This window comes from Periplaneta americana, chromosome 5 (genome assembly GCF_040183065.1).
Source record: "Periplaneta americana isolate PAMFEO1 chromosome 5, P.americana_PAMFEO1_priV1, whole genome shotgun sequence".
NCBI lineage: Eukaryota > Metazoa > Arthropoda > Insecta > Blattodea > Blattidae > Periplaneta > Periplaneta americana.
The window spans coordinates 156,890,535-156,962,623 of record NC_091121.1 but is presented as its reverse complement, the minus strand read 5'-3'; positions in this window follow the sequence as shown (position 1 = coordinate 156,962,623).

Genomic DNA, 72,089 nt, shown 5'->3' with positions numbered 1-72,089 from the left:
CTTTTCAATTTCAATACTTTGTAAGGTAGCCCTTGCATTTTACAATAGCCTCTAACCTTCTGGGGATAGAATTAACTAAATTTGAAGTAATACTTGCTGGAATGTTCCACACTTCTATGATTGCAGTCTTTAGAGACTCTTTGCTGGTAATATGCCTGGTTCTAAATCATATTTCTAAATAATCCCAAAGGTCTCGATTGGGTTGATGTCTGGTGACTGGGGAGGTGCCTGAAGGTATGGAGGGATGCTATAGAGAATGCAGAGTCAACTATTGTGGGTCGTATGTTTGGGATCGTTGTCTTGCATGAATATGAAATTGTTCCTGATGCCCAATTTTTGGGCACTAGGCACTATATGATCCTTCAGAATATAAGTGTAACGTTAGTGATCCATATTGCCCTCTGCAAAAGCCAACGACTCCACTCATGCTGAACTCATGCACCCCCATACTAGTACTCAAACTCCACCTTGTTTCACTGTGGGATGAAGATTTTTCTTTTCCAGTTCAGCATTTTTTTTCTCCACACGAAACTTCTCCCATCAGACTGAAATATATTGAACTTACTTTCATCAGTGAAAAGCATTCTGTTCCAAAATTCTTGGGGCCGGTTAAGATTTGTTTCAGCAAAGTCTGATCTTTTACTCTTATTAACTTAACTTTACTGATGTAGTATTTCCTATGAGCGATTCTACCATGGCATTCGCTGCTCCTTACTTAATTTCGGATTGTACTGTTACACACACTTATACCGAGATCACATTGAAGCTCTGCCGCACTAATATGCGGATTCTTTTTAATTGTTCATATGATTGCTCTGCCACTGTATTCGTTTATTTTTCTCTGCCGGCCACTTCTCCTTAAATTTTCGTTAGATTTTCTTTCCCCGTATCTGTCTATGATTCGCTTGATGGTTGACTTACCTCTATTCACAATCATTGATATTTCACCCAGTGTTTTACATTGATTATGCAGACGAATGATAGTAGCCCTTTCTTTCTTAGAAGTTTCTTTCCCTCTTAGTCCCATTTGACGTGATAGCTATATACTACTTATGATTCTGGAATCAAACTGTCTTGGAACATGCATTAGGAGCGTTTTCTTAGTACCATGCGCCTACTGCGTTCCGCATGAGTGCTTTTATTCGTCAAGAGTTGAGTGTGCGAATATTTTTTATGCTGTAGTTTTGTTAGGCATTCAATTTATTGAACTATGACCGAACCTACACTCAAAATTATGAAAATTTATTGTGTGTATTTGCTATGTGATGCATTATTATTATTATTATTATTATTATTATTATTATTATTATTATTATTATTATTATTATTATTATTATACGTGAACAGTTTATTTCATACCAAGAATTAATAGTACTTCATTTAAGTCTCAATTTGTAGTAAAAACGTCGTCGTGCGAATACTTTTTACATTCACTGTACGTAGGCGTTTTTGAAAGTAAGGGGCGGTGACCATTAAATAAAACTAAAAGTAAAACCAATGGTTTATTGTTTTTAAGTCTTACGACAAATCCTTATGCTTTATGTAATCCTCTTGACAATTGAGATATTTATCTTAGGTTGCACGTGATTTTGATTACCTTCATCGAAAAAAATCTGACGCTAGTAGGTTGCACGTGATTTTGATTACCTTCATCGAAAAAATCTGACGCTAGTAGAGATAAACAATTCTTTGCCGTTTTCAGGTCTTCATTGTTCACAAAATGCTATTCGTGTTCATAGGCAGAGAGAATAGTTTCCTTTGGGGGGGGGGGGCAAAGCAAAACCATAGAGCAGCGATGTCAGACAGAGACTAAACAGAGCGGAGCGCTCCACTAGATTGGTTGCGTGCTCCTGTGTTTCCACAGACATAAGCAAGTTCAAGCTCCGATATAGCTCCACAACCGGTATTGGAGCTTACAACTCTGACACTACTGCCTTAGAGTCTCCATATAACGGGGTTATGGAAGACATCATTTATCTCCTCCCCCTGTTATAGCTTGACCTTAATACAATATATCTGAATATGATCACTTAATGAAGGTATTGTAATAAAGTAAAATTGTAACAAAATATACAGACAATTTTACTTTTTTTCCTCTTGTACGGAGGAGGGACCCAAAGGTTTGCACTGCAGCCTGAGGCTTATTGTGCATACCAGTCCTATTTTGTGACTGATTGGGTAGCCGAACGGCCGCGCTCTTGTACAAGTATAGCACGCCGATTTTACTTTCATGAAAATCGCTCAAATATTCAGTTGACGAAGTATTTTTTTTTCTATGACATAATCACAATGATCTGATTACGTTAAAGAGATAGTTTCCCGGTGCATTGAACATTTAGTATTTATTTATTTATTTATTTATTTATTTATTTATTTATTTATTTATTTATTTATTTAACCTGGTAGATATAAGGCCGTGAGGCCTTCTCTGCCCCCCCTACCAGGGGATTACAACTATAATATGAACAATAAAATTACAATTAATATTAAATTTACAATTACAATTACAATAAAAATCAAAGTACGACAAAATTACCTGATTAATGAAAGCTAGACATTTTATCATAGAAGTTAAGAGCAAAGAATATTTTTGTATTTACTGAATTACAAATTAAACCTACAATAACAACATTCTATAGTGATGAAATTACCGGATATTGAAATATTTTGTGATAGATTAAGAGAACTATTTACAAGAAACCATGTCTGAACGAGTCTCAATTACTGACCAAGTGCATAGTAAGTTTGCGTTTGAATTCAATTTTATTTCGACAGTCCCTGATGCTAGCAGGTAACGAATTCCAGAGTCTTGGCAGGGCTATTGTGAAAGAGATGAGTATGAGGAGGTGCGATGGGATGGTATTGTTAGTATTGTTTCATGGCGAGAGCGTGTGTTCAGATTATGGTGGGAAGAAAGGTAAGTGAAGCGAGACGACAGGTACGAAGGAATAGAAGAGTTCAAGATTTCGAAGAGAAGGAGAAGTGAATGTAAATTTATTTTCTTATCTAGTTTAAGTCAACCTATTGTTTCCAGGGATGGAGTAATATGATCATATTTACGAACATTGCTTACAAAACGTACACACAAATTATGAGCACGTTGAAGTTTCGTTTTGTTGTCGCTGGAAAGGTCAGTCAGTATACTGTTAGCATAGTCAAAATAGGGAAAAACAAGCGTCTGCACAAGGGACTTTTTAAGCAAGACTACATTAGTAGTCATTCACGCGAAACTACAATTTCACGTAGAGAAGAATAGGTATTAAAAATACAAGGGCAGGAAAATTAAAATAAAATTAATTTTACAAAAGTAATAACACAGGGTAAAGTTTGTCGTTCTGTGGAAATTCCTGCTACTGAAAGTCAGTGATGGACGATTAGAAGTACACCTGTAGAAAATTGTCAAGTGAAGGTCGCAAACATATGTTTGAAATATTTTACGTTGGAACGTTACGAAATGGCGACAAACAAGTTCTAGGCAAGATTGCTCAAACGAAGATTATTTCTTCAAATAAACTTGCTGTCTCATTTATTCTCTTGCCCATGTCACATGGGATAATTGCCTATTATTTGAATATGTATATTCTCGAAAAATTTTAATTAAACTAACTGCTAATTTTGGAAGCAAGAATCCAAAATTCATTATTACATAAAATAACATAACTTAAGTTACTGTATGTTTGAAAACTTTTATATTTTATCATAGATAATTCCATAACAAATTTAAATACTAAATTCACATCTGAATTACAAAAAGCCATAACCCTTCAACTTCCTTATTTCTTTGAAGTTGTTTTAACAGGATGTTTTAAATGAGCTATCAATTAAAAACAAGGGGTGCTATTCTAAGACATTTCGCAGCACGAGCTAGGAGCGTATTAAGCTAGCCTCGGCTATCCACTGGTTACTAGTACAGAATTCAAATCATATCCTATCGATAAAACTGGTTTATGAATACGAAAAACGCTGTTCATCCACCGGAAACCCGCGCTAAAAATGTCTATGAATACGGCCCTAGAAGTTTAACTTCCGTTGTTAACTGAGCGGTCAAGTAAGAAACATTTCAGTAAATGCCGAAGTAGAGTATGGATTTATAGATACGAGGGCCGTCCAGAAAGTAAGTTTCCCTGGGGCCGTTTACAGAAAGAAAAACATAATTTCATGGAAAAAATTTATTGAAACAGATACAGCATTTGTTGAGCTATTTTTCTGTTTATATGTTAATATTTCTATGAGAAACAAGGTGAATATGAACTATTCGTCTGTGTAAAATTGTGACATAAGCCAGTGTTAAGTGTCCTTTTTTTACATAAACCGCCTAAATTTAGTACAAGCAATAATTACTCGTCGATTAAATTATAAGCATGCGTGTTCCTGTAGCTTTCCTAACGTTTTTAAAGGGCACTGATATGAGTACTCACCTGGTTTTTGAATCGATGTCAATTTAAAATGTATTTCACACAATAATATAATGAAATTATATATTTTTTTCATACAGTGTTCATAATTCCATTATAAAATATTATTAAATTATACAATAGTTAAAACAGTTGTTGGCCACCGGCGTAGCTCAGTCGTCTAAGGCGCTTGCCTGCCGATCAGGAGTTGCGCTCGGGCGCAGATTCGATTCTAGCTTGGGTTAATTACCTGGTTGGGTTTTTTCCGAGGTTTTCCCCAACCGTAAGGTAAATGTCAAGTAATCATGGCGAATCCTCGACGATAAATAACCTCGTAGTTGATACAGCGTCGTTTAATAACCAAGTAAAAAAAAACAGTTGTTTGAAAACCTGACATACGGTGACAAATTTTCATTATAGCTACATGTTTCGGGGCTAATGGTGCCCCATTTTGAGTGATGTTTATTAGGCTGTAATAAAATTATTTTAAATTACTAAAATTGAAGTAATGTATTTCGTCATTGTTCCTGCAATAACTCCTATGTGAAATATTTAACGATTTTAAGAATTTTACTCTATTAAATAACTTAAATAGTGGTACAGCAATTAATAAAATCTCATATATGTAATTATATTTCTTTGTTTCGAAAATCTAAGAATTCATAGTCTCCTATGTACGGCTGCCATAGGATGAAAGATTTTATATTTTGCACATAGGAGTTATTGCAGGAATAACGACGATTTGATAAACAATATGACATGCATATCAGGACTAATACAGTTGTAATTTAATGTGATTCACAAAATTATCTCCAGTTAAAATTGTTAGTGTTAATATGAAGGAGTTATATCAATAATGATACAACTCCACTTTTTGTCAAGTTAACTACAATTTCACTATCACAAATGTTCACACCTGTGGAGTAACGGTTAGCGCGTCTGGCCGCGAAACCAGGTGGTCCGGGTTCGATCCCCGTTGGGGCAGTTTACCTGGTTGAGGTTTTTTCCGGGGTCTTCTCTCAACCAAATATGAGCAAATGCTGGGTAACTTTCAGTGCTGATCCCGGACTCATTTAACCGGCATTATCACGTTCATCCCATTCAGACGCAAAATAACATAAGATAAAGCGTCGTAAAATAACCTACTAAAATAAAAAAATAAAGTATCACAAATGTCCATTATTTTTATTATAAAAGTGGTACAAATCCAATTTCCTTCTACTGCCAACAGAGTGCACCATAATGCAGGCATCTTACATAATCCTACAAGAAAATAATTGAATAGTGGTATAACTCAACTAAGCCAAAATGAGTGATTCTAATGACATTTTGATTGTTTATTGTTAGTAAAATAACATGTAGAAAAGTACAGTCGTAAATTTTCCCTGAAGGAGTAAAAACTCGTGCTCAGGGAGTTATCTAAATACATACTTAACACAAACAAAGATAATTATTTGACACAAAGTGGGTCAAGAAAAAATATTGTAGGCATAAATTAACTTTAAAAATACAATTTCAGTTTTAAAAATTTAAATCATACAAATACATATACATATTAAATCAATACATATTCTTTAAAAATTAAATTCCTAACGTTACTTTTTAAATTTCTGATACTAATATTTTCCAAATTTGGGTATTTTTCAATTATTTTATTATATAACCTTGGAGCAAAGTAGGTACCATGGCTCAGAGCTGTGCTTATGAAACACTTTGGTTCCTCTAGTCGTATAAAATAAGATCTTTTAGTTCCATATTTATGCTGATACAGTTTGAATTTTTTACGATTTTTATGTATGAAGTTTAATAAGGCAATATAATAAATCTGTTTAATTTTCAAAACATTAAAATCAATGAACAAAAGCTCGAATGAGTACTCAATTTGTTTATTAAGACATATTTTAATTATTCTTTTCTGAATAAGTATTAGTGGATTGAGATTAGAATTACATTTCCCCATCCTAAAAATTCCGTACTGGAGAATGGATTGAAATAAAGCTAAATAAATGAGACGTAAAATATTAACTGGTAAATATGTCCGAAGTATAACGAAGATATAAATTGTTTTACATAATCTATTGCATAAATATGTAATATGTTTATTCCATCGCAAGTGTTTGTCGATTGTAGTGCCTAAATACTTAACTTCTGAGGATTCGATTAATATGGGACATTCACAATTTTGAGAAGGGCAATCAGAATGATGAATTTTGAGCCTAAAAGAAGATTGAGGAGATTGAAGACCACTGGACCTTAGTGAAAACGGAACAACAGTTGTTTTGGATGTGTTTAAGGAAAGAGCGTTTCAATCAAACCACTCTTTAATTACCTGTAATCCATTATTCGCATTAATAGAAGTGCCTTTCAAAGATTTTTCACCAAGCGGTATCATCCGCATATGAATATATAACCCCATTATATTTGCATAAATCAGTTGATAATAAAGCATTTATATAAATCAAAAATAAAATTGGACCAAGAACAGTGCCCTGAGGGACCCCTATTTTTATGTTTTGAGTAAAACTAAATTCATTATCAATTTTAGTTACATTATATCTGTTATTCAAATATGACTTAAATAAACTTAGAACATGACCATTAATGCCTAACAAGTTTAATTTCTCTAATGAAATATCATGGTTTACGGTATCAAGTGCTTTTCGAATATCCAAAAATATACCCAACCATTTATTCCCTCGGTCTAACTCACATATGATTTTGTTTGTAACACATGAAATAGCATCATCTGTGCCAAGTTTATTTCGAAAACCGAATTTATTTGAAGAAAGTACGTTGTATTTGTCCAAATGATTTAATAGACGACTTTTTATGCATTTTTCTAAGAGTTTAGATGTACATGAGAGTAAAGATATTGGTCGGTAATTGTTCATGCATTTTTTATCTCCTGATTTGAAAATAGGGACAATTAAAGCACTTTTTAATTTATCTGATGATATTGATGATCAAGATATTGATCCAAATTATCAAATATCTTAAAGTAAATTGTATGCAATCGAAGCATTATTTTGATACACCTCCAAGAGTTGCCTTCAATTTATCGATCACACATTGAAATTTTTTATTTGAATAGGAGTATACCTCCATTGTCCCCCCTTTATTAGGCAATATTCATAAACCCCAAGAATAGAAAGACAGCTTAAACTCTGACAAGAAGGCATGAACTATTCAAATATTTCACATCCTGACTTTTCTGTACACATTTAACTTTAAGATTCCAGATCTCAAAATCCATGGAAATGGAGGTGTATCATTATTAAAATAACGCCTTCATATAATGATACTGTTAAAATTTTCTATCTTTAAAAGTACAGTATTGCACAATGTGAATTAATTATAAACACAGTAATATTGAGGAAGTGGAGTGTTGGTCTAAGGAACAATAATGCATTTCTTCGTGCTCAGAACAAAATCTGACGGAGGTGATCAAAAGACTGTAAATGCTTGTTGCAGAAGTTGGTGCTTTGAGTAATGTACAGGTATATGCATTTTGTAATATCCATTAATAAGATAACTGTAAGCAAAGGTCGCCACAGGCTGCTCCATGCAGGTGACGTTTATGGCGGCAGTCATACCTAGTCACAGTGCACAGTATATTACGTTGCAGTCAAGTGAAGGGTGGGAGTATTACTACATCAAGGCTGTGACGTAACGACGTGTCACGCCGAAACCACGTGAAGTGGCGTATACACCTACGTTGCAAGATATACAGTATGTACAAAGTGAAAAACTTGTAATCATGTAGGTATTAACAAATAATAATAGTTACTCCTGTATATAGGCCGGATGAGCGAGAAGAATGACATTTTTTATATAGTTACAGGCAAGTCGGTAGCTAGAGGGGGCAGAGGGGGGATTTTCCCTCCCAAAGCACTTTGTGCGCCCTCCTAGATTTGTTGAAGACTATAATTAGATTTATTTTTGTTGTTCAGTTGTTATTAATCTATCAAAAATTTGCAGGATTATAGTTTTTCTCTCAATGCAAATTGTTCATTTCACACATTTAGTATCCAGTGGGCAGTGAAATTTTCACGGCTTCCTAAGCTAGAGAAATTGGAAACAACATGCAGAACAAATAATAGAGATTGTTGAGTGAAAATAGAGACGTAAAAATGCCAAACACATAGGAGGTCGTATGAATTCGGCTCTGAAAAAGATACAAAAATATGAAGGTAAAGAAGAATAGTGGGACTGGGTGCTTGAAGAGTGCTCAATACAATTTTACTCTAAACTAATTTAGTAAACTTTACTCTAAAAATACAATCACCGACCTTACTATTGAGATAGATATGCTATGTACAGTATTTAGCCAGCTAGTTGTGTCATTCTTGGACTCTCACTTTGAGAGAGGAACAGAGATTAAGGGTGTTTGAGAATAAGGTTCTTAGGAAAATATTTGGGGCTAAGAGGGATGAAGTTGCAGGAGAATGGAGAAAGTTACACAACGCAGAACTGCATTCATTGTATTCTTCACCTGACATAATTAGGAACATTAAATCCAGACGTTTGAGATGGCCAGGGCAGTAGCACGTATGGGCGAATCCAGAAATGCATATAGAGTGTTAGTTGGGAGGCCGGAGGGAAAAAGACCTTTGGGGAGGCCGAGACGTAGATGGGAAAATAATATTAAAATGGATTTGAGGGAGGTGGGATATGATGATAGAGAGTAGATAATCTTGCACAGGATAGGGACCGATGGCGGGCTTATGTGAGGGCGGCAATGAACCTGGGGATTCCTTAAAAGCCATTTGTAAGTAAGTTGTGTTATTCGCATCATATCCTTTTCCTGGACTTTCTCTTAGACATGATTTTAGACAATATTTCTGACTATACTACCGTATAGTCTTTTAACCTAAGTTATTACCCAAATTGAGAACGATACATTGTTTAAATGTTCTATACAATTGTTTAAACACAAGTTAAGTTAAACAGACTATTTTAGGAAATGGAAAAATAAATTTTAATGAAAATTATAACTTATAAAATGCTTTGTAAATGGTCCTTCGTGTGAGTTTTGGTAAAATTTATGTTTTACTTTTTATTGGATAAAATTTAATAAGGATATGAAACGTACGAGTTCATTGTCCAGCTTATTTTGTCAATAAAATTACTGCTTCATTTTCCTCTAACGTGATATTATGTGTATGTATGTATGTATGTATGTATGTATGTATGTATGTATGTATGTATGTATGTATGTATGTATGTATGTATGTATGTATGTATGTATGTATGTATGTATGTATGTATGTATGTATGTATATATACATATATGTAAGGCTATTCAAAAGTTAGTTCCCATTTTGAAATGGTAATAAGTTTGTCAGATTTTTAGATTCCATAAAAATAAAAACACTAATTTCTTCGTAAAGAAATAAGATTTTATTACAACACGAAAAAATTAAATGTGACCACAGAGTTTTTCAATAAGAAATATTCTTTCTTATGTGCTATAAACGACATTAGTAAGCATATTCAAAGGGATATTTTCAGTGACATCCATATTGGCTGTTTCAGTTCCTCACGTGTAAGAAATACCTTTTCGTTTATATAACCTTATAACCAGTAGTCGGCTGGATTTATGTCTGGTGACCTAGGAGGCCAACTGTTTGGAAAATGCCTACTAATTACACGATCACCAAATGTGTTGCGCAGTAGTGTTTTATTATTGTTTATGTGAGGTGGAGCGCCGTCTTGCATGAAAACAATGTTTCAGATGTCATGATTCTGTAACGCTGGTATTGCGAAGTCTTGCAACATTCGAAAATATCGCTGCCCGGTTAGCGCACTGTTTTTGTTTGTACATTTTCAATTTCTTCACAGAAATACGGTGCTATTATGAAATGTGACGTAAAACCACACCAGACAGTAACCTTGTTATCATGTAATCCTTGCTGTATAATTGCGTTCGGATTATCTTTTACCTATATCCTGCAATTATGAGTGCTAACACCTCCGTTCATTTCGAAATGTGTCTCATCTGTCCATTTCTCAATCCATGTAAAGTTCGATATATTCTCAATGCATATACATATTGTCTATAGCGTTCGTAATAGCACTGAAGGAGTCGAAGTCGAACTCGTAAAGGTAAAACCATTGTAAAAATTATTAAAATAACTCTTCTATAACTGCCTTCAGTATTTTGAACAACAATTATTGTTTATACAAGCATGACACAGTTACCATAACAACGAACCACGAAACGGTAACAAAAAAAAAAAGCGAAACCTTCTAAACATTAATGGTATCTATATGAAACCAAACTGCTGATATGTACAGAAGATACAGCTATTTAAAAATGGGAACTTACTTTTGAATAACCTTATACATACTAGGTTCAAAAGGTTCCCGGAATTTGCTATTATCATAGAAACAACGTACCTTAAACAGTATTCCACAGTATTCCCTTCAAAATAGTTGCCTTCCGCAACAACACACTTTTGCCAACGCGTGTAGAGTTCCTGGAAGCAGGCTGGAAGCCATTTTGTGAAACCCGTCTTAGTGCTCTCGTCGCGTTTGCGATAACCTCTTCAGCATTGAATCTCCGTCCTTTCAGATGACTTTTCAGACGGGGAAACAGGAAGTAATCAGGTGGTGAGAGATCAGGAGAGTATGGTGGGTGATCCAAAGCAGTTATGTTGTGCCTGGCAAGAAAATTGTTTACAATAATTGCGCGATGAGCAGGTGCATTGTCATGCATAAGGAACCAGTTGTTTTCTACCCACTTTTCTGGACGTTTCCTTCTCACTGCGTCCAGGAGGCGACGGAAGATTTCTACGTACAATTCTTTCGTTACAGTACGACCTTCTGGAATGAACTCATGGTGGATGAGACCCTGAGAGTCGAAGAAAACTTCCAACATAACTTTGCTTTTGGAAGTGTCCCTAGGAAATTTTTGCTTCCGAGGAGATGTTTTCGATTTCCACTCAGATGACTGTCGTTTAGGGACTGGGTCGTACAAGTAGTACCAAGTTTCATCACCAGCAATAATTTTGTTTAAGAAATCACCATCTTCATCAGCCATACTGATCATGTCCCCAGCAAGAGTCATTCTTGTTTCTTTCTGTCCTGCCGACAACATTTTCGGCACTAACTTCTGAGACACGTAATGCATGTTGAGATGCTTGTGAAGAACATTGTGTACACTTCCGACTGATATTCCGACCTTTGCTGCTATCTCTTTTATGGTTTTACGTCGGTCGTCCCTCACAACATTACGCACACGCTGAGCGATTGCTTCATTTGTTGCAGTTGTTGGTCGGCCGCTGCGTACGTCATCTTTGATGCTATCGCGGCCACCAGAAAAGCGTTTATGCCAGGCATACACTTGAGCTGCTTCGCCATATGCTTCTTCCAACAATCTTAATGTCTCTGCAGGAGTTTTGTGTATCAAAACACAGAACTTGATGTTTGCACGTTGCTCTGTGGACATAATTACAAAATGCGACGAACAAACAAAACACTATGATAAACAATTGCCTACAACTCAAAACCAACTATCGCCATTATCAACACACTTAAAGAAAATGACATCATGAATGTTACCAACAAAACAAATGTATAATATCCCTTGTTATATATTAATACGAAAAATGGTAGTAAAATTCCGGGAACTTTTTGAACCTAGTAGTATTAACATAGTATATTGGTGTATTTCATTACTTTGTATTGATGTATTGATGTTTGTCTGTGTGTGAAACAGAAAACTTTATGTTTTTAATTCTGTTGCAGGTGAGTAGAGATGACAGTTTCCTTCCATCTTCCCAAAAGGCTGTAAGTCACTTAAAATGCAACAGTAATATATAAAACCTGCATGAAATTCGATGTGGCAAAAATAGCTGTAGAACTCCTAGTTACATATTACCCACCATTTGCATTACTGCTCTTTTGCACCGCTGTGTACATTTTTCACAACTGTTTGCGCACACAAATCTTTAAACTTGATGTTAGTCATGGTTGTAACTCCGTAATAGTCTATTCGTTACATTTATACAGGGTGTTAAAACAAGTATCGAATATTTCAGGGGGTGCTAGTATGCATCATAACAAGAAAATAATGTCTAATAAACATGGGTCTTACAACACATGCTTTCTGAGATCTGAACACTTGTTCATAGGAGGTCCTCAATGTTACGTCCATTCGCGGCAATGCATTCCTCTGCCCCTCGACGTAAGGAATCACGCACTATTTGAAATTTGTTTTAATACATTAATAAGAAAGTCCTGATAACAATCCCCAGTTAATCTCTGTGGTAGCACGTATGACCCTATTAATCTATCACCAAGAACGCCTGCCCCTAAGTTGATTGAAAATCGGTGCTGATGCCTTGTTTCTTCAACTGCATGGGGATTTTCATCAGCCTACACATGCTGATTACGAAAATTCATAACACAATCTCTGGTGAACCCCGCTCATATCCGCAACCAGACTTTTGTTTTTCAGTATTCCTTGCTACGTATCATTATTCCATTCCAGGGGTGTCAGCTACGGTATGAATATCTGGTAGTCTGCTGTATTGTAAGGCAGAGAAATGCATTGCCATGAATGCACGTCACATTGAGCACTTCCTATGAACAAGTGTTCAGATCTCAGAAAGTATGTGTTGTAGGACCCATGTTTATTAGATATTATTTTCTTGTTTTGATGCATACTGTCACCTCCTAAAATATTGGATACTTTTTTTAACACCCTGTATAATATAATATTCTAAACAGGCCTATGTTGCAAAATAATGGTTGGTGATTCTCATTAAAGTTTGAAGATTCTGTTCCCGATTTATTTAACTCATTAATATCACATTTCTACTATCACGGTGCAATATAAAGGATAGTAATTCGCATTAAACTTTAAAAGTCCTTTTCTCAATAGGTTTTAATTCATTTATATGATAACATTTTTAAAAGTGATCTTGCAATATAATGGATTAATAATTCTTATTAAAGTAAGAAGACTCTATTTTCAACTGATTTTGATTCACTAATATTGTAACATTTATAAAAATGATCTTACAATGCAATAGATAGACGGTCTCTGCAGCTTCTTTCACGGTCTCTGCAGCTCATCTCTGGAACTCTCTACCACAACATGTCAGAGACTGTCGGACATTGTATAGTTTCAAAAATAAATTAAAATTGCACTTTTTCAATTAGATTCCTTTCAGTTATAAGCCCTTTTCTCTGCCATAGTTTTGTAAAAATATAGGCTATATATTTCTTTTTCCTTCTTTTCCCCTTTTTGTTCTCTTTATCAGCCGATGAATTTATTATCATAGCCATTTTATCGTAAATTTTATTTAATTTTCGTATTTATTTTCTTTTTATTATTATTTTTTACATTCCATTTTGATATATTCTTCCTTACGTTTTTCCATATTAACCATTTGTACTAAATGAGTTGCTTTCACTATATTCCAATGTATTTTACTTTCTTTTTTTATTATGGTATTATTTTCATGTTGTTTAGTGTCGATTTTATTATGCTATTATTATTATTATTATTATTATTATTATTATTATTATTATTATTATTATTATTATTATTTTTTTTTTGTAATATGTTAGTACTCTGTTCTTTAACTTTTTGTTAAATTTTAACTGCTTGTATACTTTGTGACCTGGTAGAGTGTAAGAGAAGACCCTATGGCCTTAACTCTGCCAGTATAAATAAAGAATTATTATTATTATTATTATTATTATTATTATTATGATTATTATTATTATTATTATTATAGTATTGTGGTCAAAGAATAGGAGGTTCTATTTCCATCAGGATTTATTTAATTAGTGTCGTAATTTTGCACTGTAATGAATGGTCATGCAGATTAAAGTTCAGAAGGTTCTGTTACCAATAGGATTTATTTAATTTTAGTGTCGTAACATTTCTAAAAAATTATGTTGAAATATAGTAATAGTAATGTTCATTAAAGTTTGAATGTTCTGTTTCCAACAGGATTTACTTTACTAGTATTGTAGCATTTACAAAACTACAGTTACTCACTTTAATATTCGGCCAGATCCTTTTTTCAGGTTTTGTCTTTATTATGTAGTATAAAATAAAAATTGAGAACGATGTGCTGATACTTAATAGTAGTTACCTATCAAATACACAAATTTTCAGACCATTACGTAAGTGAATTAAAATATATTTCTATTAACGGGTACAAGAGCGCGTCACTTTAATATTCGGCCACTTCATTTGTTTACCTGAGTATGGGGTTGCTGCCTCAGTAGGCACAGTGTTTCTGTGCTTGCTGTTCTGCCTGCATGTGTTCTGAAGAATCTGCCGCTACAGTATGGGGCGTAAAGGTAGATTGCCAATTTTTTTGTTATGAATTTATTTTTATGCTTTATAATGAAGAATAGAGTGATTAATTTTTTTAGTAGTATCTTGAAAGAGGAATTGAGAGGTTTGGGGGAAAAACCAGGCACTTCCAATTCAGTACTTTGCGAGATAATGAAGAAAAACTTACCGCCAAACAATAAGCATGTACAGAAGAGGCAGGTACAAAATGCATTGTAACTGTGAATGTAATTCTTGGAACTACTTGGTTCTTCGAGCAAACGATAGAGCGTATTTTTTTGTTCTCTGTGCATAAATAACTCAAAAATGGAAAAAAAAATGGGAGCTGCCTGATTTTTCCCCCAAACCCCTCAATTGTTGACTTTATATTTTTTGTTGTTTATATTTGTCATTAAGATAATCAGAATAAACATTGCTTTGGTTACAAACCTTAGTGGCCGAATATTAAAGAGAGTAACTTTATGTTACAGTGTAATGGTTAGTTAATATCGTCATTAAAGTTTAAAGGTCCTCGTCCCAACAGAATTTAATCCGTTAGTGTCATAATATTTCTAAAATAATGTTTGAATATAACGGATAGTGATCCTCATTAAGGTTTGAAGGTTGTTTCCAACAGAATATAATTTATTAGTATTATAACATTGGTAAAAATATTGCAATATAATGGATAGTAATGTTTATTGAAATTGAGAAGGTTCTGTTCCCATTAGGATTTAATTTATTCGTATCATAACATTTGTGAAAATGATGTTCTATATAAAGTATAGTAATCCTTATTGAAAATGGAAGCTTCTGTTTCTAACAGGGCTTAATTGATTGTGAAAATGATGTTCTATATAAAGTATAGTAATCCTTATTGAAAATAAAAGCTTCTGTTTCTAACAGGGCTTAATTGATTGTGAAAATGATGTTCTATATAAAGTATAGTAATCCTTATTGAAAATAAAAGCTTCTGTTTCTAACAGGGCTTAATTGATTGTGAAAATGATGTTCTATATAAAGTATAGTAATCCTTATTGAAAATAAAAGCTTCTGTTTCTAACAGGGCTTAATTGATTAGTATTGTAACATCTCAAAAAAAGTTACAATAAACGTAGGCTATAATGTACAGTAATGCTGGTTGAAGTTTAGAAGAGTCTGTTCTTAATAGGATTTATTTAATTAATATATTTCTAAAAAATGATATGCAATGTAGGCGTAATGCAGCGGTGACCAAAGCGGGTGTCGTGATTACATCGTGTAATCACAGACATTCAAACGGGTACGAGGAGTTTCCTGTACATTGCTGTGTGATTCATTCACGTACTGAAGGCAAGCAGTGGCGGTATCATGTCGCTCTACAAACTTTGTCTCTAAAAGTAGTAAGAGGTGGTTTCGTAAAGAATGACAACTTTTCTGTTATTCTGTTGGACAACATGTAATATTTTTACTTTGCTTGACGGTTCAATTAGGAGTATATAGAAACATTAATTGCCACGCTGAATAATGTATTATTATTACCATCACCACCACCACCACCACTACTACTACTACTGACCACTAAGTATGTGTTTCTATAATTCTTCTGTACGTGCATGAATATTGATATTTTTAGATCTTCTCCCTAGAAGAATAAAATTATTAGGTTTTATCTCAGTTTTAATCTTCTTAATCTTTAGATGAGAGTGACTATTTATTAGTGTTATTCATTTAATAATAATATTGTAGAAAAACTGATTCAATATTATGTGCAAACGAACTGTTAAACGCCAGGAATTGACATGTCTTAAATCATAGCCAGGAAGAGAAAGAGATAAATAAATGTAAGGAAGTCGGCTACCTAATGGGGTTTGAAATATCCCGTGCTCTAAAGACTTTTAATATAACAGAATTTCTCAAAAGAGTAATGATTAAAATAGCTTAAATAACTTTTCCATAAGAAAATGAAAAACTAGGAATTCCTCGACCAAGTATCGAGAGAAGAATTTAGAAAATTCTTGTTTATGTCCAAAAGGAAGGTTAAAAAAAGCAGCAAGAAAAATTGTATATTATTCACTGGCTCTTGATGACAGCAGTGACATTACTGATACAGCAAAACTTGATATTTTTATCCGCGGGATTGATCAAGATGTTAGTACAGGAACCCCCACTGGTTGTAGTTTTCATGCTAAGTACCTTTCCTCCGCCTCCTTACTTCGTATGCTGTCTGTCTCGTGAAATCACTGCAGCTCGAGTTAGTTTTGCTCACCGCTGGCGTAATGGATAGTGATACTGATTAAAGTTTAGAAGGTTCTATACCCAACACGAATTAGTTTATTAGTATCATAACATTTCTAAAAATGTTGCAGCAATATAAAGGATAGTGAGATATTTGCTATGTTATGGCCCTTAGGCAGCCAAGAATATTATTGCCCGCTTTATAATGTTGATAATTACCCAAAATACGAAGATTGTGCCCAACTGAATGCACTTCTTTCTCTTTTTAACCGGTGAGTGCCCAGCTTCTATTCTTTCAATGTTCCTTTGTATTTCAATCATTGCACCCCCAAACTATACTTCTTTTTATGTGTGTATTTAGTAAAGATAAAACCTTTATATATTAAGAAAGAAATAATCTCACTTTGTGTACTGATCTTTGAACAAGGTGAAACGAAATAAGAAATTATAGGATCTGTTTCAATTATACTTTTTGAACAGTGGAGAAGAAAGTTGCAATTAAAATTTCAATCCTTACGTAATTTCGAAAATTACTGTTCTAATTTGGCAGAAAAAAACTCTGGAGAGTGCAACTCTCCATGAACATACCGACTAAAATTAACATTGAATTATGTTGGGAGCACAATTTGATTATACTGGCTATGGACAATCGGCAGTACGTAGTCTTGAAAACGCGTCTGTTTCAGTCGACGTAATGCTTCATAAGCGTTTTATCAGTAAAGTCTTGCTGAAGTGGACACAATGATGTAACAGAATGATGTAACAGGAGCAGAAATTAAATAATCCCACGATATAGCGTTTTACCTTATACCTGTAATAACCACCTTAGTTGCGTACATTACGAACACACACAATTTCTTACTTCGAATTCATGACGAAAATATTGTTTTTCAGGAGATAAGCGTAATAGAACTGACTTACACAGAAGACTTTTGTTATCGGAGACTGCGAAGAAACGTCATCTTTCTTTCAAAGTTACAATGTAACATAGAAAGTCAAAATACAGACTAGATTTGCTTCTACAGCAAGTCTTATAAAATCTATGTACAGTGGAACTCCGTAAGTAGACACAGCAATGGTCCTTGTGCGAGACGAGGTACGAACTCTGTCTTTCTACGGAGTACTGTGGACATTGGTAAAGATAAGGGCTGTACAATGTTTTTATGACGTGCGGACCGAAACATAAATAATTAACGTACATATTTTTTTTATAATATATTGTATATGCAAAATATATAACAATACAACTTCGTGATTAAGTATAATAAATACGTGATACATTTGAAACTTCTGGAGGAAAAACTCTCTAAATGTATCTACATACAGGGCTTTCATTTTTAAAACTTCCCACTCTAAATAACTGGTTATTTAAATTGAATTCAATTTAAACCAAAAAAAAAAAAAACGCGTAAATTTAGATATTGAGGGGGAACTCTTAAACCAGACTTAATTGCATTTTAAATTTCATCTCCCACCCCCCAGTCACCAACTTTGAAATTTCAAATGGCACCCCTATATTTTTATACTTAAATATGAAAGAGCATTCAATTGTTTGTTAAAGCTATGTTTTATTTAACGACGCTCGCAACTGCAGAGGTTATATCAACGTCGCCGGATGTGCCGGAATTTTGTCCCGCAGGAGTTCTTTTACATGCCAGTAAATCTACTGACATGAGCCTGTCGCATTTAAGCACTTAAGCCATCGACCTGGCCCGGGATCGAACCCGCAACTTTGGGCATAGAAGGCCAGCGCTATGCCAACTTGCCAACCAGGTCGACTTCAATTGTTTGTACACCTCATTCGTTTTCGCATCTTATCTTTTCTTTTCTATCGTCGCCTGGCAACCTGAATTGTTGTTATTGTTGGTTAGAGCTGAAGAGAATAAAGCTACAAAAGCTTATTGAGCATTTCATGTAATAGTTGTGTTTGTGTATTAAGTTATTTTAAAATGGTGTATAACCTTCAAGAGAGAACAGAAATCATCCTTATTGATAAAATTTAGGAAATTACGCAAAATAAGCTGTGTTTTCATCCTACAACTGATAATAATATAGATTCTTATAATCACTACAGAATGCCTCGTATTTAGATTAATTTTGTTTTATCCCATGCACTGTTCTGATCGAAATGGCTCTGATTCATCCTTTTCAAAACCGTTCCAATATTTGTAACTTCCGCTTCAACATAAGTACACAATTTTTGTTCCCTGCCATGCTGCCAACGTGTACGAGTATCTGCACACTACTGCACTGGTTCAACTGGTTAGCCCTGTGCAGCACGGGACAGGGTGCGTTGACTTACCTTGTATCGTGAAGTATACGAGAGTGAGCATCTATTTGTGGATTTCTACTGTATATCTTTCCAGTGGGAATCAGTTTACCAATTCCGCGTCACCATAAATTTTTATATGAATCAAATGGGCACACTTCTACTACTACCACATAAATATCCTATTTTTAAGTCGCCTTGGTAGCTCAGCTGGCAGAGCGCTGGTTTACTTACGACTATCGCGTACAATAAATACCTTACGTTAAAACGAGTTAAGATCACGGCCATGGTGAAGTTGTGTTTTTAGCGGACAAAGCTAAGGTTTTCTGGGTGTTTTTTGGGATTCTCCTGTTTTCCTCTCGTCATTCTACCAACACTGTTCACAATTTCTCTTTCATTATCATCTCTGTTTCGGAAAATATACCGTCTCCTGTGTTTGTGTGACGTCAGAGCCACCTCCACCGCAATAGATATTCCTTGCGGTTTGTCCACAGATTGTTAGATGGCAGTGGTGATGAGGGCTAGACGACTCACAGTTCTGTATAAGAGGCATCGACATCACAACAGATTCCTGCTTGTCTGAAGGGAATATGACGACACATTATAAATTATTATACAGTTTGTTCGAGTGAGCGAGTAACAAACTTTGAGGTTTGATAGGTGGTGTCAAAAGGAACTGCTTTTACTTTTAAACTCATATCCTGCGACGCTTCAGTACAAAGCTACATAATCTTGAAAGCAATTTCACCCATGACTATTATTCAATTAATGATTACAAGGGAAAAACTATTCCGGGGCCGGGTATCAATCCCGGGATCCTTCGCTTAGCACACAAATGCTCTACCGACTGAGCTGCCCAGGAACTACACCCGACATAACCCAATTTTTTCCAAGAGCATTCGTGCCCTAAGCGAAGAGTCCCGGGATCGATACCCGGCCTCGGAACAGTTTTTTCCCTTGTAATTGAGGACCGTTTTTGCAAAACGGTGAGATTTTGGTGGATTCGTTAACATAAGGCAGGCCTCTGCACTATGTTAAAGGCATCTTAGTAAAATTGAATTATTTCTCTTCATTGTAGTGTGTCAAAGTGTGATCGTTGCAACTATAACCTACTTGTCTCCATTCAGTTTTTTGTGTCTCCTGTAAAATTTAGTTTTCTCAGTTAGCAAGTTTTCCAAAAACGGTCCTCAATTATTCAAGTCTGCTTCACAGGGAGCTTTACCTGAAAGCCAGATTTGCATATTATTCAATTAGTTTTTCTCGTTTGCAGTGTGAGATGCGTGAAACTAGGAAATAACTAATGTATTGTTGAGGTGACGCTTTTAATTTCTACTTCATTTACAACTCAAGTGCGTACATGTTTTCACATAACAAATGTACTACACAAATTACAAATGATTACATGTCAGTACGTCTTTACAAAATTAATGTACGTACGTACAATGGCGGTTTAAAGGCGGTTTTCAACATGGCGCTCACGCAGCTCGTTCCATATATTGCATGTCTGCAAGTTCTGCATTTGTGAAACGCTTCATTGCAACTTCTTAAAGAGAGAGAGACCCTTAAGGCAGGATGCCTTAGACCACAATGTCATGGCGGGGACTTCTATTGTGCACAAGACTGTTTAATTGATGAGAAGCTCCTTTCAACACCACAGGATCAGCAATGCATTTAGTTACAGAGTACTTTGTTGATTGCCACGGAAGTCTCTCCGCAGTGCTTGTGTAGCCGAGAATCCATTAGGCAGAGAATTCAAGTGTATTTGTTAGAGGATTCAAGTGGCAGTACTGGCCGCTAAGCATATGATGGACTGGGGGTGTGAGGTTGTCAAACCGGAATGAGTAGGGCAGTGCAAACTTTCTACAGGTTTGTATTCTAGGGTTACTAGCACTAATAGAGCTGCGGAGGGACTTTTCGATCGCACTGTATATATACAGGGACATCATTTTATTTTTACTTCAATTTTCATTGTACCTGAGTTTTTGAATGTACTTCACTCCCACCCCTTCTACTAATGAAGTTCCAACTGTCCTCCACACTCAATCAAGGCCGCATATAGTAAACAGCACTGAATTAGTGAGTATAGTACGTTCCAGAAATATGTTTGCGTTTTCCAGTGACGAAAGAGCTTTCAATATTGAATCATATTTTCGCACAGGTACTGTCCGTTTGCCTACGTCGCATCCCGATTTCCCCCACCTGCCTCTGCTCGCCCCTCTGTAAACGCTAGGCTGTCTTAGCTCTTTTCTGAAAACATTAATTTCTGTTAGGAATTGGACGTCTATGTAATATTATAAAACTGTTTAAAATAACTTAGTAATTAATTGTCACGTGATTTCCTCCCTTTCTACGACCCTACGACATAACCACTTGGACGGACAGTAGATAGCATGTCTGAGTAATTTTATATTTTCGGATCGGGCAGAAGTGAAGATTGAATTTACAGTACGTAAGGTACTCTTTTATAGAGTAGATACAGACTTATTTCAACATGAGTTACTAGTACGAAGAACGAAACTGGTTTTTTTTATTTTAGTTGGTTATTTAACGACGCTGTATCAACTACTAGGTTATTTAGCGTCGATGAGATTGGTGATAGCGAGATGATATTTGGCGAGATGAGGCCGAGGATTCGCCATAGATTACCTTGCATTCACATTAAGGTTGGGGAAAACCTCGGAAAAAACGAAACTGGTACCGGTAATTGGGATTAGGTACAATAGTCTATAGTGCGATAATATGCACATTAGAACTGAAGCCTGTATCGAAATGAACGGCCACCATTTTCAAAAATATGTTTAAATATTCATATTATGATTATTTTTCAATTTAACTTCTTTCTCTATATTGTACGCTAATGTGCTGTAGACAATATAATATACACTGCCTAATGAATACGTTCGCATGGATAACTCAGTTCGTGAGTAAAAACACTTATTCCTAATATAGTACTGTATTTTGATTAAACAAAAATCTAATGAAAATTATCGAACTCAAAATCGCGATATTTCCTAGTTTAGGTAAATGGATAAACTACTTTTCTTCCCTCCTGTACCTAGTAGAGTGATTTGTTTGTATTTTACGCCAGTATCATCGAACTACAGTCGTGGAAGGGGGTAGCAAACTGTGTTTCCTGTTCTCTAAAGGTATAGCCAGGTTAATATTAAAAATGTTAGTAAAAATAAAATGATGTCCCTGTACAAACTATGAAATTTTGACCTTAACTTGAAACGCATTTATACAATGGTAGCATATAATTTCCAACTGAGGAATATAACGTGCAAATATGATAAAATCCGCTCCCTAATGAGTACATGTAAACATTTTCATGGAAACTCCTGTATAGAACATACGAGGTTTTTAAGAGTTCAGTCGATGACGGGTAGTGGAATATCTACAAATGTTGCATATTTATTGCTCTTTGATTAAGTGGACGAAGATTCATTTGCAAACCATTGACGTCTAATTAGTCACACTATGAAAGGCCCTCTCCATCCACAGATCTTGATGTTCGAGCTTAAATGGCCTTGCACTTTGATCGTCCTGAAATATGTATGTATAACAAGTCTTAAAACACATTTTACATGTAAATGAAGACTTCGTAATAATGTTTGATTACATCCGCGCATTTTTCTCGAGTTTGCGTCCTCGGGAATGAACGTGATGGAATTTCGTCCAGCACGTGGAGGATGTAACGTAAATCTGATCAATTGGACCTCAACTCAACTTCACGTGGAGTGCGTGGAGGGTCAACGGCATCGTAAAGTAACAGCGAGTGATGCAATGATAGCAGAGAGGAGTGAGAGAATGGACAATAGATACTCGCCATTCAGTACGGATCACTCTCATTCTATCAACCGACCTCCATTTTATTATCGTGCCGTTTATCCCAACAAGATGACATGACCAAGCCGGTTGCAGAAGACACATACCTCCTGTAGTTAGTGTCGCAAAGAACGTTTTATTGTACAATTTTCAACATGCCATAACGTTTTGAACCATTAAATACAGTAGGCTCTACAAAGTTATATTTTCATTAGTGGATAATGTGTTTGCCTGAAAACCTACAATACACAGATTCAATTCAGGCCGAAAACTATGAATTTTGTGCAGACAAAATCCTAAGAACAGCGCTTTTCGGTTGAGGAAATTAAGTTGGTTGTTCCATGTAGTACATTTACTGAATATGAAGGACCTGCTTGTCCATAGATGAATGATTCACCCTAACAGCATTATAACCAACATTTTTGTTGAATATGGAGATGGAGCTACAGTGGAACTCCACAAATAGACACAGCAATGGTCCGTGTGCGAGACGAGGTACGAACGCTGTCTTTCTACGGAGTACTGCGGACATTGGTAACATAAGGGCTGTACAATGTTTTTTATGGCGTGCGGACAGAAACATAAATAATTAACGTATATAATTTTAAATAATGTATTGTAGTATATGCAAAATATATAACAAAACAAATCCGTGATTAAGTATAATACATACGTGATACATCTGAAACATAAAACAAACTTTCAGAGGAAAAACTCTCTAAATATATCTACATACGGGGCTTTCATTTCAAAACTTCCCACTCTAAATAACTAGTTATTTAAATGGAATTCAATTTAAGGGGACACTATGGTGAAATAATGGTGAAAAATTAAGAAAATCGATTTAAAAATTTATCATGGCTCTCTATTTAGACCGAGCTCAAAAAGCTAATTAATTTATGTTCCCATGACTATTTTCAAGCTTTTGAGCTAATATGAATTAAAAATTGTGAAAATTGTGACGCAAGGAGCCTTTTTAGTGACGTCAATATAAAATACATTTTAAAAATATCATTTCAAAACTATTAGGCCTAATAGCACAAAATTTTGTATAGATGATAATATTGTAGGTATGTTTATGTAGTTTAAAGTTCATAAATTTTGGATGAAAATTGTAAAAGTTTTAAAACTCACAGAAGTGTCCCCTTAAAAAAAAAAAGCAAAACAAAACAAAAAAAAAAAAAACGTAAATTTAGCTATCAAGGGGGAAGTCTTAAACATGGCTTAATGGCATTTTAAATTTCACCTCCCACCCCATCCACTCCCACTTTGAAATTTCAAATGGCACCTGTATATTTTTAGACTTAAATATGAAAGAGCATTCAATTGTTTATACACCACATTCATTTGTTTTCGCATCTTTTCTTTTCTATCGTCGCCTGGCAACCTGCATTTTTGCTATTGTTGATTAGAGCCGAAGAGAATAACGCTACAAAAACTTATTGAGCATTTCTTGTAATAGTTGTGTTTGTGTATTAAATTATTTTAAAATGGTGTATACTCTTCAAGAGAGAACAGAAATAATCCCTATTGATTAAATTTAGGAAATACACAAAATAAGCTGTGTTTTCATCCTACAATCAACTGATAGCAACAAAGATTCTTATCACTACAGAAAGCCTCGCAATTAGATGAATTTTGTTTTATCCCATGCACTGTTCTGATCGAAATGTCAAATTCTTGAGGGATGGCTCTGATTGATTCACCTTTTTAAAACCGTTCCAATATTTGTAACTTCTGCTTCAACGTAAGTACACAATTTTTGTTCCCTGCCTTGCTGCCAACGTGTACGAGTATCTGCACACTACTGCACTGGTTCAACTGGTTAGCCCTGTGCAGCACGGGACAGGATGCGTTGACTTACCTTGTATCGTGAAGTATACGAGAGTGAGTGTCTATTTGTGGAGTTCCACTGTACCGTTATGTCTGTCCTCCTGTATGCGATGAGAAATTTTGTTTTTGCCTAAATAAACAGCTGGCACCATTACTGCTATTTGAAACTACTGTTTAGTAGAACGTTATAATTTTTACAATTATTTTACTGTGCTATAAAATTTACATTTGTTGGTTACAGCGTTGTTCGTTTGAATAATTCAAATTAAAATGATTAAAGGTAAAATTCTATGTCAAGGCTCGCCGTTACACCATTCTCAATTATCTGTAATAGATGTGAGTTCTCTCATAGCGAAGGGTAGAACATATCGATTCATCTCGCTGTTCACTGCCTTCCATGTGCAGCTATCCTAATCCAAAGCAGACTTGTGTACTGTACAGTGTACATACTGTATGCATTTTGACATAGAAATACGTCCTTTGCCCAATGTGAGTCAGAGAGTATGTACGGAGTTTCGGATAGGGAATACCATACATAATTGTACATTATGAAACAAGCCTATAATGATGGTAATTAAGACGCAAGTATCTTTGTTTATGAAACGAGCGCAAGCGAGTTTCATAATTTTCATACGAGCGTCTTAATTACCATTATAGGCGAGTTTCATACGACTTTTTATGCTCGACCATATTTCTAACTACAAATTATTTAGAAGTATTCATTTTATTTGTATCTAACTGAAGAGCGGAACTGACCTTGTGCAATACCTCGTAAATTGTGAGATGTGCGCAGACGCGAAAGTATTGATTTTTTCCGAGGAACAGATCTCCACATTGACCTTGATAGCCTATAACCTACAGAGTAAACTAAATATTAACCTTGATATAACCTGGAAATTGATTTAGAATTGAAAAACGAGATGACAAATTGAATTTATTTGAATATTATTTACAACTAACTCTAATTATTATAGTAACAGAACATAACCTTCTGCGACAATATTGATTTCCAGCCTCCGTGACGTTTCCCTCGTTGTCTTTCGATTGCATATCCGAGAATAATCCTAAACCTGAACTTTAATGAATAGGTGTACTTTAATGACATGCATTAAAGGACTGCCACCAGGTGTATAATTACTACATTTCGGCATGGTCGAGCATAAATTTATTATTATTATTATTATTATTATTATTACTTGCTTACTTACAAGTGGCTTTTAAGGAACCCGAAGGTTCATTGCCGCCCTCACATAAGCCCGCCATCGGTCCCTATCCTGTGCAAGATTAATCCAGTCTCTATCATCATACCCCACCTCCCTCAAATCCATTTTAATATTATCCTCCCATCTACGTCTCGGCCTCCCTAAAGGTCTTTTTCCCTCCGGTCTCCCAACTAACACTCTCTATGCATTTCTGGATTCGCCCATACGTGCTACATGCCCTGCCCATCTCAAACGTCTGGATTTTAAGTTCCTAATTATGTCAGGTGAAGAATACAATGCGTGCAGTTCTGTGTTGTATAACTTTCTCCATTCTCCTGTAACTTCATCCCGCTTAGCCCCAAATATTTTCCTAAGCACCTTATTCTCAAACACCCTTAACCTATGTTCCTCTCTCATTATTATTATTATTATTATTATTATTATTATTATAATATTATTATCCTCATTAGATACGGCTCAACGCTTGGCCGCACTGAGTTGCTTGTCTTGCATCTTAATAATAATAATAATAATAATAATAATAATAATATATTATATAATATTATAATATAACTATTATTATTGTTATTATTATTGTTATAATATTATAATATAACTATTATTATTGTTAGTATTATTATTATTATTATTATTATTATTATTATTATTATTATTATTTCCATGAGCAGGCTTAAGATAAGATGAGTAATTCATATTGAATGTTGTCAGCTTGCCGGTGATAACAATACAGTACATCAGTATTATTTTCTTTGCTTACTTTATACATTATTTAATTTATTTAACTAGCTAGCTAGCTAGCTAGTGAGTACAAATTAAAATTATAAAACAAAAATGTTTGTAGCCACTACCGTAAGAGACAGGCTCGTATACACTATTAAAACAATTATATTTTGTGAGGGGGGGATAGAAGTTATCCCTGGCAAGGATGTTAATATTAATATATGAGAGGGGGATCACTCTCCAACAGGGGGGAAGCCCTTCCATCCCACCCCCCGTTAATTCGCACCATGGGTGAACGTTTGGCTTTTAATTTACTGTACACAAAGAACATATCAACAAAATGGATAAGAGAATATTTTAACTCATTCCACAACGAAGAAGAAAGAGAGAAAGATATCATATGAAACGCAGGCATGATGGTGATGAGATAGAAATGTGTGGTGTTCAGAAGTCACTTAAAAATTTTTAATAGCCTCCCTATCGATATAAAAATGAAACTCGAAACATAAGATTATTTAGGGCCAAATTAAAGAAGTACATAATTTCTCACGCCTTCTATTCTGTAGGTGAATTCATGACATTCAGTAACGCTTCATGAAATTGATACTAAAACTTTGGGTTGTACAGGGACATCATTTTATTTTTACTTCAATTTTTATTGTACCTGAGTTTTTGAATGCACTTCACTCCTACCCCTTCTACTAACGAAGTTCAACCGTCTTCCACACAGATCTAAGACCGCATATACAGCCATAGTAGCCACAGTACGTTCCAAAAATATGTTCGCGTTTTCCAGTGACGAAAGAGCTTTCAATATTGAATTATTTTCGCACAGGTACTGTCATCCATTTGCCTACGTCGTATCTCGGTTAACCCCATCAGCTTTTATTCGCCAGCTAGTGGTTGGGCTGTCTTAGCTCTTTCCTGAAAACATTAATTTCTGTTAGGAATTGGACGTATACGTAATATTATACAACTTAATAACTTAAATAAAAGGGCTTCGTTAAGTAATTAACTGTCACGTGATTTCCCTCCTTTCTACGACCTTATGACATAACCACTTGGACGGACAGTAGATAGTATGTCTGAATAATTTTATCTTTTCGGATCGGGCAGAAGTGAAGATTGAATTTATAGTACGTAAGGTACTCTTTTATAGGGTAGGTACTGAATTGTTTCAACATGAGTTACTACTACGAAGAACGAAACCGGTCATTGGGATTAGGTACAATAGTCTATAGTGCGATAATATGCACATTAGAACTGAACTCTGTATCGAAATGAACGGCCACCATATAAAAAAAGTGTGTTTAAATATCCATATGATTATTTTTCAATTTAACTTCATTCTCTATATTGTACGCTAATGTGCTGTAGACAGTATAATATACACTGCATAATGAATACGTCCACATGGACAGCTCAGTTCGTGAGTAAAAACACTCATTGTTAATACTGTACTGTATTTTGATTAAACAAAAACCTAATGAAAATTATTAAACTCAAAAGCGCAATATTTCCTAGTTTACGTAAATGAACTACTTTTCTTCCCTCCTATACCTAGTATAGTGATTCGTTTGTATATTAGCCTACGCCAGTATCATCGAACTCCAGTTGTGGAAGGGGATAGCAAACGGCGTTGATCCAGAGGTATAGGCAAGTTAATATTAAAAATGTTAGTAAAAATAAAATGATGTCCCTGTACTAGTAGACTATATTGTAAATCTCGTCTGTATATATTTAATCTAGACTATGACTATAAATTAAGTCTTTGTAATAGTATTAAGTTTTTTGACTTGTTCCATATTCTAGCTGTGAAGCAATGTACGAATACCATGGAATGTTAATAAATACAATACAGTACAGTACTTATAATGTGCATTCTCACCCATTCCCCTAAAGAAGCGGGACAATTTTAAGGTTATCCATACTTACTAAGCCTACATAAACATGCCGCGAAACCAGGTGGCCCGGGTTCGAATCCCGGTCGGGGCAAGTTACCTGGTTGAGGTTTTTTCCGGGGTTTTCTCTCAACCCAATACGAGCAAATGCTGGGTAACTTTAGGTGCTGGACCCCGGACTCATTTCACCGGCATTATCACCTTCATTTCATTCAGACGCTAAATAACCTAGATGTTGATACAGCATCGTAAAATAACCCAATACATAAACATTTTAAGGTCTATTAGGGACAGTATTGCTTTTTGTCTTGAGATTATTCTTGTGACAGCATATTTCTGCATCATCATCATCATCATCATCATCATCATCATCATCATCATCATCATCATGAAAGATTTCTAAATTCGCGATTGCTGTGGTTCTTCCAGTTTAAATATGAAAACAATCCGAATAGTGTTACGTAATCGCGAGAATTTTTTTTTATGCGGCACATGAAACGGTACACAACACGTATGACAAACAAAAGTAGCCACATTTGACAATGCGTAAAGTCGGCGCCAGAAGTTCAGTAGTCTGATGTTTATGTCTGTTGCTTTAGCATTCTTTGTTGTCTGGCGTGAGCGAAACCTTGACGCTCGAAAGCGAGTTGGAGCAAGCCGCGAGTCCGGTTAGGTACTGTCCTCGATTAAGAGTTATTATTTATTTTTTTATCATTACTTGTTATAGGAAAGTACCAGAAGTCAAAATCAAGGACATGGTCCGAGATAGAATGACCTTATGAATAGAGCCCAGATGTGTGAGGCAAAGATTCCCGCACACGCCACTGAGGTGAAGGATAGAAGTCCCATGCTTTCTTGATCGTCGCACTACGGAGAGGTGATGTGGTCACCATCACGCTTCAGCCGTCTTTTGCTTTCGAGAAAAACTCTGTACTTAATATTATAGGAAACTGAGTGAACTCCGGAGTCGTTCTAAAGTTCTGCAGAGATGAAGAATCCTGCTTTCTCTAGGTTCGAGCCCGATTTTCGACTCTGTAGTGGTTTTCTTCAGCGACAGAGTTTGAAAGAAATGGTGGAATAAGCATGCAAACATACTCACATGACTTATTATTATTATTATTATTATTATTATTATTATAAGGTGCTTAGGAAAATATTTGGGGCTAAGCGGGATGAAGTTACAGGAGAATGGAGAAAGTTACACAACACAGAACTGCACGCATTGTATTCTTCACCTGACATAATTAGGAACATTAAATCCAGACGTTTGAGATGGGCAGGGCATGTAGCACGTATGGGCGAATCCAGAAATGCATATAGAGTGTTAGTTGGGAGACCGGAGGGAAAAAGACCTTTAGGGAGGCCGAGACGTAGATGGGAGGATAATATTAAAATGGATTTGAGGGAGGTGGGGTATGATGATAGAGACTGGATTAATCTTGCACAGGATAGGGACCGCTGGCGGGCTTATGTGAGGGCGGCAATGAACCTTCGGGTTCCTTAAAAGCCATTTGTAAGTAAGTATTATTATTATTATTATTATTATTATTATTATTATTATTATTATTATCATCATCATCATCATCATCATCATCATCATCATCATCATCATCATCATCATCATTAGCTGGCCTTCTATGCCCGAGATTGCGGGTTCCATCCCGGGCCAGGTCGATGGCATTTAAGTACGCTTAAATGCGACAGGCTCATGTCAGTAGATTTACTGGCATTTAAAAGATCTCTGCGAGGCAAAATTCGGCACACTGGCGACGCTGATATAACCTCGTCACTTGCTATCGTCGTTAAATAAAACATAACATTTTTAACAACATTATCGTCATCATCATCATCATCATCATCATCATCATCATCAATAATGAGCGCTGGTTTCAGTCTCGTGGGGAAGAAAATTTCTCATGAAATTTCGGTCAGTGTATGGGAACGGTGCTCACCTAGCATCGTGATGAATTTGGGGAACTACACTGAGAGCGAAATCGGTCTCATAAGCTGCCTATGATGGCTATCGTGCTTACCAGATATTACCCCTATGCTGGTTGGATAATCGTTCACCTCTGTTGAGCCATGTGGATGTGAGGCTAACAGTCGGTGGATAGGTCTTGGTCTTCAATGGGCTGTAGCGTTTTACCAGTACTTATTACTACTACTACTGCTTACTTACTTACTTACTTACTTACTTACTTACTTACTTACTTACTTACTTACTTACTTACTTACTTACTGGCTTTTAAGGAACCCGGATGTTCATTGCCGCCCTCACATAAGACCGCCATTGGTACCTATCCTGAGCAAGATTAATCCATTCTCTATCATCATATCCCACTTCCCTCAAATCCATTTTAATATTATCTTCCCATGCTATCACTACCACTACCACCACCACCATCACCACCACCACTACCACTACTACTACTACTATACATGGAAATTCATCATTTGAAAAGGTGTAAAAATTCAAATACCTTGGAGCAACAGTCACTTAATATAAAATGACACTAGGGATGAAATTAAAAACTGAATAAATATGAGAAATATCTGCTATTATTCGGTTGAGAAGCTTTTGTCATCCAGTGTGCTTTCTAAAAAAACTTGAAAGTTAGAATTTAAAAACAGTTATATTACTTGTTGCTCTGGTTGTAAAACTTACTCTTTCACTTTGAGAAAGGAACAGAGGTTAAGGATGTTCGAGAATAATGTGCTTAGGAAAATATTTGGTACTAAGAGGGACGAAGTTACAGGAGAATGGAGAAAGTTACACAAAGCAGAACTGCACACATTGTATTCTTCACCTAACACAATTAGGAACATTAAATCCAGACATTTGAGACGGGCAGAGCATGTATGTAGTACGTATAGATGTATCTAAAAATGCATATGGAATGTTAGTTGGAAGACCGGAGGGAAAGACTTTTTTGGGAGGCCGAGACGTAGATGGGAGGATAATATTAAATTGGATTTGAGGATGTGATGCTAGGGGCTGGACTAATCTTGCTCAGGATAGGGACCGATCGCAGGCTTATGTGAAGTAGACAATGAAACTCCGGATTCTTTAAAATCCATTTGTAAATAAGTAAAATATTATTATTATTATTATTATTATTATTATTATTATTATTATTGTTATTGTTATTGTTGTTTAAAATTGATTAGTTTTGTTTGTTCATTAAATTTACCATTGTAAACTATGTTTTTCAGTTTTTTTGGTGTCATGTTATATAGTTAATTTTTATCAATGTTATTACACATTATTATTGTATCAATAATTGTATCACTGTGCTGGACATTTATTGGCCAATGGCTGTTGTCCAGCACATAAATATCAAATAAATAATAATAATAATAATAATAATAATAATAATAATAATAATAATAATAATAATAATAAAGGGTTATTTGCATATAAAAAGCTGCAACTTGGTAACGAAAGTTTAGAGTTAGATTTCCACACTGAAGACTACTCGCATTCAAATTCAGATAAATCTAAATGGTTTTGTGATGGGCAGAAACGATTTTGAGCAGTTTTTCTCATTAATCGTGCTAACATTCCACCATTTCGTCGTCATCACTGGTGCGAGAAACAACGATAAACTACCGCCTGCGATTCACACAGAACGTTCCATGAAAACAAGTAACCTTGGAAATTCTTGGTGTTGACGCTCACAAGAAGAAGAATTCAAAAAGAATACGTTGCTTAACAAGAATTATTGCAGGCAGCTTGGAAAGGTACCTAAAGAGCCGAAAGAAAATTAATCAGTCAGGCTTCAGGCTTCCACTACGTTATGTGGTAATAATTTATTTAATAATTGCTTGTGTTTGTGTGTCATACTCGGATTTTGAGGCGAAAAGAAACTTTTAATTGTGTAATTCGAGTAATTTTCTTAGTAACCTCCACTTAATGACTTCACTTTTAAATTATTTGTACTAACTTTCGTATCACTGGATATGACTGGAGTATACTGAAATACTCGTGTAACACTACACATTATCAAAATTGTTTTCACTTTTAATTGAATAATTAATGTCAACTAAGCTGACAGAAATTTACTCATTACCTATACGTTTTATTTTTTCGCAAAAAAATTCAGTGCACTTATCCTGCTGCAAAATATACTATTTACAGTTTACTTATTTGATCTGTTGCTAAAAAAAAAATATATATATATAGTGTGTGTGTGTGCGTGTGTGTGTGTGTGTGTGTGTGTCTAATGCCTACCCACTTCACTTTGCGTGATTCGGGTTCCGCATACTGCGGATAGATGGCAAGACTATGACTCATTTTTCAAGTTGCACACCGCTTCGGCATGATGTGTATATGTGAAGAATTATGTCGTGTACTAGGGTGAGTATGTGTGTGTGTGTGTGTGTGTGTGTGTGTGTGTGTAAGTGTAGTGTAAGGCCCACTTAAAAGTAGTTAATATTTCATTTTTTGTAATATCAGTGCATACGAAAGGAATTTTTCTATAATCCTAAAATATTACTACACTCTATAAACTACTCTATAAAACTTTCTATAAACTACACCAAAATAAATAAATAAATAAATAAATAAATAAATAAATGGAATAAATAAAGACATTTGATTTAATTTATGAATTGCGCATGGTAAAGAGGAGTTAAGTCGGGTGAGCATGGAGGATACTTATCAAAACTCTTTGTCCTATCCATTAACCTGACATGGTCTCATCGAGGTAGGTACTCACATCTTATTGAAAATAAAATTTTTCATTCCCATACAGTGCACGAATGTCAGACAAAATGGATGTGTGAAGCATGTCGAGGTATGCAAGGCCAGTAAATTTTCTAAAAAAAAAAAAAAAAAAAAAAAAAAAAAAAAAAAAAAAAAAAAAAAAATTGTCCAATTACATTTCTGGATGACAATCCATGTAAGATATTGCATCCCTGTAAGTTGATCGTGTTCTCATGAATGTGTGGATTTTCTGGAACCCAGTACAGGCAATTATGGCGATTCATTGCACATACACTTTAGCTTAAATATTATGCTTCGGCAGAGTAAAATAATTTTTCTCACAAACTCTTTTTTTTTTCTTGTACCTTGTGTTGAAACCACTCGCAATACTTCATTCTTCTAGCAGGGTTGTTTTCCTTAGTGATATGTAACAAACTTAGGATGTAGACTTTCCATTTTGCACTCTTAAGAAAGTAATTCAGTTCAACCTTCAAAGAGGCCGTAATATAACACTCTATGAAAGTGTGTATGCATGTTTTCAGATTCTATGTCTCATATATATATATATGGGCACTGCGGTGAGTATGAAACTTTACCACATGTGCTTGGGAGTTGCCCACAGGGAGAAGTACTCAGAATAAAACGTCACAACACCATACGTTCTATGATCGCAGATGCACTTCGATCCAAAAATCTAGACGTTCACGAGGAAGTTCATTGTATTGCTGATGGTGGAAGCAATCGTAGGATCGATATCATAGCTATAAATAGAAATAAATATAAATAATATCAACGACATATCAGAATCTCTAAAGTACTGCCGACACCATCTCTATGCAGACGACCTTCAAATATACATAAAATTCCACACTGACGAAATAAATTATGCAATAACTAAAATTAATGACGATCTGGACTCAATCTGGACATGGACACGGAAATTCCGACTTAAACTAAATCCAGAAAAATCACAGTCAATCATTGTGGGCCATTCACGTTTGTTAAGCACTATTACCATACCAAATTTGTCCCCGATTAAAATACACGGCACCGAAATTCCGTTCAGTGAATCAGTAAAGAATCTAGGTATTTATATGGATAAAAGTTTAAATTGGAACATTCAAGTTGCAGAAACCTGCAAAAAGGTATTTTCATTAATCCACTCGTTTAGACGATTGAAGAATTTTCTACCCTTTTCCATGAAAAAAATGTTAGTGCAAACACTCGTGATGCCCCACTTCGATTACTGTGATATTCTGCTTACTGACCTAAGCGTTACTTCGGCGCAGAGACTACAACGTGTTCATAATATGTGCGTCCGTTTCGTCTGCAATATTCGCCGGGCTGATCACGTAACACCATCCCTCGAAATGTTGTCCTGGCTCCGTCTAGAAGATCGTAGGAAAATCCACTGTCTTTCCCTTCTCTTTCACATATTGCATTTCTCCACTCCTGTCTATCTTGCGTCTCGTTTTCAAAATTTATCCACCCATCATAACCTAGACACACGATCACAACACTCCTCAATATTATCCATTCCCTACCACCGAACATCCTCATATTCATCTTCTTTCACTGTGGCTGTTCCTCGACTTTGGAATTCCCTACCGAGTAATGTCAGGGACTGTCAGACATCAAATCAATTTAAGAATAGGCTAACGAGATATTTTTCTAACAATTATTGTCAACAATAATAGATGTTTCAGGTTTCTCAATGTTTAATGGTTATATATATATATATATATATATATATATATATATATATATCACAGATAAATATCTAAATTATCTCATTATTATTATTATTATTACTATTATTATTATTATTATTATTATTATTATTATTATTATTACTACCATTATTATTATTATCATTATTATTATAACTATTTCTTACCAGTGTTTATTATTGTCACACTAACATTAGTTATCCAATTTTCATTATTTACTTTCATGTTGTTTTATGATCTAGATATTAATGTAATAACAATAACTATGTAAGCAAATGTACTTAATTAGAATTAGAGTCTGGCTGGGCGGAAGAGAAGGCCTACTGGCCTTAGCTCTGCCAGATTAAATAAATAAATTATTATTATTTATTATTATTATTATTATTATTATTATTATTATTATTATTATTATTAAACAGACAGCCGAAATAATTGATCCTACCATCAGATTTGAAATCTCAGCCACTCAACCATCTGAAGTGAACGAAGAGAAAAAGAAAATCTATGAGCCCACGATTCAGTACCTATCGGCGAAATACAACATAGAAAAAATCACAGTTACCGGTGTCTTCTTCGAAGCGAGAGGCACCATCCCGAAAGCCTTTGTAAAGTGGAGGGAAAAATACAAGCTGACGAGAGATCTTCAAGATGACATCGTCACAACCATAATAAAATTTTCTGTAGCGATATTTCGTCAGCATCTTTATGGTGTACATTCAATTTAAATTACACTTGGTTCTATTTTTTTTCTTATGTCTTATTCACTTTTGTCTGAAACCTGTTTATATAATTTTTTATTTTAAATTTTATTGTGAGCTATTCTGTGTCGCAGGGCAAACCCAAAATATTGGGTCAGACTACTAAATTAAAAAAAAAAATATATATTTTATTTGCAGAAATAGAAATTTAAATTTGTTTGAATGTTTATAGACATATACGGTATTAATTACATTGCCCTTTTCATTGATTCTCTCACGCGTAATAAACAGACTATGAAAAGTGGTACAACAATGGTAATAACAATGAGGCGCTCTTCACTAAGGTTAGTGGCTTATCCTGAGACTAATTGCACTTAATGATGGGTTGCAAGAACGCATTTATTCCTTCGCCGCTAACGGACCAATAAGTTCGAAATACACGTTGCAAGAAACATCTTTAGTGTTATTGGTCCGTTAAAGGATTCACTAACTTAGAGATCTGATTTCCCTCCTATAATAATATTTATTCCTCCGTTGGACAGCCATCTTACGTACATTTCATTTATTGGCGAGTAGTTTACAAATATTTAGATTCATTATAATGTTACCTTATGAGATTCAGACATGCGATATTTTGTATAATAGGCCTATATACACGATATTAGAATAATATTGCATATCAGTAGCTAAGAAGTGATACCTCGTATCTATAAATTTGCAGATAAATAATAAAAAGAACTGTTTTAGAAATTTTCTCAAAATAGACAAACTTTTTATATGATGTTTCTGCTTTGCAGGATCTTCTACTCGAGAACAAAATATTAGTACACTGTCCAATATTGTGAACACAATAATAATTAGTTAATCTAAATAACAATAATAATAATTTAGTTCAACTAAATTGCCATTTTTGTAATTAGAGGTATCTCTTCTTAGTCATCGATATGCGATAATTTCATTACTTGTTTATTTACTTATATATATTATATTATGTATAAGTTATTCATTCATTCATAATCGAATAGCGAAATTATTTAATTCTTTATTTCAGACTCCAGTTCATCGTCTGACGACGAGGTTCTGTGCTCTGTAGTCTGTCTTTTTATTTTCTATAAAATCGATTCACTCGTGCGCTATTTCTATTAGCAAATATGCATATTTATCCTTTCCACTAAAACTTCTATTCCCGCTTTCTTTCTGGTCCGTATTAGTCTATATTTCTTGCAAATTTTGACAACAATAAAAGCAATGCCTCACATCAGACTAGCAGCCGATGTTTACTTTTTATTCATTCATGTCCTATTGCGTCACTTGTGAAATCCAGATGCTTGGTTAAAGATCCAATAACTAGTTGCCCGTTAAATGTTCCTTCCGCAACCCGACAACCCACTAACTTTAAAGGTTCACTAACAGTAACTAATGGTAGAATACATTATTTATAGGTCTGTTTTTTGCAACCCAGCATAAGAATATTCTGTATAAAAAGTATAAATAAGTATAATTAATCTGTCCGAAGCTTGGTGTTCTGAAGAGTTAATGAGCAGATCATTATATTTATTCCATCTTTTGCAAGAAGAAAAGTGAAAGAAAATAGTTTTTTTTTTGTCTTCTAGTTCACAGCCATTTTTTTTTTTTTTTTTTTTTCAAATTAAGACGTACCGGTATTAAATTATTCGTCCAATAGCTTACCTTCGTCAGCGCCAAGGATCACGTGGCGGTCAGATGGAAATGGCTGCCACTCACCCTCTCATGTAACAGAGTAGGAGGGGAAACGGCTTGTTGTGTTCAGCTTGACCCACTTACAGTTGAACGTCGAGATGCCAGTGGTTATTAGGAAAATAAAATAATAATTCGTACCATGGATTGGAAAAGATCACAACATTGTGAAGCTGATAATAATGTTTAATACGTAGTTCCCATCGAAAGATGCAACTGTACACACACCGAAACGCATATCTGATCCTTTCTATTTATAAGAAATTTAACTTGTACAAACTTACGCCTTTATCCAGATGGTGAGAACTATGAGTTCAAAAGAATTGTGGTTCTAATCTTCACTTTTGAAGAAAAGATCTCAAATAATATTGAATTGGGTCCGAGGTGATTGAAAAGACTCTTAAAACCAAAGACGTTGTAGTTATATATCTAGACCAGTGGCGGCTGATTGACTGAGGCAAGTAAGGCCGGGCCTCAGTCACTTGGCTTAACAGAAATCAAATGTTGTGTTTTTATATAATGTATTAGTTATTTGAATGAAGCATCGCTGTAGAAGCATTTTAAAACTTTGTGATGTATATAGACCTGTTTTGCAGTGAAATTTATTCCTGAGGCCAGAATCGCTCGTGCCGGGCCTGGCTTGTGATGTATATAGACCTGTTTTGCAGTAAAATTTGTTCCTGAGGCCAGAATCGTTCGTGCCGAGTCTGTCTTCTGAATTTTCTGTATTTTCGCGGGGTTTGAGCTTGCGCTTAAAACGTTGTAGCCGAGGCACAATTCGTCTGGCCTCGTGTTCACTCCTCACATCCATGGGCCGGTCTCAAGGGTAGAGTGGGGTGGGAATAGCAATGGTGACTTGTCTTCCTAAATAGGTCATAAATAACACAAATTCCAGCTCTTTGGCAGGCAGAGACACTATTCCCTCCCCTTATGTCTCAGTTTATGACTTAAGCGAGGGTGTTGTACTATTGTACTTCGTAGTACAGTAGTGAATCTGGGCGAATGTTATGTATTTCGGAAAAATATAAACAGAAACAAATGCGAGAAATAATGCTGGTTTAGTTAATTCATTGTTAGAGTGTCCTTTTTTCAAGAAGAAATAATATTGAAAGAAAGGAAGTTTTAAATAAAGAGTGAATCTACCGAGATACCTACGACATCGCTGACAATTTTTCTGACAGATAATCTTAAAACGCGAGTTTTTATTGCATCCTGGTATGGGCAACATAAGTGGTTAAGTGGTAATGTGGTGTAAAATAAACTTCTCTGTTGGCCTTGTTCGTTGCTGTCAAGGGAAGAAAATAAAAAGAACAGAAAGGAGGGGATTTTCAACACATAATGTGGGTTGCTTCATCACACTGAAACAATCACTGAAACTCACAGCATAACAGCTTATTTGGTGAGTGACATTATTTTTCATCAATAGTAGGCTAATAATAATAGACTAATAATAGTAATAATAATAATACAGTAATCATGATATTAATAATATAACAATAATTAATATCACAAATAAACATTTCCTATCGGAGGCACTTAAACTAGTTGCATCTGGCCTCACCGAGGATTTCGATCACTGGCCGCTACTGATCTAGACACACAATTGGCGCTGGGTCGTGTACAAATTTGAAAACTCTCGCGCAAGTTCGCGCAACGCCATGTTTGGAGAGCACTAATGATTGTTTCTATAAAGGATTCGGAATTTAGAAAATACCATTGAGTATATAGGCGTTTTCTTAGTGGATTTCCTCCTTCACTGTAATATAACTAAATTTATTTACGTATTTTCTAACGTATAATAGGCCTATAAAATAACAGAAGTAAATCTAAATATTGTAACTAAGCATTGTTTTAAATATAAACGCCTTATATTGCTCATAAATAGACTTATTAGTTTATTTCTATTTCCTATGACCGAATACATGGAATATTTTTACTTATTTTATATACGTTAGAAAATACGTAAATAATTTATTTAAATTATATTACAAAGAGAGGGATGTCCGCTAAAAATGTCTATATACCCAATGGTATTTTCCAGACATCATTCTCAATGACACAATATTGTCAAAATGTGATTGTATTCATTGCTGGCTTAGTTGTTAAATCTTTAAGAAAAATATGGTGTAATAAATCTAAAGACTCAATTTATGGTACGTAGCCTACCAGCAGTAAACAAAATCTATTTTATTTTTTTTAACGAAAGAATAATGGGAGTCTTGTCATACCATCATCTGAGATTATAGAAATATGCCGCTTAAGTGAAACAGCGATTATACAGATGTTGACAGTTCAATGACATATTACCACCCACTCTTACATCGTGTGAAAACGTGCTCTAGAAGTAGAACACTTGTACAATCTTTCTGCACTTATAGGAACATATTTTAGAAAATGGATTCCAGATTCCTCCCGAGAATCATATTTTAAACTTGTTAAACTGACCATAAAAGTACATAAAGATCTACTGACGTAGCTCAGTGGGCTCGGTCGCGGGTTCGATTCCCGCTAATTTCCTGGTTGGGTTTTTTCTTATATCCCCAACCGTAAGGTGAATGTCAGGTAATCTATGGCGGATCCTTGGCCTCGTCTCGCCAAATATCATCTCGCTATCATCAATACCATCGATGCTAAATAATCTAGTAGTTGATACAGCGTCATTAAATAACCAAACAAAAGAAAGTACTACATAAAGAGCAGATGTTGGCACACAGCTTGAGGTTACCAGTACAACACAACTTTACATAAAAATGTTGTAAGATAATATTTAACGGAGTCAATAATAATAATAATAATAATAATAATAATAATAATAATAATAATAATAATAATAATAATAATAATAATAATAATGAATCGGTAGGCAAGATGTTCTGTACACTAGGCCTGAGTTCTATTATATGACTAATTCATGCAAGTGACGTTTATTTCATACTACAGCTGTGATAATAAGCTATTGCACGGTAGGCCTACTTATATTTCTAACTAAAACATTAGGTACGTGTTTCTATTTTACAGGTGTAGGCCTATATTATGTGATATGAAAGCGAATAAATAATAATTGTTCATTTCTCGTCCATATCAAAGCAAACGTGTTTATAATATAGGCCTAATGTAACGTCTTACACAGGCAGTGTTTTGTTAATAATAGGCCTAGTTAATACTAATAATTTTCTTTTCATCTGAACTATTACTACAATATGCATTTGTATTTCTGTTCGCTCTATATGTTGTCAAATAACTATGCAACATCTTTAGTTACGGTATCGAATTGTTACAGTTTTCTTTCGTTTCATGTCAAACTAACGGTAACTAAGCTTGATTATTTCTTTAATGCTGTCGCTTTAAATGTTAATAAGATTTTTTTTTTTCATGTATCCATTCAGATTGATTTATAAGAGACACCAAACATATATATTAAACATTCAGCATTGTATAGTGAAGCCGTCTGCTAGCCGGTGCTTCTCCCTAAACATGGCGGCGGACGCAAGCTTCAATTTGTCCCTACTCTAACTTCTGCGCAGCCTCGGCTGTAGGGGCTCGCTTAAAACCTACGCCACAGTGCTTCCCGGTCCAGGTCTGTGGGTGAGGACGCTGTATTTCGTAAAGTACGATGATAGGCCTAATATCCCTAATTGAATTTTAATACAAAGTTATATTTTGGAATTCTTACCTTCAAGATTTAAGAACCTGCAGGAGATGGCGAATGTCGGAGTGTGACAAATAACCAACAGGCTTGGAGATGACATTCCTCTTTCATGAGTCCAACGAACCCTATGCGAAGACGCGAAATTGCACATGCTTTCTGATTTTTGTCACCTCCACAACTTTTTGTCTTTTCATTGTTAATGCCAATATGAACTGATAGACAAATCGCCGACCAAGTCATAATCCAAATAGAATATTACTTTTCTGCATTTCCATAAGCAAGATGCGTTTTGCTTAAGCCTGAGTTACATCAATGAGTTACTTTAAATAAAGCCTACAATTCTCATTTATCATTGGAGAGTAATACAGGGTCCCCACAAAATATCTTTCCAGTTCCGAACACATGTAACTTACGTTTAATAAAACTCAAGACACACAAAACTGGTACCAATGGAAAGAGAAACTAGGTAAGCTCTAGTACTTTATCTCACAGATGTTCAATTCGAGCTTTTCTCTTGGTAAAAACGGCACACATCAAACCTGTAGTCGAATTCCTCCCAGCTACATTGAAGCATAATATCACAATCGATTAATGCGACGGTTTCTGCATTGCGCACTCGAAGATCAAGCATGGTCTGTGGTAAGGTTGGCACGAAGATTCTATTTTTAACATACCCACGCATGAAAATAATCAAGTAAGGCCTGGAGAACGTGAAGGCCAACGGTCGTTGCGACCAGTCCAATTCAACTGGTAGTCGGTTGTTCAGCTCTTCTTTAATACAGTCTACTTCGGTATTTGAAGCTCCCTGCTGGCTCTAATGGTACTCGTAGATTTTGGCGGTCTTACTTACTTACTTACAAATGGCTTTTAAGGAACCCGAAGGTGCATTGCCGCCCTCACATAAGCCCGCCATCGGTTTCTATTCTGTGCAAGATTAATCCAATCTCTATCATCATACCCCACCTCCCTCAAATCCATCTTAATATTATCCTCCCATCTACGTCTCGGCCTCCCTAAAGGTCTTTTTTCCTCCGGTCTCCCAACTAACACTCTATATGCATTTCTGGATTCGCCCATACGTGCTACATGCCCTGCCCATCTCAAACGTCTGGATTTAATGTTCCTAATTATGTCAGGTGAAGAATACAATGCGTGCAGTTCTGCGTTGTGCAACTTTCTCCATTCTCCTGTAATTTCATCCCGCTTAGCCCCAAATATTTTCCTAAGCACCTTATTCTCAAACACCCTTAACCTATGTTCCTCTCTCAGAGTGAGAGCCCAAGTTTCACAACCATACAGAAGAACCGGTAATATAACTGTTTTATAAATTCTAACTTTCAGATTTTTGGACAGCAGACTGGATGATAAGAGCTTCTCAAGAGAAAATTTCAGGAACATGCTCGACTGTTTACTCTCTTACTGGCGGGTGTCCGGTTGATTTCCTCTTACAAATGCATCCCCTTGCTTTAAAATCGGAGTACCATTTGCAAATTCTAAGCTACCGGGTGATTTTGCACCAAATCTTGTTCGAAAATATCGTTCGATACTAATAACTGATTGAATAACATGGAAATCAAGGATACAAAAAGCTTCTCTGCCTTCTATAGCAGCCATTTTCGTCTCAGCAATGAACAAATGTTATTACGTAGAAGTCTAACCACATGTGATGTACTAAAGCAAAACTTTGAGTTTTTCTTTCTATCGGTATGAATTTTAAGTATCTGAGTTTCATTAAAAGTAACTTAGTTGAATGTATTCGAAGTCGAAAAGGTCTTTTGTGGGAACCCTGTATGGAGGGTGTTAAAAAAGTATCCAATATTTTAGGAGGTGATAGTATGCATAAAAACAAGACAAAATGTCTAATAAATATGGGTCCTACAACACATACTTTCTGAGATCTGAACACTTGTTCATAGGAGGTGGTCAATGTGTCGTTCATTCATGACAATGGATTTCTCTGCCCTACAATACAGCAGACTATGAGATAATCATACCGTAGTTGATACTCCTGGCATGGAATAATGATACGTCGCAAGGAATACTGAAAACAAAAGTCTGGTTGCGGATACGAGCGGGGTTCAGCAGAGATGGTGTTGTGAATTTTCGTAATCAGCATGTGTAGGCTGATGAAAATCCCCATGCAGTTGAAGAAACTAGACATTAACACCGATTCTAAATCAACTTATGGGCAGGCGTTCTTGATGATAGATTAAGGACCATACTTGCTACCACAGAGATTAACTGGGGCTCGTTATCAGGACTTTCTTATTAACGTATTACCTACCTTGCTGGAGTATGTGCCATATCAGCAAACACTACAGATGTAGTTCATGCATGATGGCACACCAGCACATTTTTTCCGCAATGAGAGTGAACACCTGACGCTGACATTTCAGGACCGCTGGATTGATTGAGGAGGCCCTACACCTTGGCCTGCTCGTTCCCCAAACCTAAATCCCCTAGACTTTCGGTTATCAAGAACAACGAGATCAGTTATTTCAAAGAGTGCGTGATTCCTTACGCCGAAGGATAGAGGAATGGATTGCTTTGAATGGACGTCACATTGAGCACCTCCTGTGAACAAGTGTACAGATCTCAGAAAGTATGTGTTGTAGGACCTTTGTTTATTAGACATTATTTTCTTGTTTTGTTGCATACTAGCACCTCCTAAAATATTGGATACTTTTTTTTTTAACATTCTGTATTAGTAGCAGAGAGTATTTTAAAACTTTTGAATAATCCTATAGCAGCCTGTAACATTTAAGCATTTTATTAATAATTTTAAAGAGATAATGTTTCATGAAAATAATATACTGGAGTTTATTAGAAATGCTATCTACATTTTCTATTCTTGGAATTAATCACGACACATGAGTTCTCGTACTTCCAGTACCTGCGTCGTAACCTACTTAGAGCCATAGCCGGAGGACATATGCACCGCGTTTGTTATGTCTGCCTCTCGACGGACATGACATACCGGAAGACGTCGTCTGAACTCTGCTGCGTGAGTGTGGAAAGGAGTCGGGTTTCTGTTCAGCGACAGCGCGTGTACTACTATCTCAAGGCCTCTCGGTTCGCAGGGGTAGGCAAATTTCGCAAGGAAGACAAACCAAAACGAAAAGTTTGCATTCACAGTCATTCGTATAAAACAATTATTACACCGTCATTATCTGATATGTAAATGGGTGTAATTCAGACTATGGCAACACAAGAAAGAAGACGGTAATTACGAAAGGAAATTAAATTGTAATTACTAGAGCCCGGATGTTAGGCAAAATGCATTTTTTTAAACTGAGTGTATGTAGTATGTATGAAAGAACTATTAGAGACAAACACGTCTTCACACATTTGGGGACGATAGGCCAATTTTTATTTTGCCTTTTTTAGCTCCCGTTGTCTATTTTAAGATTAAATGCCTGTTTCTTTTAGCATTTTACGTCGTTATTGTACCTTTTCTATGTTTTTAATGTATCTAAAATTAACCGCACATAAATTATATCAAAAAACAAAAAAGAACGGTTATACAAATTAAAATATATTCACCTCACACAAATATTTGCTCAGAATCTTATTCAGTGCTCAGGTCACTTCGGGGTTTACCAGCGAAAGAAAGGGGATGAGGGAAGTATTAAACGGTATGGCATAGTTGCGTCCCGCGGTCAATTGGGAGGGGTAGGCATGGCATAGTTGCGCCCCGAAGAAATCAGGTAGCAGAATGGACATGTCATAGTTGCGCCCCAATGAACATAGTGTACACGAAAATGACTGTCATAAAATAAATAAATTAGGCCTACTTAAAAATATTATAGTGGTAGCTGCACTGAAATCAGGTAGCATTTGATGAATTTTGCTATTTAAAATAACACTTTTTTTTATCAGACACAATAAATGAACTGCACTTTTTGTTTGTACACCGATATCTTAACCCTACGGTACAGGGTTTTGCAAATCGAAACTTAGAACCATTGTGACTTATTAACTCTTTACACTATTCATTAAACTTAACATTCATTTTAAATTAATCTCACTATGCGCAACAGACGGTGTGAAAATCCTAATAAAATGTCAAGATTGCTAAGGCCCCATATTCCAACGAGTCGCTCATTTGAATATGTCAGCTAATAAAGTACTGCAAACTTCATGGTGTTGATTTTTACGGTATCGATAACGAATATTAAATCGAATAATAAATCAATAAGATTGGTTGATTAGGAGTCTCGAGTTTCCGTAATGCCTTTTTCTCTACTTCATCGGGGCGCAACTATGCCATGCCCCTTTTCTCTACCTGATGTGAACGGGGCGCAACTATGCCCACAAAACAGGGACCCTTTTTTATCTGCTGCATCTTACCTGACCGTGGGGCGCAACAAGTCCCCAGGTCCCGTTACTGTTGTCGCTTGCACGCACAAGTCACGCATATTTTGAAGTCTCTAATCCCTTCTCACACCCCTCTTTTTGAGACAATACACAGTCTGTTTTTCCCGATCTCTGAAAGAAAGTAGAGACAGTCCTTCTGAAATAAATTGTTTTAAGTTTGCTCCAATCACTTCAGTAGAAGTAGAAAGATCTTTTTCCACCATGAAAAACGTTCTCTCTGACAGGCGGCTCTCTATGACAGTTGACAACTTAAAAAAGCATCTTGTCGTGACATGTAACCAAGGAAAGTGAGTACCGTATGGGATAGTTTATTAAGTATTTGTCTATTTTTTGTCTGTTTCCATGAATAATAAATCCCTATTTTATTGCTTATTTTTACTATTTTAGTGCATATATGCCTGCCTATTTTAACCAAAATAAATGCCTAAACATACGGGCTCTAGTAATAAAATTACAGATTCTCGCAACAAATTACGTATTTTTATGTTTCATAAATTTTATTCAAATTGCAGATGTCACGCCAGTATACGAAGTATACAAAACGTGACAGTTACGTAATAAATATGCATAGATATTTACAGATTTTAATAGGAATGCACTTTTTCTGAATCCCTGACGCAGAAAAGAATACTTTTGACTTGGCGGTACATATTATTTCGTTCGAGAAACATGCATGTGTAAAAGAGTATTTTTTATTCGTACAATACGTGTTATTTAAATTTCTTGTACCGAAATTGCTGAAATGGTGTTAAATGGTACGTAAAAGACAAAGTCTTGCTGGTATTTATTTTATTTATTTGAATATACAATTTGTTGATCTCTACTTTACCCGAAAGTATATTAGGGTTATAGTTATAGACTGATAGTCTATATTATTACAAGAAAAAATCAATTTATATGGGTAACCCAGTCTTGCTACTTGATATTAACGCATCTACTACATTAATTTGAATTAATTACAAATTCTTAAATATATTACATATAAAATTACAAAATTGTTTATAACAGTATATTTTTCTGAACACATTGAATAATGGTTTGTCATAATTACATTACAAAAATGTAAATATCCGACAAAAATAAATCTTCTGTTAAGCCTGGCTGGTAGCCTGACTGGTTATCTTGCTGGAAAGAATGCCTAAACGTAGACGTGCAAGACGAAGAAGTGTCTGTTAGCCACTGGTAGCTGGTAGAATGGATCCCCTCTTTGTTTCAAGCTACCAGCGACCTAAATGTAAGGTCCGGGGTTCGATCCCGAGTGGTGACGGGATTTTTCTCGTTGCCAAACTTTCAGAACGGCTCCGAGGTTCACTCAGCCTCCTATAGAATTGAGTACCGGATCTTTCTCGAGGGTAAAAGGCGGTCAGAGCGTGGTGCCGAGCACACCACCTCATTCTAGTGCCGAGGTCATGGAAAGCATGGGGCTCCCCCCCCCCAAGTGCCTTCATGGTATGTGACGGGGATACCTTTACCTTTTTACCAGCGACCTAAATGCCTTTACTACGCTTGCGTCCTGAGAGTCCGTACACACTTCCCCACGTGCTAAACGCCTACTGCTATTCATTTCGACGCGTATAATGGATTGGTTAAGATTAATTTCAAATGTTTACAATGTTTGGAATCAGGCTCATCCCGATCACCAAAACTTAGACTCGTTAAACACTTGGGTTCAAACAAACGTATTGTATCCATGCCTTTGGTTTTGTGTTCGTGAGTATATGGTCTGAAATATGTGTGACTTTTATTATATATAACATTTAATAAAGCATTGATATAAATTTGACGTATTTTCAAGACCTTAAGTTCTAAAAACAATTTTTCGGTAGGATAATCAATGTTTAAAAATTTTGAAATCAGATTCAACTCGACCATCAAAGCCCATATCTTATTGTGAAATTGTGAGATGAAGTTGGAGTTGAAATTGATACCAATAAAGGTAAAGGTAGGCCCTTCATATGCCATAAAGACACTCAGGGGCATGAAGGTAGAGACCCATGCTTTTTTACTGAACACTAGGATTAGGTGCTATGAAATGGATACCAATAACAAATTTATAAATTAAAAATTGATGTTTTGCAATAAGTGACGATTTTAGAAACTTGAAATAATTATCGGTACTGACCTTTATTAATACATATCATTTTATCAATGTTCTATTTTCATTAGAATAAACTATATGGTATTTAATGAAAGCGTGTTATTATGATAGAAGACGCTTTCTAGGAACGTGGAATTATTTACGTGGCTATTTCCGCAATGAAAATGCTAACGTATCTAGGGTACGTTTAGGAGATCCTGAAAACCAATACAGTCCATACTAACACTTTTACAAATTGTTACTGTTTTTAAAGACGATTTTGAAAAACAGAGTGAGTTCAGCTACACTGATTTGCAGATACAAATAAGCATAATTTTGATCACCCCGACTTTTTACCCAGCGACCAGCTAGACTACGAGCTCGGTAACCAGCCATGCTTCGTCTTATAGTACGTACCAAAGCTCGTTCTTGATATAATAATAATAATAATAATAATAATAATAATAATAATAATAATATTAATAATAATAATAATAATAATAATAATGATTTATTTTAGCTGGCAGAGTTAAGGCCGTAAGGCCTTCTCTTCCACTCAACCAGCAAAAAGTATATATACATATGCATGAACTTACAAAGTTGGAAGGAAAGTTTGAAATATATGGAAGGAATTCAGGAGTGTTGTGATTGTGTACATAGGTTGCCTTGCAAGTTATTATTATTTTTGCACTTAGTAACAGCAAAACTTAGCAAAACATATATATTTTGATGTACCGAAGTACATATGATATTTCCATGCAGATATTCTGCGTCATCATATGATGAAAGAGTGATGGAACGGAGAAAAATTCTCTCCGGCGCCGGGATTTGAACCCGGGTTTTCAGCTCTACGTGCTGATGCTTTATCCACTAAGCCACGCCGGATACAACCCCGACGCCGGTTAGAATCGTTTCAGATTAAGCTCCATTAGCAAAACAGTTGAAGTACCAACTGAGAAGTACTCGGTCATGGCACTACAGCCTCGTTTTACTTCGCTATTTTACGGTGCTGCTATTCCCTAACATGAGGTTAGACCTCCACTAGCTTAAATAATTTTATGCTCGACCATGCCGAAATGTAGTAATTATACACCTGGTAGTAGCCCTTTAATACATGTCATTAAAGTACACCTATTCATTAAAGTTCAGGTTTTCGATTATTCTCGGATATGCAATCGAAAGACAACTATCGAAAGGTCACGGAGGCTGGAAATCCAATACTGTCGCAGAAGGTTATGTTCTATTACTATAATAATTAGCGTTAATTGTAAATAATATTCAGATAAATTCAATTTGTCATCTCGTTTTTCAATGTCGAATTCAATTTCAAGGTTATATCAAGACTAATGTTTATCTTACTCTCTAGATTATATCAAGGTCTCGTCGACATTAGTTTCCCGGAAAAAATCAATACTTTCGCGTCTGCGCACATCTCACAATTCATGAGGTAGGCTATTGCACTCACATAACAATAACATGAATAATTATGATTAATTTCAAATTAGAAATATGGTCGAGCATAAAAAATCGTGTGAAACTTGCCTATAATGGTAATTAAGACGCTCGTATGAAAATTATGAAACGAGCTTGCGCTCGTTTCATAAACATCCTCGCGTCTTAATTACTACCATTTTAGGCTCGTTGCATAATGTACTATTATTACAGCCTCACACTTGCGAACTGTTTTGCTAAGTACGAGTAATAAGTATTATGTTTGACGTGAAGTTAATATGAAGATATGAAGGCTTTTTGTACTCTAAAATAAAACATGTGGGTTCTTTCCTGATTTGGTTTTTCTTTCATTTACTGTATGCTTATTATGAAACCCTACAACGACTTGAAAAGTTGTTTAACTAATTTTTTGCCAAGTATAGATTATGTTCGGGCTCTTTTTTTTTGAAGATCAAATTTGTTGCATGCAGTAAGCTGAGTGGAATTTGTGTTGATTTTCCCGGCGTCTGGAAATTTTTTACAAATCAAATGAACTTGTTAATATGTAATAGGGCCTACTACACATTCTCACTACGGACAAAAAGGGTTTATGCTAGTATGCCAACTTCAAACAAGCCATTAAAATAATTAATTTATCCCACTCAATAATGTAAATCAAATAATTTGTGATGAAACAAAATCGCGAAGAAATCAATAAAATTATTTAAAAAAAATAACATTATCATATTGCATGCTCGCTTTATTCAAAATAAGCAAAATTGTTACCACTTACTGGCTGTAATTGGAAGAGGAAGTCGCCAGCCAACATGTACATTGACGTGTTTTCTTGTAACGAAAGATAAAATCGTGAAAAATACAGTCAGGTTTCAGAATTTAGTGTTTGTATATATTAATGTTCGCACATCTATTCATTCGTTCATTGACTCGGTCTCGAGAATTGCGATGTATGTGCAATTTTAGCTGTATTCATATATTCTCCATATACATTATCGATTAAATTATTTCCTTACACTTCACAAACAAATATGACGTCATTCATACGGAAGACATAAATGAGTATGTACTTGTACTTTTAAGCATCGTAATGCTATAACATGTAAGAGCTTTTAGGATGTAAAAATAGACATGTCGATGTATATTTCATTTTGTATGGCTATATTTACTACCAGGGTTTATGTATATTACGCTATAGGTCACTGATTTCTAGCAAAGATGAATTATGTAATTGGTTTTCCGTGTTAAGCTTTCATGAATACAGGTTCTCGACTCCAAATGCTTTACATCTTCAATAAACAAATCAGAATCGATTCCATTTAAGGTTATTGCAACGCATTGCAGGTTTCATTTATTTCTGTGATGCCTCGTAAAATGAGGCTGTACGGCAACGAAAGCTATTTAAATGTCTTCTTTATTATTATAGGCCTTCGTTTAAGAAAATATTTTGGTACTAGGTTTGTTTGGTTTCGATGAGTTGAGTAGTGCGTTCCTCTGAAGTTTAGTCATAAGATATGGTCTTACGTTAGATTAGCAGTGGCATATTGTAATGTTGGACGTTTGCTAATACCTTCAATTCCCATCGTTAGGGGTGCTATGCATAGATTTCGCTAGCCCGCGCTACAAGCGTGCTAAACTAGCCCCGGCTATCAACTGATTACTTGTACAGGATTCATATCATATAATATCACTAACACTGGTTTATGAATACGAAAAACGTTAGTTCGCTGATCATCCACCCGAAGCCCGCGCTAAGAATGTCTATGAGTTCCATGGACCTTGCTAGTTTTGCAGTGTTAACCGGTAATGCCTGCGATATGGATTTATTTGCCTCCAATGATGTGATATAAGCCTAGAATAACGATTATGATAGTTTAATTTTGACATAAGTAATAAATGGTGCTTAAATTTTGTTCTGAACACCCTTTAAGACGTTAGGTACTGTTTACGGCAGTAAAATTGTTGGAAATATTCAAAAATATTTTCCTCCATTACTTTATCTTGTACAATAATGAAAATTGGTATGTGTAAAATACTGTCCTTCAGCTATATTAAAAAAATATTTCTACGATTTAAAACATTATTTATATATATATTTTTTTTGTAAAAATTCAAAATGTTGGCAGTTCATTGTGCAGTGATGAAGCGTTTTCCTCATAACTCACAAACTTGTTAACTTTTTCATGTTCTCTCTCTTTTATTTTATTGCTGAAACTCATGTTTACAATATCATGCTCTTTCCTTAATAGATAATATTTTTTTTTATTTTGTGTTAGAAGAAAATACTTCTATTTTACCATTTTTAAAATGAATTTATTTTTTATCAGACAATCTATCTAAGGCAGAGAAGTGATCTTGCATCATATTGTATATATGACATACATAAATACACAAAAAAATTTCCTTACGGAATGTTCGATGGTTTTTTAATTATGTGAGAAACGCTTCATCGCTGCACACTGAACTGAACTGAATTAAAAAAAAATGTAAATTTTTTTAAATCGTAAAAATATTGTTTTCATACAGCGGAAGGACAGTGTTTTACACATACTAATTTTCATTATTTTACAAGATATAGATGGAGGAAAACCATGTATTGTGGGTCCCTATCACCACGGCATGGTGCGTCCTCAGGTTGCGGATCGAGGAGACGGCCTCCAGATATGGAGGGTAGCTGTGAATATGTTGAATAAGCAGTCGCAGACAGCCGATGAGGGATGGTCCTCCAACTTGGGGGTTGGGCGAAGGGCTAACAACCCATCACCGTAAAAAACAGCTTGTTACGAATCCTTGAAATAAGCCTCGGAATGGGACTGATTCTCTGGCACGACCACAGCAACAGTAACAAATATGAATGACCAATGGCGGGCTTATGTGAGGGCGGCAATGAACCTCCGGGTTCCTTAAAAGCCAGTAAGTAAGTAGATGGAGGAAAAAAATGTTTAATATTTCCAAAATTTTATTTCTGTAAGCTGTACCTAACCCCTTAAAGGTCAAATTTCTTCTACGTTCCATAAAAACGTTTCTTCCGGAGACAGCCGTAGTCAACACTTTTTTCAGCTTTTGAAAAATCCATCATCATCTATTTTGAACCGTCCACATGTGGATATAATGACAAGCATGATATTAAAAAAAACGTTGTCATAATTATGAAGAGCAAGTTTAGGCTTAGAACCCTAAAGTTTAAATGTACATCGAGTAAGTTTATAGGAAACTCCTCACAGAGGTGTAAACAAACTGTGTGTTGTTATGCACTGTCGGGTTCAAGTTCGGTTGGAATCTGACTGAAATAAGCATTTGAAAGATGCAAATTTTAAACTATTGTATATGTTATTATTTTCAGGTTTAAGTGAAATTTATTTAAAGTGTATAAGAGTTACTTTACAAATTTACATACATCAATAACGCCGTCATTGACGTTGTTAAAAAGTACTCTATATTACGCTGATCATCACTACAAAGTTGTTGACCTATTGCCTTTGATGAAGAGAGTTCATCTGTTCGTTAAGTTTATCATCGTCATTATCACAGCTATTAAAAATATTTTATGTACAGTGGGGATCACGTAAGAGTAGTTCCAAAAAAGCTAATACAAGTAGTCAGAAAGTACTGGAACTTCGGATGGCAACGCTATGCTCTATAGGCAACTTCTCTGCCTTATCCGTGTGATATGTGACCTACTCTCCAGGCGTATAGACTCAGTGCGAACATGCGTAGATACCTTTGCTGCAGATGGCATATAACCATTTACACAAAACCGCCTTAAAAAAGTACGCTCCTTGGCCAGTGACACAATTCTGTCAGGGTTCATACCACTTCTCGAAGTATTCCTTGCAGCCCATCTTTGGTCACTTCCCGCAGAGCGCTTGTCGCATGAATTTTCACCTCTTCGACTGACGCAAACCGCCGTCCCTTGAGTAGGGATTTGACCTATGATAATAAGTAGAACTCTGCTAAAGCAAGATCTGGAGAATATAGTGGCTGTGGAAAGACAAGTATTTTGTGTTGTGCTAGGAATTCGCTCACCAAGAGCGACGATGTGCTGGGGCATTGCCATGATGGAGAACCCAATTCTTTCCTTGCCACAGATTGGGTCTTCTTCATCGAACTGCATCACGAAGACGCCGAAGAATTGAAACTTACGCCTCCTTACTGACAGTTCGACCCTCAGGAATGAACTCGAAATGTACGAGATCCTGGATATGGAAGAACACTTAAAGCATTACTTTCCCCTTTGATCGGTGGGCACGGAATCTCTTTTGCCGTGGTGAGCCGGGAGATTTCCACCTTGAGGAATTTGGATCGTAAAGGAAACACCATTTCTCATCACACGTGATAACTCTGTGCAAGAGAGTTGGATCCTGATCCACTCGTCAGTTAGGTCTCCACTAACCAGTTGCTGCTCTTCCCGCTGCACATCTGCTAGGCTTCTTGGAACAACGTGCTCACACACACGTTGCATTTTCAAATCATTCTGGAGAATGGACTGCACAGAACCATGCGAATGCCCAACAAAGTAGCCACATCATCTATTGACTGTCTGCGGTCTCGTCTGAATCCTTGTGCAACTCGAGCTATCATTTCTTCCGTTCTTGGCGATCAGGGTCTTTCTAAACGTGGATCATTATCCGTTGAAAGACTGCGAGTGTGAAGCGCTTGTGCCACTCATACACTCGGGTCCGAGACATTGCTTCTCCTCCATATGCTTAGCGCATGAATGCCAAAGTCTCGGTCAATGTTTTACCGAGTTTAAGACAAAATTTAATGTTACCTCTATGCTCGTTCAAGCCCAATTTACCACATATACGTACACGTCTTCACTAAACGAAGCTGAGAACGTTCTGCACTGTATTTCGATTGGTTTCCGGCTACGTTAGTCTTCTCCTTTCTCATGCGCAGCAGCACCGAGTCTATACGCCTGGAGAGTAGGTTACATACCACACGGACAAGGCAGAGAAGTTGCCTATAGAGCACGGCGTTGCCAATCGACGTACCGGTACTTTCTGACTACTAGAATTGTCGTCATTTGAATGTTGCCAACTGTTCCCAGATATCACCAAAATCGCAATGCTATGTAGTGAAACAATAGTAGCAAAAGCAGTAGCGGCAACAGAATAATGATAATATTGATAATGATAATAATAATAATAATAATAATAATAATAATAATAATAATAATAATGTCTTTACTTATTTACCTATCTTACCTTTAGGTTCGAATGTTTTTTCTAAATAGGCCTACTTCAATATTTGTAAAAATAGGCTAATTTATTTTACTATGGAGCGTACTAAGAAAGAATGAAAACAATCAATAGGGGAAAAAGACTAGATTTCAGCCTTATGGTATTAAGTAAGCTGATCCGGACTATACATATATAGTAAAATTTGAGTACTATACCTAAAACGTCCGCACCTGTGGAGTAACGGTCAGCGCGTCTGGCCGCGAAACCAGGTGGCCCGGGTTCGAATCCTGGTCGGGGCAAGTTACCTGTTTGAGGTTTTTTCCGGTGTTTTCCCTCAACCCAATGCGAGCAAATGCTGGTAACTTTCGGTGCTGGACCCCGGACTCATTTCACCAGCATTATCACTTTCATTTCATTCAAACGGTAAATAACGTAGATGTTGATACAGCGTCGTAAAATAACCCAATAATACCCAATAATAATATAATAATAACTATACCCAAAACAATGGGCGACCTGAAAAACATAGAAGTGTCGTATTCAATAAATCAAGCTCAAGAGGAGCGAGTTAAAGAATGGGTGAAAAATAAGCTAAAATTGTCATTGTAATGGATATGCATAAATGTATACTGTAAATAAGTTAGTCACCGAGGCGCAAACGCACAGAATTGCCTGGGCTTAGTGTAAAACTGAAACATAACTACAAAAATTGACATTTTTAGGTTTTCACACCAATCGATTCTACTTGTTCTTAAAAAATTGTAACTCTGCTCCGAACAGTCTCGTCACAAAAATGTAGTCACAGTTGTATTATATTATATTGTATTATATTATATTATATTATATTATATTATATTATATTATATTATATTATATTATATTATATAATACAATCTGATCCGTTTGGATATGGATAATATTAATTTATTATTATAAAGCTATTATGATAGTAAGAAAAGTTTCTTGCTGATTATATTAAGATTAAAAGATGGGAGTTTCCATATATGACAATAAACAATACATGATCTGAAAGGAGAAATGAAAATCGTAGATGATTAAAATGGCTACTACAAATCAACAGCGGGCACAATATCTTCTTTGGTATGCTAAATTTGAGAATGTTTAAAGAGTTCAAAAGGAATTTCGACGTATGGTGTGCGTAATTTACCTAAATACGATTCCATAAGGTTGTGGTATCGAACATTTATAGAAAAAGATTCTGTTAAAAGAAAAAAAATGCAGGAAGTTGCAGGCGAAACCCAGTACGAGAAGCAGCTATCTCTTGGCTTGGTCCTCAAACTCCCCAGATCTAACCCCTCCTGATTTCTTCGTGTTAAGAGTTGTGCAGGGTGCGCAATGGGTGTCATGTTGAGCTTTGAAGAATCATATTTCAGTATTGTATGCACAAAGTTTCAACAAATAAACTTGAGTAGTAAATGTTTTACGGTGTTTTTATTTTATCCATACCCAAACGGATCATTCTATATTATATTATATTATATTATATTATATTATATTATATTATATTATATTATATTATATTGTTGTTTAGTCAACCGTCCGAAGACTGATATGAACCTCGTGACACCAATAAACCATCACTCATGAGTTAACTAAGCCAGGAGTTAAAGGGTTGGGGTGGCCAGTTCTTTTCTCCCTCCATTGCATACATTACTGACTAGAAATATATTACACTAATCAGACTTCAGATGTATGCAAATAATTGTTCTTCCTCTGACACCTATCGTAAAGTGAGATATACTGCCTGATAGTAGATGTAAATATCAGTAAGAACCTCAATCGGAGATGATGATGATGATGATGATTATTATTATATTATTATTATTATTATTATTATTATTATTTTTATAAGAGCATATAAAAGAAAACTATAAAAATTTGTTCTGGATCAAAAAAAGTAATCCATATTATTGTTAGCACAGAGGAGAAAAATCCAATAATTTGGTCTTAAAGTTAAGTAGTTATATGATTTACTGAGACGTCACAGGACAGTCAAAAGACAACGGACCTAGTCCCGTGAACGGAAGATAATATATTTCCGAATTATGCTTGTATTTATTGTACCGTTAAAGATACATGCGCGTGTCGCTGAAGATCAGCCTGTGAAACAGCGTCAACTATCGTTAAGAACAGCTGAACTTCTACACGTGATTTTGTGCAAACACGTCAAGGAGCAATTATGATTTTCCCTGAAATCTCTCCATATACGCCTTATGGCTAGTCTTCTTCTCTGCCTTTAAAGTATTGCATTTAGTATGGATTCCAGGCGTTTTCCTCGTCCCAAATAACTTCTCAATTTCGTTTGTCCTGTGTATTGACTACATTCAGGGCAGTCCGGGGACTTATTGATTGTGAATTGTATGTAGTATAAATATAAAATAATATCTTATCTCGGTGCACAGTAAAGAATTTCATTTATGTTATTTTGGATAAGTTTAAACGTTATACCAATGGAAACATGATTATAAAACTGCAAACGCGTAAGCATATAATGAGACAGAATCTACTACATAGACTTTCATTCTTGTTTTGTTTTCAGTCGGTGTGCGAATGGGTAATAAACCTATTTCATAGGCATTAATATTTCATAATAAATTGTCGTAGTCCCCTTTTTTCTTTGCCACTTGTGATCGTGATGCTAACCCATGATCGTTCTTACAGGCACTCGTTTTCTCTATGTTCATCCTCTTAGAAATCACATCCTAGAGTATTGCACAATCTTCGTGAATCGCCTACAAGCTGTCCTTGAAACGCCGTCGAAATTATTAAAATAGGCAACCCACATCCCGCCTTCAGGGATAGGTAAATATTCGGTTTAACGGCTTTTAATACTTAAGAAAAACCTGAATCGTATATAACTTTCATCATTCCCGATACTCTTTCAAAATGCATCCTACATGACACGTGAGGCACATGAATGTATTACAGTATAACTTGAATTAAACGAGACACGGTGTAGGGCGCACGAGCTAAAGCAAGCCTGAAGTGCTAGTATCCGTTCCGGGTCTAGTTCTCGAAAAACCGAGCCAACCTCGAAAGGGATCATGCTAAACGAATATAAATCTGTTGAATTTTACGGTTTCTATGGTCATTGAAATCGTAGACCAGTCACCGTATTGGCACAATTCAAATCACGAAAAACAAGGGTCGTCAATACAGCGAAAATGGATACTTTTAAATATTTTGAAAATATTTTCTATTTTATATTGTTTAATCTGCAATAGCATTTTTTTTTTCCAGATTTAAACAATCAAGAACTTTCTCCTCTTGGGAGATTAGGCCTACTCGATGCAGCTCCTACTCTCTTCTGTTCCTCGATCTTGTCCATTCATCACTGTCAGACGTAATAGTACATTATGCAACGAGCCTATAATGGTAGTAATTAAGACGCGAGTATGTTTATGAAACGAGCGCAAGCGAGTTTTATAATTTCCATACGAGCGTCTTAATTACCATTATAGTCAAGTTTCATACGACTTTTTATGCTCGACCATATTGATTTTTGCCGGCAATTAGTGAAATGAATTTGCGGGAATGTGCTTTGTGAAAGGCTGGAAGATGACTGTGAATTGATGTTAATTTGTGTGTTGTTTTTTTCGACCGAGTTTAATATTGTCTAATCTCGCGCTAGTTGTCTTTCGATTGCATATCCGAGAATAATCGATACTTGCGCTTTCATATTGCTACAATGGTATTTTCTGATTGGTGGAACACCTGAACTTTAATGAATAGGTGTACTTTAATGAGGTCCATTAAAGGGCTGCTGCCATGTATATAATTACTACATTTCGGCATTGTCGAGCATAAAAATAGTGAAGACTTTAAAACAGCAACTTCGTATGTGACATCTAATGTCATGGTTTTGGTGGAATTACATACATACATACATACATACATACATACATACATACATACATACATACATACATACATACATAATCAGTGGCGCAACAGCGGACAGTTGGATAAAATTTGGTGCAGATAAATGTCTATGAAACTGTCTATATTTGACACTTTTGAGCGACTCGTTCTCTAAACAATGACTCGTGTCATAAAGTGTGATACTATAAACTTGTTTCATAATTTATTAATATTACAGTTGCTATGTAGGTAAGAACTCTATAAGGAAGAAAGAAAGAAAGAAAGAAAGAAAGAAAGAAAGAAAGAAAGAAAGAAAGAAGAAAAACCTGCAGCTTTTATCCATGAAGAGATTCATATGTCTATTTACACAGATTTTTTGTTTCATAGATATTGAAATTATTAGATAGAAAATGAAATTAAGTCCAGCAATAAAAAAAAAACTCACATTATTAGAAATCTGAGGGCATTTCACATGTTTTCGAAGCATCAGATCCATTAGTACACACTTCAGCCCCGTCTTGTGATTGAGGTTGTGTACTGGGAACAACAAACAAACAACAACAACAAACCGAAGACTGCAGCGCAAAAGTTAAATTTCTTTGCACAATGTGACAGATTTATTTGCAACATTACTGGCTTACAGGATACTAACACCAAGTGTAGGGCATCTTGTAAGTTTCTCTCGTGCGAACACTTTCTAGCGTGATCTAGCCTATATTTGCGCAAATATTTGTCTGGTTCTTGAGCGTCCTCTGACAACATTCGTATGGCGGACTGTATACATTTTTTTTCTATGAATAAAGATTTTATGTACGCTGGATGGTATATAATACCATAAATACAGATCTACATGTACACTTGCTGTATAATTTGAAAATGGCTTGAAGTGTACCTTGTATCCACATGGAATAGTACATAAAACTGTAAAGAATCGTGAATAAGATCTTCACTCACCCCTGTAATATCCGACAAAATTAGAAAATTTTCTATAAACTGACGAGCGGTTTTGCGTCATTGGGTGTTTCAGAGCTACCAGGTTTAGGCTTATCGATAAAAAGACCTAGATACTTCTGAGCGAAATGGTTACTGTTAACGAAAATCGTGAAAAAATATGCGAGACAAGTTTTCTTCTGGATCATTAGTATTTTGTTTTATAGAAGACTTCATTCTGCGGTTTAAATACTAATCGTTTGTTGGGAAGATAATACAAATTGTATTGCCCCTATTTTGACTATGCTGACATTTTACTGACTGACCTTTCCAGCGACAACAAAACGAAACTTCAACGTGCTCATAATTTGTGTGTACGTTTTGTAAGCAATGTTCGTAAATATGATCACATTACCCCATCCCTGGAAGCAATAGGTTGGCTTAAACTAGATAAGAAAAGAAATTTACATTCACTTCTCCTTCTCTTCGAAATCTTGAACTCTTCTATTCCTTCGTACCTGTCGTCTCGCTTCACTTACCTTTCTTCCCACCACAATCTGAACACACGCTCTCGCCATGAAACAATACTAACAATACCATCCCATCGAACCTCCTCATACTCATCCTCTTTCACAATAGCCCTGCCAAGACTCTGGAATTCGTTACCTGCTGGCATCAGGGACTGTCGAAATAAAATTGAATTCAAATGCAAACTTACTAGGCACTTGGTCAGTAATTGAGACTCGTTCAGACATGGTTTCTTGTAAATAGTTCTCTTAATCTATCACAAAATATTTCAATATTCGGTAATTTCATCACTATAGAATTTTGTTATTGTAGGTTTAATTTGTAATTTAGTAAATTCAAAAATATTCTTTGTTCTTAATTTCTATGATAAAATGTCTAGCTTTCATTAATCAGGAATTCTTGTCGTACTTTAATTTTTATTGTAATTGTAATTGTAAATTTAATATTAATTGTAATCTTATTGTTCATGTTATAGTTGTAATCCCCTGGTAGAGGGGCAGAGAAGGCCTGACGGCCTTATCTCTACCAGGTTAAATAAATAAATACTAATACTAATACAAATCATCGCCATAGAACTTGTCCATTATTATTGGACTAGCCCCACGAAAGAGACATAGTGATTTATGCAAGGAACTACACTATCTACCAAAAAGTAATTGGGCATTGTTTTTGCCCCTTTAGAATCTCGTGGTACCACCTCTTATTGCTATAACAGCAGCCACCCTGTCAGGCATGCTCTCCACTAGTTTGTGTAGGATATCCACTGGAATGCGTCGCCATTCCTCTTGCAGCATGCCACTCAGTTGGACAATGGAAGGTGGCCGCATCTCCCGAGACCTCAATCGCCGGTCCAATTCTCCCCAAAGGTGCTCAATGGGATTGAGATCAGGATCTGTGCAGGCCAGTCCAACCGGTGAACATTATTGTCTGCATACCACTGCAGAGTAGCCGCCGAAACATGGAGCCAACTTCCATTGTCCAACTGAGTGCCATGTTGCAAGAGGAATGGCGACGCATTCCAGTGGATATCCTACACAAACTAGTGGAGAGCATGACTGACAGGGTGGCTGCTGTTATAGCAACAAGAGGTGGTACCACGAGGTTCTAAAGGGACGAAAACAGTGCCCAGTTACTTTATGGTAGATAGTGTAGTATGCTACTCGAAAGCTCAACAAAAAGATAATGTTCAAATTGTTAATACAGGGTGGGGCATAGGAACCAAGTGTTTTTAAAATAATAATAAAATAGTTAGTTTTTGTTTTCAACACAATTTATTGGTAGAACAACATTTGTGAGAACATACCATTTCAATTATGAGCGGATAATTACATCTGGAAAGTGATGTCCGTCTGCTTTGACGCAGTGTTCAAGGTGCTGACGAAAATTGACCTCTACTCTTTCCAGGAGATCTCTCTTGAATTGAGTGTTATGTTGACGTATCGCGTCCTTTAATTCAGCAGCCCAATACCGAAAATTAAGGTGGAAATGGGCTTCATCACTCATTGCAATCTTCATGTTTCCAGACTGCTCGTGGAGTGCAGGCATTTCCTGTGCGAAATTCATCGTTGGGGTAATCCCTTACATTGAATTTCTAAACAGCCACCGATCTTTTATGGGTGTAAATGCAAATCGTCATGCAAAATCCGTCGTACGATTGCTGATTCCAAGTGCAGTTGAATGTCTTCGAGCAGAGCGTCCTGGGCTGCGCAGTATCGCTTGCTGACTCTTTCAACATTTTCTGGAGTACACACTCTGCGTTGGTGCCTGGGCGGTTATTTATTCAGTATTGTGTCTTTTGTTCGAAGATTGTTAACCCAACATAAGATTGTGTCACGCATGGAAACTGAATCATTGCGATTAATATCGAATCTGTAGCAAAACTCACGCCGTATCATGGTCACAGACTCGCCATTCGTAACAAAAGAATCATACGAAAACATGCGTCCACTGCTCCATGATACCCACTGCAGGTGAAATGCTATGAGCCACGGAATGGAATGTCACATGCCGCACGTCTCTCCCTTTCATAATGACCGAGTACAAACCATTCCAAAAACACTTGGTTCCCATGCCCCACCTTGTATAATGTGGTCACTACAGAATATGCTTTCAAAGAAGTCGGTTAATGTTTGGTGTCATTATTATTATTATTAGGCCTATTATTATTATTGTTATTATTATTATTGGACTATAATAGTTTATGAGAGTTTTATGCCTACTAAATATTATTTTTCAACTGCTTTTACGCATAATGAATGCGCATTTCACTTAATCAGGTGCATTACTGCTTCCTCTATTCAAGGGATATTTCACAATCACAGGCAGTACACACTAAAATCAGCTTATCAAATGATATTTATGTCTATAGATGGCAATCTGCAGTCCTATGCTGAAAGAACAGTATCCCCTCTCTTGAGAAACTTGCGTGTTTGTCTGATCTGGTCATGTTATTCTCGTAAACAATAGGCTTGTTTGTCGTCAGAGTAACAGGTGTTCAATTGTACAGCCCTGTTTCGAAGGTGCTGCAGCCTCCAGGTCGATGCGAATAGTCCAGACAGTTCTTTGTTGTCGGTCAAGTTGTAGGCCATTCACATCTCTCCATACCAACACGGGGAGGCGACGTCTTGAAGGCCAATTGCTTCATGGTCAAGGGCCGTTAGTTATTTTATCCACCCAGATCACGGTTACATATGCCGCAAAAAATGTTCTTCCAATATAATGTTCTCTCTCTTGCAGCTGCCAAAGCAGTTTTGTTCTTGTTTTAATGCCCTCCATCATTTCAAGGATTAGTTTACGGACCTCTTTTGTTACATAAGTTGGAGGTCTTACTTCACTTTTATTTGCTTGGTCTTTTTTCAGTTTCTTATGTAGATTATCGAGAATTTTTTTTGTCACTTGTTAGTTTCAGATTACTGATTTGTTTTCAGAGCTGTAAAGTGATCGGAGTAGTGTTGAAATATGCATCGTTCCGTCTTACGAGGTTGGCAATCATCCACTTATATATCGCCCTGCATTTCTAACTTTATTGCGAAACAAGACTGTGTAGCAATTTGCATTTAACGTAATATTTTAGTAAAGGGACTGAGTTTAACATCGTAAACACTTTTATTTTTTTGGTTTATCAGTCTTACGTCATGTCCAATTGATCGTCAAAACTTAAAACAAGCCATTATTTTCTTTGTCTTAATATTTAATTTTACTTCTAACTATAGATCCATAAATCAAGGAGTACGACAAGGTTGCCCATTGTCACCAAGACTTTTCAATATATACATGGATGAAATAATACGCCTTTGGTGTGAGGAGTACAAATTAGGAATTCAAATTTCAAGTTCCATAAGACTAAACACAATTCTTTCCGCGGAGACCAAGTATTAGTTGCAAACTCCGAAGACAATTTACAGATAGGTATATTTAAACTAAATAAAATCATAGAAGAACACGGTATGAAGATTTCACCAGAAAACAACCAAAATAATGGCATTTGAAGGTACAAACCCAATTCGAAGCAAAATTGTTGTTGAAAATGTGATTTTAGAACAGATAAATTCCTTTTCATATTCAGGATGTAATATATCATACGAAGGAGAGAATGATGTAAGCAGAAAAATTAACAAATTTTTACAAATATTAAGACTGCTAAACCATACCCTAAAACCAAGTTTAGTACAGAAACATTCCAGAATAAAGCTATATAAAACCCTTGCACTACCAACTCTCCTCTATGGAAGCGAAACAAAGAGATATCAGCAAGCAGATTAAGAGCAGCTGAAATGAAATAGCTGCGACGAACTGCAGGATACACACTTCTGGACCACAAAAGGAACGAGGATATACTGCAGGAACTCAACCTGCAACCATTAGAAGAAAAAATTACAGAATACAGAAACAGATGGCTTGAACACATTTCTCGTATGGAAGCTGGCCGGACACCCCAAGAAATGCTAAAATACCACCCTCAAGGACGACGACGACGACGACGACCTAGACGTCCACAGAAACGTCTATTGGATCCTGTATAGCTGGAACCGAAACAGGCCAACAATGGCCTAATTTCGTGCCTGGAATATGATGATGATAATATTTACGTAGTAAGGATGGCAGATCATGAGATACCCAAGAAAGTTATGGAGAATAAATTTGAAGGAAAAAGGAGTGTAGGACGACCAAGACTGCGATGGATGGATGGAGTGTTAGAGGATCTAAAGAAAGTGGGAATTAAAGGATGGTGGTTGGTTGCCAGGGACAGAGATGCATGGAAGAGAGTTCTAAGGGAGGCCGAGGCTCAAATTGGACTGTAGCGTCGATGATGATGATGAATATTTACGTAGTAAAATTGGAACAAAATTAGAAAATGACGTATAATTTCCAAACATCGAAATCCTAGCAGTTCAGTAAACTTCTAGCCCACTACTGTAGAGTAAAGGCTGGTCCACAATAAACCCGGAACGGAAACGGGAACGGAAATATTGTTAAAATGTATTTAAATGTGAACATTCACAATTAACTTTCACGTTTCCGTTCCTGTGCTCAGGCAAGCTTCTCGTTAATTGTGAATGTTCACATTAAAATACATTATAACAATATTTCCGTTCTAGTTCTCGTTTCCGTTCCCGGTTTATTGTGGACCAGCCGTGAAACTAGCGGTTGAAATCCTGGTTCGGACAAGTTTCCTTGAGGTTTTTCCATTGTTTTTTTTTTTCAACCTATTAAGAGCAAATGCTGGGTAACTTTCGGCGCTGAACCCTGAACTGATTTCGCTGGCATCATCTTCATTTCACTCAGATGCTAGATAACAATCGCAGTTAAAAACAATTAAAAACAGCATTAGCCAATAATAGGTTAGCACAAGGATGACAATAACAATACAGTAATATTAGTCCGGTCCTCGAAAAGCCAAGTCAGTCAAGCAAACTATAGGCCTTCTGTCATAAAAATATTGTAAATATAAACGAATAAGATGCTGTTATTTGGAGATATGCTCTGTACTCGCTGTGGTTTCAGTTTCCTTTTCTATCGCATTACTTTGTGTCCTTCCTGGGGACTAGTTAACAGAGTTGCATAATATCAAGGTCGTTGTAGTCCTTTCTCTTAGTATGAGGCGTTGCAAGTCATGCAATGAATATCCTTGATAGACTATTAGCAGAGCAGTGCAAAAATTACGAAAAAAAACTTAATGTGTGCTTTAAATAGTCAAATACTTGCCCTACAGGACATTCATGCATAACATATTATGAGGGGAGAATTTTGGAGACTCATCTGTCGTACTTGAGTAATTTTTTTTAGATGGAATTTGATTTTATTATAGTAATCTTTTGTATTATTAATTAACTTTTATTGTCCCTTTGCCACGTAGAGTTTTCATTATTAGGGCTGAGATTCAGCCTACATGAGTTTTGAACCTGAATACAATTTCAAATAAACAAATAAATATTAATTGACTTGCTAAAATTCTATTTCACTATGTTAACTCACCAAAACGTTTCAACGGAGCCGCCATTTTCAGTTGACTATCTATGCGGTAAACAAATGACGATCGCAAAACATGTTTTATAGTACCGTACAGAATTTTCAGTTTGAAATTTTGACAAACGAAACAAATGGTAGAGAGGCGATAAAAACAGAAGGAAGTATATAAGTATATACGTGTTCATAATGCGTGTGTTCATTTCATTTGTAATGTCCGCTACTACGATCACATTTAGCCTTCTTTCGATAAATTATTGTGGCTCAGGTTAAATGAGAGGAGAAAGTTGCATTCCCTTTCTCTCTTATACCGAATTTTGCACACCTCTACTCCCTCTTACTTATCTGTCCGATTCCACAGTCTTTCTCGGTATCATAACTTAAATACTCGGTCACAATATAACACGCTAGAAATACCACTGCACACATCATCTCTTTATTCTTCATCTATTCACAGTCAAATACTTGTCCTACAGCAGATTCATGCACTACATATTGTCGTGAGTGGAGAATTTTCGAGACTCATCTATCGCACTTGAGTAAAAATTTTTTAGATGGAATTTTATTTTATTATAGTAATCTTTTGTATTATTAATTAATTTTTATTGTTACTTTGCCACGTAGAGTTTTCATTATCAGGGCTGAGATTCAGCCTACATGAGTTTTGAACCTGAATACAATTTCAAATAAACTATACACTTCAGATCCTATGATTAAGGTTCTGGCTGATACGTACGGTACATCTATTACCAAACAGTACATCTCACTTGATGATATGTGTCGGAGGAAGGACAATTTTGTTTATGTACAGTAGTGGCAAAAAAAAAAACCGGACCGACCTTTGTAGCTGATTTCAGAGCCTTGTTCACTCCAGAGCACGATAGACTGGTAACTAAGACTTTCGTGGTTCGAATCCTGCCTGGGAAGGAAACTTTCTTTTGTTCCTTATTCAAATTTATTCCCAGTACTTCCCAGGATTCGAACCACGAAAGTCTTAGTTACCAGTCTATCGTGCTCTGGAGTGAAAAAGGCTCTGAAATCAGCTACAAGGGTCGGTCCGGTTTTTTTTGCCACTACTCTACATCTGTAGTCTGACTAATGTAATATGTAGCTAGTTGGCGATGTATGCAATGGAGGGGGGAAAGGAACTGGCCACTCTACCCCATTATATGTGAAGATTAGAAGAAATAAAAGTATTCTAATACCGTAAAATATTAATTGACTTACTAAAATTCTATTTCACTAATGTTAGCTCACCAAAACGTTTGAACGGTGCCGCCATTTTCAGTTGACTATCTATGCGGTAAATAAATGACAATCGAAACACATGTTTTATAGTATCGTACAGAATTTTCAGTTTGAAATGCTGACAAACGAAACAAATGGTAGAGAGGTGATAAAAACAGAAAAAAGTATATAAAGATTAGAAAAAATAAAGTACTCTGATATAATAAAATAGGTGTTAATTGACTTACTAAAATTCTATTTCACTAATGTTAGCTTCACCAAAACGTTTGAACGGAACCGCCATTTTCAGTTGACTATCCATTCGGGAAACAAATGACGACTTCAAAGCATGTTTTATAGTACCGTAAAGAATTTGTATTTTGAAATGTTGACAAAAAACAAATGCTAGGGAAGTGATAAAAACAAATGTTAGGGAAGTGATAAAATTGTAGCGATAAGCAGCCATGATTGGTTGAAACACGTCCTTTCGTATCGTTTTATTGGTCCAAAGTAGTATGACGTAGTAAGTGTAATGGTCACTTTAATACTGCTGAACTCGCAATTGTAAGCCAAACGAGTGATAGGACAGGTCTGTACCTCTTCATTAATCGCGTCTTTTAATTTCCGTCTTATAAAATTAATGATGATGTACTCAATAAAATTGACAATTTCATTGTTCTTAAGTACTATAATTATTTTTTTAACTTATCTAACCAAAAGAATAACGCAGATATAATATAATATAGTATAAATATTATAATATAGTGTAAAGTGCTGGAGTTACTTATTAATTGCATTATAATGTTATCACATAGTGAAATTCATGAATAGCTGCAAATAATTTGTTATAGTTGTCAGTAGACCACGGAACTTATGTAATTACATGTTTTTATTGATTTGGCATATTGAAAAAAGTAAAAGTGGATCTTTGTCGATCGAATAAAGCCAATTTAATTTTGCATAAATGCATATTTTGAGGGTTTTTTTGTATACTTAAATGCATATATATGAGAATCTTATTTTGTTTTGCTCGATTTATTAACGCATTTAAAATTTTTCTCTCACTCACTTTTACTATGTCATACTACTTTTTACCAATAAAACGGTGCGAAAGGACGTCTTTCAACCAATCATTTCCGTTTATCGCATAATTTTATCGCTTCCCTAGCATTTTAAAAATTTTATCGCTTCCCTAGCATTTGTGTCTTTTTATCACTACCCTAGCATTTGTTTCTTTGTTTGCCAACATTTCAAACTTCAAATTCTTTACAGTACTATAAAACAGGCATTGCGATCGTCATTTGTTTATAGCATAGACAGTCAACTGAAAATGGCGGCTCAGTTGAAATGTTTTGGTGAAGCTAACATTAGTGAAATAGAATTTCAGTAAATGAATTAATATTTTATTGTATTAAAGTACTTTATTGCTTCTAATCTCTATATACTTTCTTCTAATCGTGTAATAGTCGATTAAATCCCACTCGAGTTTTGATTTTCGCTAGATAAATCAAAACCTCTAGTGAGATTACTGTTGACTGTTACACTTTTACTACGTCACACTACTTTTGACCAATAAGGACGTCTTTCAACCAATCATGGCTGCTTATCGCACAATTTTATCGCGTCCCTAGCATTTGTTTAATTTTATCACTACCCTAGCATTTGTTTCTTTGTTTGCCAACATTTCAAACTGCACTGCTCTGGACGTCAAAAAAAAAAAAAAAAAAAAAAAAAACAGAAAATTACAAACCACTCCAGTCGATACACAGCACTTCCAAATATGACTCGCATTGGCATTCAAGAACAAGAATTAATAAAGATCACTGGTCATAGCTATGCATCTTCCCTGAAATCCTATTTACAAATAAATGAAGAGCACCATTCGGAAATCCTGAATAAGTTGAGGAATACACCATGTACATCAACGAGTTCCACTTCTTTTAAGCACACGTCCAATATAACATCAACTGAACCACTAACCACTAAAACATTCAAATTTGAAAATTGTACTTTCAGTAATTGTGCCTTTTAAAATTATTCATGTTTATGTTTTATTTCATCCTTAATTAAACTTTTCTTATTTCATCATTTCTAATTATAACTTTTCAAACACTTGTTTGTTATATTTAGGTTATGTTATAGCTTCTGCTGTGTGATATGGATAGTCACGTACCTTTCAGAGATTGTTTAATGTTAAGATTTACTGAAAATCATCTGTCAAGTGAAGTTGATTTCTGGGATCCGGATAATTGAAGTGGAATGCAATTGTTTCAATAACAAAGCCTTCTTGACTGGTAACCGTCCACAGAGTTCAATGAAGATTCTATAGTTGGCACAACTGATAACAAGAAAACAGCTAATCATAACACACTATTGCCATCTAGCGGAATACAATGGTACAATAATACATTTGAAGACAGTTCAGTATTTTCGTAAGTCAATATTTTATTGTACTAGAGTACTTCATTACTTCTAATCTTTATATACTTTCTTCTAATCGTGTAATAGTCAATTAAATCCCACTCGAGTTTTGATTTTCTCTAGATAAATCAAAACCTCTAGTGAGATTACTGTTGATAAAAATAAGAATAATTTCCAAGAAATATAAAAAGTGTGTGAGAAATAAAACCAATAATTAGTTAAATACTATTGAGGACATGGCATTGCTGCGACGGTAATGGATACGTCTCCCTAGTGTATAAGTTGAGTCGTTTAACAGTTTAACATGAGACTACTGTAGCCTGTGTGTACATGCTAGCAGTGTAATGTTTCAGAAACCAGGGCGAAAATACGCGTCGCCTAGATGTCATTCGACTTCACGTAGAACCAAAAATGAATGTATTAAGACACTTGCGACAAGAAAGTCACGTATTATTGAGGTCATGAAGTTTCTGCGACGACAATGCTGCTGGTGCGCTCTAATTTTATTGAATCAAAATTGAATGCATTTAAACAGCTGCGACAATGAAATCACTTGTCACATCGTGTAATGTCGAGAGATCGTTCTCGGCATTTAAACTAAATCTGACATATAAGAGAATTTTCATAATAGAGAGCCTGAAGAAATCGTTGGTTGTTTACTGCCGTAATAATTACAGTGGAAGCTCTTAAGTTCGACATCCTATAGTTCGACTGCTTACGTACGAGAATTAGACACGCCCCTATAAGGACATTAAGAAATGGGTTTGTCATTTGAATGGGAATTGGTTCTGTGTCTTGTGTGAACTTTTGTTAAAGGAAAACATAATATTTTATTGATTAGGACATCCATATTTAATCACTGATTTTAAGTTAATGAACCTTCTTTTTCTATTTGGGAATTGTGCCGTTTGTGAGACGGAACTGTCGAAACCCACTGTGGTACTAGAAACGCATACACAAGTCTCGGGGCGGGCAGGAAATGCAAGTACAGTACTGTATTCGTTGATAGATAACAAATAAGAATTTGTATTCATTTCACCTGCCACACTCACTATTCTTACTAAACTGAACTTTCAATTCTGTTCAGTCGAACTTAGGAGAGTCTACTGTACGTGAAATGCAAAGGAAGTTTAAAAGAAAGTTGGAAAGTTAGAAAGTTAAAATGTTCCAATTAAAATATACAGAGTGTTTCCGAGGTGGTGTTACAAACTTTCAGGGATGATGGGGAAGGGCACATATATCAATTTGCGATAAGGAACCCTGGTCCGGAAATTACCGAGTCGAAAGTTACAATCAGAAATAGTTCTGTGGAAATGAAATAATTTTATTCCTCTGTACACTTTATTTATGTATATTTATCTGTACATCTTACACATACTGTATTCATCTGACGTTGTTTACGTTGTCTACTTACAGTATTCCATTCAGTGCGCTGTGTGAGGGATGGAGACAGGAAACTACACTAAAGCAATGCAGATAGCGTAATGTGTAACGGACATGGTTGCTCCTGATATGCACGTCTGTAGACAGCTGTGTATGTGTACAAGTTGCAGTGTCCAGTCGATCAGTCCTAATGAAATGGAGGAGTACACGAGAGCGGAATAAGCAGACCTGATTTTCGAATACGGATGAGCCAATGGGAACAGTAGACAAGCTCACAGATTGTATCGGGCTTTGTACCCACGTAGGAGACATCCGGCCCATACCATCTTTCCACGACTGTTCCGAAGGTTAAGGGATGGAGGACACTTGGTGCCAAATTACAATTCCATTTCCACACAACTATTTTTGCTTATAACTTTCGACTCGGACATTTCCGGACCATGGTTCCTTATCTCAAATTGATACATGTGCCCTTCGCCATCATCCCTGAAAGTTTATTTATTTATTTATTTATTTATTTATTATTTATTTATTCTGGTGTAGTTAAGGCCATCAGACTTTCTCTTCCACAACACCAGGAATACAAATACAATAATAGAAGTAAACAGAGAAAAAAATACACTATATACAAAGTAAAGCTACACAATAAATAAAGAGAGAGAGAGAGAGAAAACACTATAAACAAAGTAAAGCCACACAAAAATATACACAGGTTGCAGTCACAGAAACTTTAAATGAGTGATTAAGTATCATAATTAATTGTATCCTAACTAATTAACTAACATAAACAAGAAACTTGCAATTTGAATCTAGATTAAAAAAGAAAAAGGAAAAAAAACACATCAATACTTCTAGCAATACCTAAAAACATTAACCAAGACAAAATATTCCAATTTAATTTTGAATTGTGATAAAGTCCTGCAGTCCCTGATGTCATTAGGTGACGAATTCCAGAGGCGAGATATTTCTACAGTATAGGAAGATGAGTATAAAGACGTTCTATGATGAGGGATAGAAAGAAGTGCTCGATGTCGGTTTCGAAGAGTTTGTAACACCACCTCGGAAACACTCTGTATATGTAAAATGAAAAGTAAAATTAATACATTTATAAAAAAAGGTTTAATAAAAATGATGATCATTTAAAATTATTTTTATTTACATCGCATTATTAAATCAAATAAAGCTGTAAAGTTTATTTTTTACTGCATAGGCCTATAGTTCAGTTTTTACTGCATATTTAAACAATAATTTTTGCTGCATAGTTGCATGTCTATTTTCAGATTTTTAGTGCATAAAGTTTCGTGGTTTACAGTAGTTATCAGTTTGTGTTCTGTACGTTGTATTAACGTATTTCACGATGACTTTTTTGCGATCCATTTTATAATTTGGTTTAAACGCTACTCTTCCATTTATGGCTCTAAAAGATTGCGTGTTTCCTTTCAGGATAGCAGGTTGCAAAACTTCACGCTTTAATTTATCTTGTATAGAATATGCACCTTTTGTCGTCTTATTGCATTTCTAGGAATTTCCTTCATTTCATAAGGCCATACATAGATGCAGAAGAGTACAATGTCCTTCCAGAGTCCGTGCCTGCCTACTCGAGACACGCTGGAGTTTCTGTCCTCTTATGGGAGATCGGATCTGCAGTTAGTCATCGGGGTACATTCCAATCGCCGCTGCTGTAACAAGTCCAACATAGCAAACCTGCAATTGCCGTACATTGTCCTCTGCGTTCTGTTCGAGGGGTGATTGTACGCAGCCGATATAACCAAACAAGATGAAAATAAACATACGACCCTGAACTGACGTTTGAATTTAGAATCTGTAGACCGAAGTGTGCAGCGACTCGTGTATCTGTTGTGCTCATCCATGCTGTAGTGATGCAGGTCAGGAAATTAATTAGGAATTAAAAGACCGTTTCAAAATAAAAGAAACCAACTATCGATACTTCGAAAGTCAAATGTTCAGGAGTGGATCAGGACAGCACGTTTG